Here is a 72,089-nt window from a genome sequence, read left to right on the forward strand (position 1 = left end):
TTCAGAAGCTCAAGACCGAATTGACTACAACACCGGTGTTAGTGTTGCCTTTCGGTTCCGGGATGTATATTGTGTATTGCGATGCTTCATGCATTGGCCCGTGTTGTGTATTAATGTAGGAGAGGCGACTATTGCCTATGCTTCATGTCAGCTAAAGTCCCACGAGAAGAATTACCCCATGCACGATTTGGAGTTGGCCGCGATAGTTCATGCTCTCAAGATCTGGAGGCATTATCTTTATGGGGTGTCCTATGAGGTTTACACCGATCATCGCAGCTTGCAGCATTTGTTCAAGTAGAGGGATCTTAATTTGAGTCAGCGTAAGTGGCTTGAGCTACTAAAGGAATATGATATTACCATCCTTTATCATCCGGGTAAGGCGAATGTGGTTATGGATGCCTTGAGCACAAAGGCTGAGAGTATGGGTAGTTTGGCATTCATTTCAGTAGAGGAGAGGCCACTAGCTTTGGACATTCAGTCCTTGGCTAACAGACTTGTGAGGTTGGATATGTCAGAGCCCAGTCGAGCTCTTGCATGCGTCGTCATGAGCTAATTCAGGAGCGACTTCGCATAGCACAGTCCAGACAGAAGAATTACGCGGATCAGAAGGCTCGTGATTTATCATTTATGGTGGGCGAGAAGGTTCTCTTGAAATTTTACCAATGACGGGAATCATGAGGCTCGGAAAAAGGGTCAAGTTGAGCCCAAGGTTCATAGGTCCATTTGAGGTGTTGAGACGAGTTGGGGAGGTTCTTACGAGCTTGCTTTGCCTCCCAGTCTATCGGGAGTTCATCCGGTTTTCCACGTGTCTATGCTTTGGAAGTATCATGCCGATAGGTCGCATGTGTTAGACTTCAACACGATTCAGATAGATGAGAACCTAGGTTATGAGGAGGAGCCAGTTGCCATTGTTGACAGGCACGTTCGCCAGTTGAGCTCCAACAAGATTTCTGTAGTAAAGGTTCAGTAGAGGGGTCAACCAAATCAAGGAGGCGACTTGGGAGACCGAGGAGGACATGCAGAGTAGATAACCACACCTATTCGGCACTCCAGGTACGATCCTAGACCCGTTCGAGGACGAAATTTTGTTTAAGAGGTGGAGAATGTAACGACCCGACCGGTCATTTGTCTTTATAGATCCCTGTTCCCTAATTAAGACACCCCGTATGTGCTTTTACTATTTTATGACTTGCAGGGATGGTTAATTCAGGTTTGGAAGGGTTCGGGTTCAAATTGGGGCATTTAGTTCCTTAATATTGGCTTAAAATAGTTATTTTTTACTAGAGTCAACATTTTGACTCGAAACCGGGATTTGACGATCCTAATAAGTTCGTATGATGATTTTGGACTTTGGTGTGTGTTCGGATCGAGTTTTGGATGACCCGGAAGCATTTCGACACTTAAATTGAAGTTGGCACATTGAAGGTTTTCAATTTCTTTAAATTTGGTTTGAAGTAGGATTTGGTGTTATCGAGGTACGATTGGGATTTCAAGCCTGGGAATAGTTTTGTAAAGTGATTTATGGCTTGCACGCAAAATTTGGCGTCACTCCGAGTTGATTTGAAAGGAATCGGACGTGCGGAAGTATTTCTAGAAGTTTTTGAGTTTCATAATTCGATTCATGCGTTTTGGCGTCCGATTCATATTTTTAGATGTTATTTTAGTGTTTCGATCGTGCGAGCGAGTCTGTATTATGTTGCCGGATGTGCAAATTGATTGGATGGGGTCCCAAGGGCCCCAAATGCAAAATGGATTGGAATCAGACTCGGAATTGGACTTGGGCGAGCTCGCAGGTCTGAGGAAGATGGTCGCAGATGCGGGCTAGGACAAGGAAGTCTAGGTTTGCAGGAGCGGGCGATTCTCCGCAGGCACAAGTGCGCAGATGCGGATCAGCTACGTAGAAGCGGATGCGCAGGTGTGCGTACTTCTCCGCAGAAATGGTCTTGGCCAAGCTGTGTGAGGACCACACCTGCGATGGATTTTCCCGTAGATGCGGCGTCGCAGGTGCGACCCATGGTCCATTGAAGCGAAAATCGCTGGGGCAGTGAGATTCATTTATTGTCGGGACTTAGGATTTTTGGTTCATTTCTTTCACTTGTTGGACGATTTTAGAGCTCTTTGAAGAGGGATTTTCACCTAGCACTTTGAAATAAGTAATTTCTAAACAATATGAGTTTAATACATGTATTTTGGGTAGGTTCTTAACACATAAATTGAAGATATTATGGGTTTAGTTGAAAGACCTAGGTTTTGATAAAAATGAGATTTAGCCATGAAAATGATTATGAAATTTGGTAGAAATTATATATTTCAGTTTGTGAGGTTATGAGTAACATTTATTTTTTAAAATTTCCAGAATCCGAGCACGTGGGCCCGAGGGGTGAATTTTAAGAATTTTCCAATTTGGGTTAGGTAATTACTGTAATAGCTAAATTATGAACTTGTAAGTGTATATTGGTTAATTTATATAATATTTGGCTAGCATCGGATTGTTCGGCACCAAGTTGAGACTTTGAGCGAATTCGTTGGCTGAAAAGTGAGCTTTGAGACGAAGTAAGTCTCTTGCCTAACCTTGTAAGAGGGAATTTACCCCATAGGTGTTTCAAATTATTATTTGCTCCTAATTGTGGAGGCTACGTACTTACGAGGTGACGAAAGTCCGTGCGTAGCTACTAATTATACTTAAGTTCGGGTAGTTTTAGGACCCCAAATCATGAAATACTTGTATTGTTTGCACTCTACTTGTTAATTTAAGTGCCTAAATTATATTGAAACTTGATAAAGGATTCATAAAGACCAAATTTCACTTACTCTGAGTTTTAGCGGGTTACTTGACCGTTAATAGAAATTGTGCTTCCTTGGGTACTATTCTTGTGATAGCTTTTAAGTTGAAGGTTCATAGAATATTCTCTCTTCTTGGGGAGCGGGCCGAACGCCTCGGCTTCATAGTAGATGCATCTATGGTTCGTGCTTCTCGACCCTCGGCAGTGTACACATTATTCTGCATTGGGTCATACGACCTTGGAATAAATCGTGCGTGAATATGCTTGGAGCCCGATACACTTGATATTATGTTTATGACTTGAGGTTATAATTATTTAATGGCCCGAAATTGTAGGAGTGAGTATGTGTTAGTTGGAGATCTTTAAATTGACTATCAGTTAAAGAATCATTTATTCACTGCGTGCTATTGTGTTATTATTATTATTATTCACATATTCCATGCCTATTTGGAATTTCTATATTTTATTTATTGGCCCATAGTAAGTGTCGATGTCAACCCTCGTCACTACTTCTTCTAGGTTAGACTGGATACTTACTGGGTACATACTGTTTATGTACTCATGCTACACTTCTGCACTATTCGTGCAGGATCTGAGGCAGGTGCATCTAGCAGTCATCCAGGCACGTGATACGCTCAAATTAAACTTTAATTAAATAGTGTAAGGCGATCGGTGTCAAATATAATAACCCAACAAGGTTGGGGTCGAATCCCATTGGGAATAGGCGTGAAAAGGTTACTCGAGTAGTGTGTTACTTGACTTAAGTCGTAATTCTATTTGGTTACTTGTAACAAGAGTATGGTATGATTGTGATTTGAAGAAATAACTAATTGTAATGTTGAGAATGTAATTAATCTGATTAAGGAAACCAAGGTTGTGTCCCCTTTAATGAAATGTAATGCTATCGATGTTAATATGATATATTTCTAATGGAAGGTTCTTTAGATATGCAAATGATTTCTAAATGACTACCCAATATTTTCCAATAGTTGGGTAGTATTTCCTTTTTATGATTTTTCCAAATATAAAAGAGTTGCAACTAATAACAATCAATAGATGCCAAATAAAACTCACTTATTCCTAAGCGATTCTATTAAACAAGGTTTAAAGCCTTGAGTCTTTGATATTTACTTCTTCCAAATTCTAACTCACTTTTTCAAGTAAAGAAAGAATTTAATGGCTCTTGTTAATGTTTGCAACCACCAACAATAAATGAAGCATGAGAAATAAATATATATAAACCAACCATTACATATATATTCAATAACCAACCATTACATATATATTCAATGTTAAACTCCCATTAACATAACACCCATTTAGGGTCCACAACCTTAGTATTTAAAGTTAGCTACACATACTAAAATACGAAAAGATGAGAATATTAAATGCCATAAAGCTTACAAAGTGCAAGATTCTTCACTCAAAAGCTTCCAAAAGAGAGGAATATTAAAGACTTGGAATGTAGCTCAATAAGAAGACAAAATGCCCCCACAAAACCCCAATAAATCTATTTATAGTGGGTCAAAACTTGGGACTAAAATCGGACAAAATTACCCTTCCAGGTCAATTATGCGATTGCATATCTGTCGAATAACAGACATGTGGTCCGCATTCTCTTCATGTCCATCGCATCTTCAAACCCTAGTTTCCAGGCCTTCATCGCATTCAAGTTCTGCGGTCCGCATTGTAGATATGCGATCGCGTTTTTTCATCGCATTTTCCACCATCAGCAGTTTTCACAACGAGTTTGCGGTCCATTATGCGGCCCGCAAACCTGTTATGCGATCGCACACTGGACCGCATTTCTTGCACTGATCTTTGTCCAATAAACTATTGGGGTTTGCGATTCCTTTGAGCATTCTGCGATTCGCATGTTGGATTTGCGATCACATTTCCACATTCGCAATCACATTTTGCTCTTTTCTTGTCCTTTTGTGGCTTTTTGATTTCATTTCCATGCTTTTAGGTCCTTAAACCTCATACAATGCAAAAACACTAAAATTACATAAGTATAAAAGATTATTGCATTTAAAACAAGCTAAAATCTAAGCAATTTGTATTAAATGTGCCGAAATTCTCCGGCACATCAGCACGCACCCTCGTTATCCCGAGGCATAGTGGTGAGCTACTTTCTGAGTCCGTTCTGCAACACCCGCAGTCTCTCTTTTGTATTTACCTTATGTCTATCTTATTTCAGACATTAGCATAGGTATTTTGTATAATCTACTAGTTGCTCATACACTTGTGACACCAGGTCTTGGGAATATGCTAGTAAACACTTCATGGTTTTGGGTATTTATTTCCCATATCTTTCTCTTTCATTGGGGCACGCTTTACTTTACTATAATTTTCCACTTCTCACTTACAAAATAAATAAAAATTAACTACTTTGAAATTATTAAAAAAAATACATGGCTAATTCACCGTTGGCTTGCCTAGCGACGACGTTGGGTGCCATCACGGCCTATAGGGGAAATTAGATCGTGACAGTACCCACGTCAAATACACGTACAATTCTAAAATTATTATATGAGCATAAAACACCGATCCAAGGTCGTGTACCAAGAATGTTGACCATGATCAACTCCAACAACATGAAAACTCTAGAATTGAGATTTTCTTTACCAAAACATATATGCAATCAATACGAATCAGGCACGTAAGTCATAAATCATCAAATGAATCTACACAAGGTCTCAAATCATGAAATGGTGAGCTTGAATTCAAAGTGACTTATCGGATCGTTACAATCATTGTATCTCTCACGGGCCGATCATAACAGAATACAAGTAAGGAAATATCTTGATCAATAAGAATCCTCTTTTCTTTTGCTTTAAATTTTTTTTCCTTATTCATTGTTATTATTATTTCTTGCCATTTATATTTCAGAAAGTGAATCAAATCGATTGCTAGTGCCCTTATAACATTAATTTAATTGATTTAGCCTTTAGTAGGTGTAACACATATAATACTTTAATCTATACTTTATGTGTAATATTAAATGTTGCTCATATTTTACGTAAAAACTAAAACTTCTAATAACATTGCGACTCTTACTTGACGTTTTGAAAAATAAAGTATTGAAAATAAACTGAACCTAAAAAAATCAAAATAATTGGCATAGTTTCAAAAAATTTAATTTGTTATACTAATAGAGAAATAGAAAAATTAATATGATAAATATTTGTGAAAATAGTCGTCGAACCACCATTGACAACCCTAACTACAGCTACGACCGTACCCAAAATCACTTCTCCTCAATTACTATGTCTAATAAAGTTGGCAAGATATTGCTCACGTCATAGTTTGACGAGCGAAAAACACAACACGAAATTAATGCTCGCTAGTCATAGATAGTATAGTTTAATTATCGTCTCTACATGGATTGGATTTAAACAATATTCGAACAATTTTCAGATACTTGCTATCCAGGATGATTAACAATTTGATTAGAATGTTATCAACTATAATTAACTACTAAAAGAAAAGCAAATATCAATTGTATCACGGAGACAAGAACCGAGAAACACATAAATATTAGTGGAAGAAATAAGGGTAATTGACTAGACAGGTGCACGATAATTAACTCGAGATACAATTTTTGAATTAGTTCACTCTATTATAATGTCGGTTCGCAAGAATTCACCAAATAATTAGATACACTTCAGGTTAAGGTTCCTCTTTGGATAAAATATTAATTTCCAATTGAAGCACTATGAACACTTGCTATGAATATAATGATGGTTTTAGTCTAAAGGGTAACTTCTCAAGAATATTTTCCTATTTTCTAGTTTAATCGATAATTCAAGAGGCTCTTTCGATTACCTAGATGAATCACAAATTAAAACTAGAGCATTAGATGTAAAGAAATTCAATATCAAATTCCTCTTTCGATTAAGTAAAATAATGAATAACTTCACAATACAATTTAAAACTCCATCAATTAAGTCAAGCAATTGTCAAGAATCACATCCCTAAGCAAATAATCAATATAGCGTTTCTGTCAAACCCTAAGGGAAAACTACTCCATAACAGTAGGAGAAATCATCACAGATAAAATTAAGTAATAAAACATGAATTCAATCTAAACTCGGGTATTGAGTTGATGGAAAAATGATGAATTCTTTTGCCTTAGAGTCTCCAATGCTTTTCCAATCTTCCGTAGGTCAAAAGTTCACTCAAAATCATGTTTTTGATGTATTTATACCATGTAGAAGCGGGTTAGTGTGGAACTACTCTTTCCAAGACGAAGTGAGAAAATACTCTAACAAAACTCCACAAGCGCAACGTGCCTTGTGGCGCGCCAGTGGGGATATTCAGAGAGCTGATTCTGACAAAGATTCTCCAAATGCACTACCACGCTGCATCCCTGCGGTGCAGTAGTGCAAATTTCTCAAAGTGGATTTTTTTCTCACTTTTTGATAGACTTGATCCTCGACCCTCGAACGCGATTCCCGTTTAATTTCTTTGGACTTTGCTCAGACTTCAAAGCTCCAAATTATTCAATTTAGCTCTAAAATATCTTCTTAACTAGGAATCGTTTCCTGCAAGGTGTAAAACATGTAATAAGTGCAAATCATTACCATTTAAGCTCATACACGAATAAAGTGCAGTAATTAGAGTGCAAAATATGGCTAAAACACGAATTTTTATCCTACCATCAACACCCCACACTTAAATCATTGCTCGTCGTCGAGCAATCAAACTACACTACATATAGATTTAAAGCAGATTAAGCACCATACTGTAACATCATAACCTCAAGACTCAACTCACAAACACCACGTATTTTTCAAAACCTGTTCAGTTACTCTAACACAGAGGCTAGCGGCATTACCTTTCCTTTGCAAATCACGTGTCCTCAAACCAAAGATAGAGAGTAGTTTCACATAACATAAAATTGAAGAACAAATAGGAACTAAAGTTAGAAAGAATTCACTCACTCTCAGAAATAAGATTTATGTGCCATATAAGACGTACAATAGGCTTGCCCATAATGTAATACTTTACTAATTTGAGCTTATTCAGCCAAAGATCAAGTAGGACTTTGTTTGGTTTTAATGTAGGTTGTAGGACAGTTAGGATACATTTGGATACTAGTGACTACAACTCCCTAAGCACTTAAATACGTATACATTAACATGTCAATCCCACACTTATGTTGAACCAAACCCCAAGCTTCATAACATAATAACATCAAGCTCCCAATTTCTTTAAGCACAACAGAATGAGAACTATCACTAGCAAGGAATCAATTTTTCTTTCTTTCTAATACATACACAAACTCTTCTTTGTTTTTCAAAGTTCTATTTTTTTTCCTTCAAGCAATTTCTTTTTTTCCCTTACAATTCCTTACAAGTAGCTCTCAAAAAATTTCAAACAATGCACCTTTCTCTATTTTTCTCAGTTCCACTCAGAACCCAACCACACCTTCACTTAGCTTTTAACAAGCTCATAATAATTTCAAGTGCTCAAGAGAGGTAAAGAGTTCAAACATATAATCAATACAAAAAAAAAGGGGCTAGGCTTGTAGTGTGGTTGCCAAAGAAATAGGAGTACAAACTCAAACTAAGATACACATCAATTGGTGGGGTAAAAGTATATATTTGTATCAACAAAGAAATGCCTCTATCGCTTCCTAGACTGAACAAGACTATTATTTTTCTTTGCAAACACACAGGGCAAGTTCTAGACATCAACTGATATGCACAAAATATCAACAAAAATCTCACACACATTCGCACATAACTCACTTAGAATCGAATCTATCATGACTTTATAGTCAAAGCAGTTAAGCAAAATCGAGATCAAACAAATTAAGGCACTTATACACGAGTCAAGAACTGAGCCTAAGCGTCATACGACGGTACTCACCTCTCTCGAGACACACAAAGTCAAGGAAAATTGCTTCCAACTAGCACAACGACTCAAGATTATTTTTTTCCTACAAAAAGAAAAATCTAATTACATCCGGTTCAAGTAAAACCCTTGAAAAAGAACCGCACCATAAAGAAAACCAAGGGGGAATTATTACACTATCTAACAAAGTAAAACAGAAATAAAAGACATATTTTTTAATTTTCTAATTTTTTTATTTTTTTGTATTTTTCTCGTTCAACTTCAAATCCCTCAAGAAGACAGTCGAGAAAATCCATCGTTGGGAAGAGTCAAAATTAAACAATTACAATTACTAACTATTACATGCTGACTAGAACTAGAGTTAAGATTAATACATACCAAATATTGTCTAATGAAAGCGAAAAATAGATCAAAACAATACCAAGTGGCAAAAGCAAAACAAACAAGTACACACAAATAAGAGCACCCCACGCTTAAGAAATTGCATTGTTCCCAATGCAAATAATATAAATAAGGGTGAAAAAGGTGACTCCCTGAGGCCCTCGGCCTAATCATTATTAGCACCCTTGAAGGTGCGTAAGTACTCCTCATCATCAGAGGTCACATAGTTCACATCCTCGTCAGGTAGTAGCTCCACTCCCTCAGCCAGACCCAACATTACTGTGTGATAGTAGAGAGGGGATGATCTTGATGCAGCTCAGCCAAGTCAACCTCCTTCATATCAGCGCGAAGGTGCATATCAGCGAATATTAGTTGCAGTGTCTCGACACGAACCATCCTCTGGTCCATAGTAGCAGTAGGAGGGTCTATCACAGACACGTAACATCAAAGGCCTTAATAGGTCGTGACATTGGAATTATTCGATCATAGTAAGGCTCCTCCTCCACGTGGTGCGTCCTCAGCAACCGAATGATCATACTCGGGTAGAACAAGTGGCGGGCCCTAAAAGGTCACACTCTAGCCATTTTCTCAAGCATGACCTTCCCGAGGTCGAACTTCATCTAGGTCAGGAAGGCATAAATCAGACAAATCTTCACTCTCGATACATCAGTGTCACTCTGATTTGGTATAATCTTAGCGTTGATCAACCACAGAAGCACCTTGGCTAGACGCTGGAATGTCCCCGTCTTCATATACTTGTGACATTCATTTGTATCCCGCATCCACACAGCTACAAAGTTAGGTCCACACAGCTGGCGTCAGATTTTAGGATAGTCAGGGCAACGAAGAAACCTCTGGAACAACTTGTGAGAGGCTCTACAAATCCCATAACCTATTTTATCACCCGACAGGAAAAGGGAATCACGTTGTCTCACACCTGTACCTAGTACATAGCATCCAAACTAGCCTCGGGCTGCTAGTTGGCATAGAACCCCTTAACTAAGTTCATGTTCACCGCATCACCTGGACGGAACAAACTCTTAAAGCCTAAGGCTCAAATGTTGTTGTAGATCAAAGAATACTTCCGGGGCAACTCCCCTTCATCAATTGCAACCTCGGGATCCAGGTTCACATTAGGGACAAAGGTCCTAAATAAATGTCTATCATGAGTTGGGACAACCCGAATGCCAAACTTGCCCCTAGGGACCACATCTGCATCAGGGTCAATTTTCTCCATCTCCTCCTCCACAGGGGCAGCGGGTTCTGCCAGCCTACCTCCTCTCTTACTACTTGAGGGAACTCTAGAGGATTGACACGCTTACTAGGACAGTGAGACATTGTACCTGCACAAGATGAACACAATTATCAACAACACTAAGAACAAAAAGCAAGGCCAAACGGGATAACCATCTCACACTTATGTCATTGGCATATTCACAGTACAATGGATACCATGGACTCAGACTACCCCATTATGAGCACGTCACAAGTTATCACCAACCCATCCAACCACCTAATTAACATTACAACAACAACCAACGATTACAATACACTATGTTAAAGTACAAAACCAAGAATCTAAACTAGTAACTAAGAAAAGAAAATCAAGAAGTTATAATATTTGACTACAAAAAAAATAAGAAGTTATATTACAAAACTACATAAGTATAAAGCATGAATCGGGCACCATAACTAGAAACTAGTAACACAATAGCATGGGGTAATCAATCGATTAGCACTCGGGGCTAACAATTCACAATATCACAAAATTAGCACATGAACCCCCCCCCCCCCCCCACACACACACACTCATCATCTATCATCACATCATTACAAAGCAAATCTAGCAACAAACTATATATTCTATGTCAGGGGGCATTTTATCAAACACATTGTAGCCACTAAGTTCAACTTATAATTTCAACTCAAAGTGTTCTAGAACCACCACACATATAAACCAATATCACACCCAACAACAATCACAACATCACCAAATCTTAGCAATAGCACAAAGTTCTCCAATTTCAACCAAAAAAGCAACAAATTTTTTGCCATAATATAACTCCCACCAATCTTCATCAAAAATATATTCTAATATCACCATTACATACTACAAACCCTCCAAGAGCATAAGTGTTAACCCCCACCATAATCAAGCATAATTTTTCCCATAATAAGAAAAATTAATAATCTACAAGGAAAAGCTAACTAGGGTTTGAAAAAAAAAAGCAACAACAAAAAAATCAAACGTAACACTACCCAAGTACTACAATGGATACACAAAATAGGATGGATAAGAGAGATAAGAAACTTACCTTGATGCTTGATGAAGATGGTGGGATGTGAGTGGAGAATGATTTGAAGAAGAATGAAGGAATGTGGGGTGCGTCACGACCCATTTTCCATAATAGGTCATGATGGCGCCCGACACCATTTGTCAGGCCAGCCAACGCGGAAGTATAATTAAATTCTCATGTTACCCTTACCCAAAACCATTACAATAGATTTTTCCCCCAATTAAAGTCATGAACCAGTAAAGATCAATAAAATGTAAAGACAGTTATACAACCCAAAATAACGTCTACTACGGTGTGTGCCAGAACCTGGTGTCACAAGCTACGGGCAACTAGTAGAATATACACAAAATGAATAATGCCCTATCCTACTGTTTGAATCAGGATAGACAGAAACAACAACAAAAGATACAAGGAAGACTTCTTTGGCTGCGGATCGGCAAGAAGGGAGTGCAGCTCACCGTAGAAATCCCAGATGCGGTCACTGATATGCACCAGAGTGATGTCCGGATCCACCTGCCTCAAATCCTATACATTTAAGTACAGAAGTGTAGTATGAGTACATAAACAATATGTACCCAGTAAGTATACCGTCTAATCTCGAAGAAGTAGAGACTAGAGGTCGACTCGATACTTACTAAGGTCAATTCATATATATATATATATATATATATATATATATATATATATATATATATATATATATATAAGTATGATGTATTCAAATCATGAAATTTACAAGTATCAACAGTTTATGGAAAGTGGTATAAGTCAAGAACATTACAGCATCAAGTTTATAATTTATCATATGAGATAATGGCAAAATTAAGCATGTAGAGGCCTTTCCACAATTATGCGCACATAATACCGAGGCGACGGCCCGATCCAACAGAAATAAACTGTGCACTTGCCGAGGGTCGACGGCGCGCCTATAGATGCATCTATTCATATCGAGGCGATCGGCCCGATCCACAAATAAGGATGAAATATCAAGTTCACACACATGGCACATAAATGGTCAAGAATACCAAATCCAACTTAATTAACTATACAAGTATGCTCCTATCCCCTTTAAGTCTCTAGTACCCGCTAGGTGTTCATAACAACGATTTAACATAAGAGATATATTTAATAGGCATGTTGTAGGCCCTAAGCTACCCGGACATTTATCATAGTAGTAGCTACGCACGGGCTCTCGTCACCTAACGCGTGCGTAGTCCCCGCATTTAACAACAAACACTCAAACATTAAACCTAAGGGGACAATTCCCTCTTATGAGGTTAGAAAGGAGACTCACCTCGCTTCGAAGTGCACTTCCGATATCAAGAATAGGCCTAAACCCTCAATTCGTAGCCAAACAAGCACCAACTAATTAAAATAAGCAAGAACTAGTCAATAAGAGCTTACAAGGTTAAATTCTAATTGTTTAAGCAATTTCCTAACCATAAATACAAGTTTTTCCTAATTTCCGACCCCGGGCCCACATACCCGGATTCCAATATTTTTCGAAGGAAGTTGTTCTCTATCACCTAAGGATCACAAATATGTGATTTCTAGTTCATTTCATGGTAAATTATAGGATTAAATCTTAGTTTTGACTAAACCCTAGGTCTAACTCTAATCTCTTGATTTTTACCAAATTTTAGTGTTAAATCTACCTAATGTTTATGTATTTGAACTAAAAGTGGGTGGGAATTACTTACCTTGCAATGATATGTGGAAACTCTCTCTTTGAAACCCCCAAAATCGCCCAAGTGTGTAGTGAGAAATGAGAGAAATGAGTTTGGGTTCGTATTAATGAACCCTTATGCCCCCAGTGATTTCCGCTTCTGCGAAAAGAATCCCGCTTCTGCGGAAGTGAGCCGCTTTTGCGAAAAAGGCCAAAGGGGGCCTGGGCCGCTTCTGCGGTCTAAACCTCGCTTCTGCGAGGCTGCTTAAGCGGAAAGGCCACCGCTTCTGCGGTTCTGGGCCTGGGCGAATGGACCGCTTCTGCGGTCAGGGGTCCGCTCCTGCGGTTTCCCCTGGGCCTGGCCCCTTCCGCTTCTGCGATAAACGACCGCTTCTACGGTCTCGCTTCTGCGGTCCAAGAGCCGCAGAAGGGGTTATGACAGAAGCAGCAGATAAGGCTCTTTCCTAAGTTTTCAACTTCACTCGCACCTCGACCATTTGACGCTCGGGGCTCCCGAGCCCCGCCCGAACATACCGACAAGTCTGAAATCACGAGGTGGACCTACTCAAACCCTCAAAACAATGCTAAATCGAGGAATCAACCCCCAAAACCAAATGAATCTATTCATTGAACTTCAAGTTCTTAATTCCCCTTCAACGGGTCAAGACGCCCTTAAACTACTCGGATGGACACCAAATTCTACGGGTAGGTCTTAACTGATATTTCGGACTTGTACCAAGTTTCGGAATCGAAATACGAACCCGATACCTATGAAAATAATGATTTCTTAGTTTATTTAAATCTTTGAAACTTTAACTTAACAATTTCACAAAAAAATTCATTACTCGGGCTAGGGACCTCGGAATTCGATTTCGGGCATATGCCCAGGTCCCATATTTTCCCGCGGACCCTCAGAAATTGCCAAATCATGATTCCGGGTCCGTTTCCCCAAAATATTGACCGAAGTCAAACTTGGCCTTTTTAAAGAAACTTAAAGAAACAACTAGGCTTATTCTTGCTCAAAACTCTTCTAACTTCCGAACCACCCGTCCACGCAAGTCATAAATTAGCTAAAGCAAGTGCGGAAAGTATTATTTAAGGGAACGGGGTTTGGAAATGCAAAACGACCAGTCGGGTCGTTACAGGGTGGGTTAGAGAGAGGAGAATAGAAGAATGGGGGAAAAGAAAGGGAGGAAAAGGGGTTGGGTGTTATTATTATTATTTTTAATATTTTTCCAAAAAATTCAATAACTAGTCGAAAAGATACACTACCGCGTCGGGAGCACGGTGCCCCATGCGATGAGGTTGTGGGGAAGTTCAGAGACTTGTTTTCCTACCAGAGGAGCGTGTTTGTCCTGGTGCAGAACAGAGCGCGGCACCCGACGCGACACGCTAGGTCAATTTTCTCAGAATTTTGCCAATTTTTGCAAATTTGCCCACAGTTTGCTCCCCAACTCCATTTTATACGTATTTTGTGTACAATTCGTACTCATACTTGTCCCAACAAGTATCAAAACTCTTAAACTCTAATAATCCTAATCTACGATCATCTAACTATTCTACAAAAGCAAGAAAAAGGTTAGAAGTAGTTCTGAGTTATAGTCGTCAGCTTGACTCCGTCACTTACGCTATCACTATGCTAGAGGACTGCTTGTAAAATCCTCCAATAATGTACAGTTTCAACCCGTGCCAATTCACTTTAAAGATATTAGTCCCTTCTTCATCTTGGATTTCAATGGTTCCATACGGTGAGACATGTTTCATCACATACGGACCCATCCATCTTGACTTAATTTTTTTGTGAACAAGCTAAGTCTACTATTTTATAGCAAGACTTTGTCCCCTTCATGAAAATCCTTTGGCTTCATCAGAAGATCATCTCACACCTTTGTATTTCCTTAAAAATTTGCGCATTTTCATACTCGTCCAGTGTAAATTCCCCCAACTCATTCATCTGCAATAACTTGTTTTCACCTGCAAGACTAAGATCAAGATTAAGCAACTTAATTGCCCAATAAGCTTTATGTTCTATCTCAACAGGTAGGTGACACGACTTTCTATACACTAGTTTGAAAGGTGAAGTCCCTATGATTGTTTTGAATGCAGTTCTGTACGCCATAGAGCTTCATCCAATTTTACAGACCAATCGTTATGAGAAGCACTAATCGTTTTTTCAAGAACATATTTTAGCTCACAGTTAGCCACTTCAACTTTTCCACTAGTTTGGGCATGGTACGAGGTTCCCGTTTTGTGTGTGACCCAATACTTAAGCAACAATGCAGCAAAATGCTTGTTAATAAAGTGCGACCCATTGTCATTGATAATCACTCGAGGTATCCCAAAGTGGGTAAAAATATTCTTCTGTAAGTACTCACACACCACCCAAGCATCTTTGGTCCTAGTAGGCATTTCTTCGACCCAATTAGAGACGTAGTCAATAGCTACTAAGATATACTTATAAGAATAAGACAATGGGAATGGCCCCATGAAGTAAATGCTCCACACATAAAAAATTTCACATACCAGAATGGAGTTTACCAGCATCTCATCTCTCTTGCTAATGTTACCTTCCCTTTGAACTTTTCACATGCAGCTACATACGCCCGTGCGTATTTATACAAAGTTGCCCAGTAAAAACTGGCTTCCATGACCTTTGTTGTAGTGTGATTTCCACCATATTGTCCTCCTGCTGCTCCATCATGGCAATGAGACAAAATGTTGGTCATCTCTCCTTCAAGTACACATCTTCGAATCACACCATTTTCACATTGTTTAAACAAGATGGGGTCATTTTAAAAATAACTTTTTACCTCACCTTGAAGATTCCTTCTTTGATCGCAAGGGAGGTCGCAAGGTAACCAATCACTAGCCAAAAAGCTGGCTACATCAGCATACCAAGGCGATCTTTCGAAGACCGCAGCATTGGAGAAAATCTGCTCACTAGGGAACTTCTCTTATATCTACTATCTCTACAGGAGGTCTCTCAAGTCGAGATAGATGATCTGCGACTTGATTTTCAGTGCCCGTCCTATCTTTAATTTCTAGGTCAAACTCTTGAAGCAACAACACCCTCCGCATCAGATGTTGCTGGGACCCCTTTTTACTCAGCAAATATTTCAAAGCTGAGTGATCAATGTGTACAATAACCTTACTCCTCACTACATAGGATCTAAACTTATCAAAAGAAAATACCACCACAATGAACTCATTCGCGGTAGTAGCATAATTCACTTGAGCATCATTCAATGTTAGGCTTGCATAGTAAATGGGCCTAAACATCTTATCTTTCGTTTTTCCCGTAACTGCTCCTACTGCTACATCACTAGCATCACACATTATTTCAAATGGCTGGCTCCAATCAGGCGTCACCATAATAGGAGTACTAATAATTTTTTCCTCTATCAATGTGAATTCCCTCAAGCACTCCACAAAGAACACAAACTTAACATCCTTTGCTAGTAATGCAGTCAATGGCTTGGTGATACTGGGGAAGATTTTGATGAACCTTCTATAAAATCCAGTATGCCCCAAGAAACTCCTTACGTTCTTCACAAAAGTCAGTGGAGGAAGTCTAGAAATTACATCAACCTTTGCTCTATCAACTTCAATGCTCCGTGCAGTCACCTTATGGCCCTGAACGATTCCCTCTTTCACCATGAAGTGACACTTCTCTCAGTTAAGAACCAGGTGAGTGGCTTCGCAACATTTAAGCACAAGCTCCAAGTTTCAAGTAGTCATAAAAATCATCACCAAATAGAGTGAAATCATCTGTGAATACCTCTAGGCACTTCCCGTTCAGATCTGAGAAGATTGACATCATGAACCTTTGAAATGTGGTCGGTGCATTACACAACCTAAATGGAATCCTCCTGTAAGCAAAAATACCTGCAGGGAAAGTGAACGTAATCTTCTCAACATCTTCTAGGGTAATTGTTATCTGGTTGTAGCATGAGAACCCATTCAAGAAATAGTAACAAACATGTCCAGCCACTTTCTCGGGCATCTGACCAATAAAGGGGAGCGGGAAGTGTTCTTTTCTTGCTACATCATTTAGCCTCCAGTAGTCAATGCACATTCGCCACCCTTTAACTGTTCTTGTTGGGATCAATTCATTGTCTTCATTTTTCACTATTGTCATGCCCCCTTCTTAGGAACAACTTGCACTGGACTGATCCACTGGCTATCAGAGATGGGGAAAATCACTCTCGCATCTAGCAACTTGATAATCTCTTTGTGTACTACCTCCTCCGGATTTTTTTTCCATCTTGCGTTGGGGTTGCACTATTGGCTTGCTATTTTCTTTCGGCAAAACTTTGTGCATGCAAATGGGTGGACTGATTCCTTGAATATCATCTATGGTCTAGCCAATGGCTTTCTTGTACTTCCTCAGCATCTTTACCAGCTTTTGTTCCTGTGCACCTGTCAAGTAAGCAGAAATAACCACAGAAAAATTGTTAGTCTCAAGAAAAGTATATTTCAAGTGAGTAGGGAGGACTTTCAATTCCACACTAGGCTTAGACGCCTCCTTTTTGAGTTCCTCCTCCTCAACCACTTGATCCTCAATCTCAAGAACTTCAGCCTCTTTCATTATTACAGGATCTTCATCCTCTAATGTGTTAGCCTGAGTAATACACCTCTCTAGCGTATCCCCCACAAGCTATCAAACTTGTATTTTACATCCAATTCCCCAACAACATCAAGTTTAAAACACGAGTAGGCAGATGACATCATTGGGATATTTCATCATTCTCTTCATCTAGAACACCACTTTCAAGTTACCCACTCTGAGTAAGCTGCTTCCCCTTGTAGATATCAAGAATTATTCTACCTGCATATAGAAAAGACCTCCCAAGAATCAAAGGCACCTCCTTATTCACTTACATGTCCACCATAATATAGTCTACATGGAACACAAACTTGTTCACCCTTACTTGAATATCATTGATGATTCCTTCAGGTAAGATGGTGGTCTGGTCAACCAATTGTAAGTACACTGGTATGGATTTAAACACACCGAGATTAACTTCAAGTTTCCTGAACACAAACAAAGGCATTAAATTTATAGAAGCACAAGAGTCACATAGAGCCTTGTCAAATTTCTCACTCCCCAACGAGCATGGTATGGTGAAGCTTCTCGTGTCCCTACACTTTTGAGAAATTTTATTTTGCAATATGACACTGCAGTGGGCATTCATCTTGACCACTGTCCTGCTCTCTAACTTCATATTACTGGATAAGATTTCATTCAAGAACTTAGCATAAGCAGACATGTGAGTGAGAACCACTATGAAGGGAATGTTCACATATAGTTGCTTGAACATCTCCAAGAACCGCCCAAAATACTTGTCTAATTTTTCTCACTTCATCTTTTGAGGGAATGGTAGACCTGGCATGTGTCTAATTTCTTCAATCTCTTTTTAACACCATTACTCTCGCCATTCTGTTCTTCACTCTTTTGCTCCTCCAATGTATCAATCTGCTTGCTCACCACCTCTGGTCTAGTTTTCACAACTGAATCAGCCAATGTTTTGCCACTTCTCAAAGATACAACGTTGATTGTTTCTTTCGGGTTCTTTTTCTGTGTCAGAGGGTACCTCTCAAATAACATGTTGGCAATTTGACACACTTGTCTTTCCATATTTCGAATAGTAGAACTGTGATATTGAACCTCTCTTCAGACTTGTTGATGAAAGTCTTCATGAAATTATTCATACTAGACTGATTTGACTGTTATGGCTGGTATTGCTGGTATTATTGCCTTGGATGGTTCTTAAAACTTGGAGATCCTTGACCCTACGGTCTAGGATTATTTTTCTTCCACGAGTTCAAACTCTCACTAGGTAAACTCCATGGAAAACCTAGATGTCTTTGCCCCATAGCATTGAAGTTATTTCTACCTTGGTAGTTTTCCCTATTATAGTTCCCCATAATATTAACTTCCGCTGCTGAAGCTTGATACTCATGAGTAGGGTGTCCCTTTGTACCTTGGTTAAAGTCAACTTTCTTATCTCCTTGGAAATGGTGTCTAGCTGCACTTGCACTGATGTATTAGATTCCACTTGGTGAACCCCATCTTATTTTCTTCTTTCATTGCTCTTAGCTGGCTATTGATTAGCATCCTTAGATAATTCGTCATGGATAGAGACAATCTCCTCAAGAGTTTTCTTCATTAATGGACCTCCAACTGCGTTACTCAGAGTTCTTTATGAGGAGAGTATCAATCCATCCCAAAAATCTTGAAGTTGCATCAACAATTCGATTTTATTATGCTGGCACCTTTTCAATATCTCCTTAAATCTTTCCCAAGCTTCGAAGACTATTTCAGTGTCCTTCTGGCAAATTGTGGATTTCTATTCTGAATTTCCCTATTTTTACAGATGAGAAGTACTTGTCCAGAAATTTTTTTCGTCATATCTTCCCATGTCCTCGACCCAGTTGGTAGGCTTTGAAACCAGTGCATCACATCATCCTTCAGTGAAAAGGGGAATACCCTTAAGTAGATTGCATCTTTGACACACTGTTGTATTAGAAGGTATTCATGATTTCCTCAAAGTCCATCAAGTAAGTGTTCACATCTTCATGCACATTCCCTCCAAAGATGTAGTTGTTTTGGATGGTTTGAAGCAAGTCTTGCTTCAGCTCAAAACTATTCTCTGCTATGGGTGGAGGTCTGACACTCGGCAGTCCCTGATTGTAGACTGGTCTGGCATAATCACCCAATGATCTGCCTGCTCTAGAACCCACATTATTGGATGCATCTTCCGCAAGAGGCCGGTTCAGGTTGAATCTCCATTCTCCGTCCCAATTAACAATTTCGTCATCTCCTAGAGCTACTTCTTGTCGTTGGGCTACTTCCCTTGCAGCCAAATCGACTCTATCATCACCATTTTTTGCCATGTGTTCTTGGGTCAAAGATTACCCCAAGAAATTTTCAGTGATTCCTCTTTCTTTTCTCAGTTGTCCTAGGTATTTCTCCAACTCCGCTTCGTAAGGTATCACTTCCTTTGAAGAAGATCGAGTTAGACACCAGAGAAGTTAAACTTGTTGCTTGCACACAAGTGAGAAAACGTGAATACAAGAAAATAAAATTGGTTCCTGAATTAGCACCAAAAATTATTTTAAACACTATTGATTTTTAATCCCCGACAACAGCGCCAACATTTGATGAGCACAAAACACAACATGAAATTAATGCTCACTAGTCAAAGATAGTATAGTTTAATTATCGTCTTCATAGGGATTGGATTTAAAAGATGTTAGAATAATTTTCAGTTACTTGCTATCCAGGATGATTAACACTTTGATTGGATTATTATCAACTACAATTAACTACTAAAAGTAAAGCAAATATCAATTGATCACAAGGACAAGAACTGAGCAACACAGAAATATCAGTGGGGAAATAAGGGTAATTGACTAGACAAGTGCACGACGATTAACTCGGGATCCAATGCTTGAATTAGTTCACTCTATAATACTGCTGATTCTCACGAATTCACCAGAAAATTAGATTACACTTGAAGTTAATGTTCTTCTTTCGATTAAACTTTAATTCCCAATTGAAACACTATGAACACTTACTATGAATATAATAATGATTTTAGTCCAAAGGGTAACTCTTCACGAATATTTCCTTCTTTTTTTAGTTTAATTAATAATTCAAGAAGCTCTTCGGTTACCTAGATGAATCACGAATTTAAACTAGAGCATGAGATGTATAGAAATTCAATATCAAACTCCTCCTTCGATTAAGTAAAATAATGAATAACTTCATAATACAATTCAAACATCACATCAATTAAGTCAAGCAATTGCCAAGAATCGAATCTCTAATCAAATCATCAATACACCATATCTGTCAAATACATTTATATATTAAAATTATATAATTACATTGAATACGGTTAAATACATAAAAATACATTGAACACATGAAGTATAGCAGGTCATCTATAGTGCAAAACATATGAATACATACTGCAGATACACTTGAATACATACATACATATATATATATATATATACACACACACACACATACACATTCACGTAATACATATGAATATATATCTGAATACTTAAATAATATTAATTAGAAAAACATATGAATACATTCACGTAATATAGCGAGACATGGAATACAGCAAGATACATTGAAATACAATGAAAAAAAAGATAGTGAATACAATAAAATACATGGACTACAAAGAGATACATTGAAATACAATGAAAAAATAGGTAACAGACTCTTCAAGTTCCTTAGCCCCAAACTCCATCCCCAATCCACCGATATCCAGGTCGCCGCCACCGATAAAAGCAGGGGAGGAAAAAACCGGGGAAAAAGAGAAGAAAGAAGAAAGAGAAAGGAGGAGAGAGAATAATAATACATAGCATATTTAATGGCTTAAAGGTAGGAAGTGACCATAAATAGATTTTGCTATAAAAATTAAAAGGTAGCTATAGGAGATAATTTTTAAAAGAGTATTTATTTATAGTAAATAAGGTATGAACCTTTGCTATATGAGGTAAAATTTCCTTAAATTAAATAAAAGGGTAAAGTATGGTAGCCCAATAAATGAGTCCATTACTTAGATGGTCACTCAACTATCTGAAATTATCTGCCAATGTCATCTTTGTTTCGTTTGTAACAACAAAGTCACTTAACTATGTCAATAGTACTTAGAAGGTCAGTCAACTAGTTTTTTCAAATTTTTGATCACCAAAAACCTATTTTACACTCTAATTATCAACTTTTATCTTCTTTTATTTTTTTAGCTTTTTAATATAATAATTTTTTCTCTTTTTAATTTATGTTATGGACTTACCTTAGAATAAATAAATTTTATTTATAAGTTAAAAAAAATTAAAATAGTGTTTAAGCATATATATGTATGGAATAATAAAATATTTGAGCATAGTAGAAAGTTAATTAGAACTATTAGTTGGTAATAATAATTTTGAAATTAACAGAGAATAAATTATTTACACAATTGAGAATGAAAGAAAATAGAAGTTTTAAATATATATTCCATGCACGTACTATAGAAAATAACTATTAAAAACAAAGGTATTTTTGTAATTGTAGACAATAAATTGTGTCGGGAAAATAAAATCAAGACCGAAAAATATTGCAACAATCGTAGTATTTTATTTCAAACAATATGAGTGTACAATCTCTATGAATCTTCTGATTCTTCATTCCAACGGTAAATAAATGAGTCTTCGAGCTTAATCTTGAATTTTATTTTACTTTAATCCAAGTGCTTGAGGTCTGATCTTGATCTTGACGTATTTTTAATCCAAGGGCTTGCAGCTTGTTCTTGAATCTTTCTCTTGATCTTTTAATCCTTAAAACACTTGAATGCTTGTAGCTTTTAGAGAAATCTGCAACGTTTGATCCACGAGCTCTCTCTTGCTTCTTGTTATAACTTCTGGTGTGTTTTCTGGGTTATGAAGACCCCTATTTATAATTGTGGGAGGGAAGAGTTATGATAAGAACAAACTCTTTCCGACCAATCAAATTCAAGTGTGACAAGGCAGCATTTGATTGGCCAGAACATATCACTTGTACATGTGGCGCGGTTTCATTGGCCTTTTAATGTGACTTGGCATGCCTTGTCATTTTGACACGTGGCATGATCCTATTGTCTCTTTCGTTTGACTTGGCATGCCACGTCATTTGACACGTGGTACCAAAATTGGCCTCTTGGAAAATGACATTTTGGGCTTAATAAATGGGCTAGCCCAATGAATTTACACTTATTTATTTAATCCATACGTATTGGACTTATATAATTAATCCAATTATATTAGCCCGTAATATTTATTTCGACCAATATATCTTGAATTTATAATAAAATCCAAATTATTTTATGGATTTAATTTTAATAAAATTTATATGCCTACAGTAATATACATTACATATTCTTTAATATTATGCTCAATTATATTATTATTTCAACACTATATATTCTAGAAAAATATTTTTTTATTTTTTATTTTTAAATAAAATATTTTTGTTCTATAGGTAAGTCCACAATGTTGATTAAAAAGAGAAACAATCATAATATTAAAAAAGAAAAAAAAAAAGATAAAAGTTGATAATTTAGAGGGTAAAATAGGTATTTGGTGATCAAAGGTTTGATAAATCTAGTTGAGTGGCCTTCTGAGCACTATATGCAAAACGAAAGAAAGAAAGACTTTGGTAGATAATTTCGGAAAGTTGAGTAACCATCTGAGTAATTGACTCCCCAATAAATTAGCCACCTGTAACTTTCACCTTATTGGTGGGGTTCATTCCCCTCCTCTACGTATAATAATTTTTCGGGTGATAAAGTACAGCACGAAAAACATAAAAAGCTTATTGGTATTACAAAGCGTACTATATCACTCAACCTAGGCATGTTTCGTCAAATTTTAGTTTATCAATTTGGGTAATAACTAAGACCATGTTTCACCTCTGGCAATTAAATATAACTGTTTTGCCTGGCAGCTGTTCATATAGGCGCAAATACCACCAAATCCTCATAATTCTAAATATAATTAAACCTAAAATTTCCCTATACAACATTAGACATCAAGTCCTATAAAACGTTCTCAAAGGCAACGAAACAAGTATACCGGCCGCATAAAATACTTGTAGTCAATTATGCATAGATGAAGAAAAGGAATGGATTAATCTAGCTATGCTACATTTAAATTGTTAAATCATTGAGGTTTTCATGGTGCAATCTAGCACATCAATATGGTAAGATATTACAAAACTGCAGGGTGGTAGTAATTCTCCTGGACTCAATGCTCTACTCGTCCTGGCGTTGGTCTGTTGACTAGTTTTATTTCTGTATGAAGCTAGAACTTAAAAATATTTTTGCAAACCTTTGTTACTACTCGACAGGTCAAAGAAACTCTTGTATTAGCCCTGTAAATGACAGTTTCATCACTATCCAGTGCTTTCACCGAACGTGATAAGTGCTGAACCACTCCATCATTTTCAGCATTTGTTATATTCACAGCCTGGAAAAAAGGAGCACAATTATACAAAGACATCAGGTACTCATTTCAACTGATACTGAGGATAACCCCACTACACACTCAGCAATGCTAGTCATCTGACCTCGTTACATCGCTGCATCTCAGAATCTTTTATACCATGCAAGTAGTCTGGAAAACAAGAAACAACACCAATACTAAGTAACAAATATGTGCAACTATTTTAGACATCTTTACAAATGCCCATAGAGCTTTTGATAAACAGAGGTGAATCACGGATTTTCGATAAGCGTGTTGGGGATTTTGAAAAAGCACCGGTCGGGCCCCTCTCTCTCTCTTTGATAACAGTGGTGTCCGGGCCAACTTGCGCACACCTCAACTAATTCCATAGGATACCTGCCACCTCCCGCCAGCAACAAGTAACTCTATCCACTAAGGCTCGGACATATGGGAAGAAATCACCTAGTGTTTTTTTTGCCTCTGTTGGGATTTGAACAAACCTCATGGTTCTCATCCACTTCATTGACCACACCCTTGGGTGCAATCGAGCTTCTCTTTGTTTTGATGAAAGCCTCAACGCTCGCGTTCTACGAGGAACTTTTTTGACTATTTGCCATCATCAAAGCCAGAAGCAAAGGGCGAAACCTCCAGGACTAGTAAATAAAGGGATCAAGGGCTCTTTACTAATATAATATCATGTGACACTTCCTTGAAGAAAGTTGTACTCACGTCAGCTGTCTAGTAGATAAAAAAGTTAAGGCTAGTGACATCAGCTATTGGCCTTTGTGAATAAAGTGTAGGGGCTTATTGACAAGTCTGGTGCAATTGGACAACTAGCATTGGAGGAGGGGGGGGGGGGGGTAGGGGGGTGGAGGTGCGGCTGTGAGGGAACCTTTTAGGTCACTAGCAATAGAAGTTAAAACTTCAAGTTGGCACATCTTCAAAGTACTCTGAGAGTAGTTATCAAAACCTCAGCAGTATGTTGAACGGTAACCTGAGTGGTTCTGTCGAAACTACACCAAATAGAAAGTTTTACCTGAGTACACCGAGTCTTTGAATATCAACAAACTGCGAGGCATCAATACGATAGAAAATGGATGGCAATTATCGAGCTGTTCACCAGAATTCATCACAGCAGCCTCCGGATCAGAAATTTTTGCATCAACACCATTTCCATGTGTACCAACACAGCTTCTCAAATTAGGATGTGGAGTGAAATCCATAACTACAGGAGATCCAAGAGAAAGAATTGCCACTACAGGATAATAAGCTGGTCCATCTTGATGCGGCTGCAGTACAGGTGCTCTTGTCAGCAAACTAATTTAATGTTAAGCAAAGCCAAGAAAATTAATCCTGATTCACTACTATAGCTAATATCCTGTTTTATTAGCATGAGCCTATGACTTAAATTATCCACAATTTTACAGGAGCTAGCAGTTGCAATACGGACCTCCTAACCAGAACTAACATGATAAGCACATTGACTTTATATAAAGACAGACAGCTTCATGTCAAAATGTTCAAAACTTTGTAAGGAAGTAGGTGTTACAAAACAAAAGAGAATATGGGAACATATATTTGAGATGAAAATGGAAATGGGGAAAAAGGAGGAAGAAAAAGAAGAATAAGCAGCAAATGAAATGAGTAAAGCAGCTTACACGAGTTCAGAACAAACCATTATTCCTTGGTTAGGAAGGTATTCATTGATAAGCACATGATTAATTGATGAAGGAAATAACTCTGATTTCTCATTTATTCTCTCTGTAATTCTAGTTAACCAAGGAGGCACTGCAAACAAGAAAAGAAAAGCGATATAATAAGTTTTGACTAATACGTTATACATAATATCTGGCTCAAAAAATATATAGATACATATGATATAGATATATAACTAACTACTACATTGGTGCAGTACGAGAAAGATACGTTCAAATTTTCAAATAGGAACAGTTTAAATATAACTCGTCAGATTCCAGAATATAAATATCTCAACAATAACAGCAACTCTTTATCAAGATAGTTTGGGATGGAAATGGGCAAATATGAGCTATTGAACTAATTTTTGCATGATTCAAGTTCCTTTTTTTTCCTTTTTGATAAATAAAGTCTTTTATTTAAATGGTTCCAAGATGGTAAAAAAGCAAGTACAAAGCAAATCAGCAATACTGCCACCACTCACACTACATGTTCCCCCCCCCCCCCCCCCCCCAAAAAAGATACAAAAAGTCCAACTATTGATCCATCCTATCTAAAGTGCTGCTATTATACCAATAATGTAAGTTCTTGATACATTTGTTTTTGACTCTATCAATCTGCAGCCTCTTCCCCTCAAAGCATGCCTTGTTTCTTTCCAGCCAAACAGTCCATAACATACAGTTGGGAATGGTCCTCCATATCTGCTTCAAATTTCTTCTAATTCTCTGAGATTGCCGAATTTCCATGAGGCTACTGATCTTCTGCGGTATAACAAATGATTATTCCCATGATGTTGAGGAAAAGTTCCCAGCATTGTCTTGAAAACTTGCAACATAGAAAAAGATGTTCCACTGTTTCCTGCTCCATATTACAGAGATAGCACCAGATGCATATGGGAAAACCTCTCCTTTGCAAATTACTCTGAGTTAAACAAGTCTCTCTGGCTGCTACCCATCCAAAACAAGCTGCTTTCATAGATGCCTTGGTTTTCCAAATCATTTTCCATGGCCAATTGGGAACCTCCAGGCTATTCTGTTGTAATAGCATTTTGTAGCAATTGTTTACTGAGAATAGTTTGTCCCTGCTATTAACCCAAATTAAATTGTCTGCTTTGTCCACTTCAATTTAGCATGTGTTCAGATTTTGAAGCATTTGCCAGAAACTATCCAATTCCCAGTCATTCAGGTTCCTTCTAAATGTAATATGCCAGCCTGAATCTGGACTAAAATCAGTAATATCCCTCTTTATTCACAGCACAGCTAAAGAGATCTGGAAATCTATTTTTGAAACTTCATCTCCATACCAAATCCAGCCAGAGTTTGATTCTAGCACCATTACCAACCTCTAACCTAGTATACTGTAAGAATTCATCCCACCCTTCAATTATTTTCTTCCAGATTGCTCCACATGATTTTAGCTGTGGGATGTTGTCTCCATCCCTCTTTTTTGCCACAGATAGCATCTAACAGTTTTTGCCAAACTTCCTAACTTCCCCTACTATATCTCCACAGCCACTTGAAAAGCAAGGTTTATTCTGTAGTTTTAGATTTCTCACTCCCAAATCTCCTGCTTTCTTATCTCCAGTAACCACTTGCCACTTGACCAGGTGTTTTCCTTTTGTTTCCATTCCCATCCCATAAGAACTGTCTTCCAATGGAGTCCAATTTCTTTTCTAATGGAGTCCAATTACCATTTTTAATTCTTCAAGCGTGTGTCTGTGGGTATTTTCTTGTGGAGGCAGGGGCGTGCTTCATTCTAAACCAAGCAGCACTCGATTAATATAGAAATTCCATTATTTTCTAAAATTATTCATTCAAAGATTATAACGTCCACAAGGTCAGTGCATGACTAGGATGAATTCCATCTTTAACATTAAATCCATTAACGAAAGCTTTCTTGTTTGAGAACATTGTACCAGAAGCTAGAACATACATGCCTTGTATGAGTAGTCAGTATCAAATATGTGTGATACCGGATCTTTAGAGCCAAGTTCACGATTCGGGAAGGCTAAAGTAGGTATCTGTAGCACAAAAACTCGGGTTCATTTTCAGCCACTTTTTCAGCAGCTTTACTAGCCAAATCTTGTTGGCGAAAATTTTTCCAACAATAAATCGACAACCAAACTTTTTCGGCAACTCATCGACATATTTTTCCGGTAATCACCCAATGACTGAATGACACTATCAAGAAAAATCATTTACTTTTTAAACTTCAAACAAGTAGACTCTCTCCACAATGAGTTTATGGAGAATGTTAGAATGTTAGTATCAGAATGTTTTAAGTTGAGTTCTTAAGTTTGTCATTTTCCTAATCGGAAAAATATTATATGTGAATTGGGTTTAACACATAAAAACAGGTGTTTCTCATCAAATTATCAAGGACATCAAACTATATCACTTCTTCTCTTACTTCCCCATGATCCTGATAAAGAGATCACCAATAAATAAAGCCCTCCAATGTCAATGAAAGATTGATTAGAGAGAGAAATCATTTACAGAACAGTTATGGTGTATGCTTTGTAGAAATATACCCTATATCAATTCTTTGTACAAGTACAACTAAAGCCAAAATGCTTAACCATTAAAACCTTATTGGCTGAAAAACAAGCTATGAATTATGCTTTCCTAGTGTGTTGCATGTACCTTGTGGAGGAAAGAAATATTAGATGCTTTAAGGGTTTGAATAAGCATATTCCCAAACTAAAGTTTCAATGCCTTAGACAACTATCTTGTTGCATAGAATATTGTGCCAATAGGGTTGAGAACCTTGTATGGTTCATCGGTTTAGTTAGAATGTAATTGGGTTCTCTCTCCTCACATTTCTTGATACTTGATGCTTTTTGCCAATCCTGGTGTATCCAGATGCAACTCCTTGGTGCCCATCTAAGAAAGTATCTTTTTACCAATTAAGATAAAAAAGAACTAGTTGACTGAGTATTGGATCACAAAAGACTCATCAGGTAGTGCAAATAGAGTCTTCTCATTCCTCTTATGAAAGAACAATGCAGAGACAAATGAAAATGGGTCCGACCACTCTACATAAACAAAAAATGCACCAATTCCAACTTATGGACTTGTAAGGAAAATGTGGTGCTCCATCAACTACGATTCACATGGGAAACAGAGGGGAAGGATGAGAGAGTTGGGAAAGAGAGGAGGACAAGGAATGCTGTTCATGGAAATTAGATGATCTGATTAAATAGTAGGGACGGAAGACCTGAACAAAAGGGTCATATCAAAGTATAGGTGTCTAACGGGCCGGGTCAGCCCGTTTCCGGACCGGCCCGGACCGGTACAAGGGGGCCGGGTGGGGCTGGGTTATAGGGGTAGGGGGTTGGTCCGTTCTATGGGTGTCTAACGGGTGGGCCCAGTGTTAAAAAAAGCGGGCGCTTCCTCGTTTTAAGCGAGATGCGAAGCGGAGCGGGAGGGGTGTCGCTACCAGTGTTAAAAGCGGCTCAGGTATGCATAAGCGACCGCTTCTCTCTAAAAAGCGAAAAGCGGTGAAGCGCCCATAAGCGATCAAAGCGGACGATTTTTCAATTAAAAGACCCAAATCGCTGTTTCTGTTTTAGCACTTCTTCGATTTCTTTAGCAGCAAACTAGGGTTCTTCAAACCAGCGATTTCTTCCTCACTTCAACCAGCGATTTGTTCAAGCAAACTAGGGTTCTTCTTCAAGACTTCAACAGTACAACAGCAACTTAGTTTCAACAGGTATGTTTTCCAAATTTATTTTCATTCTTCTTCTTTTTCTTTTTCTTTCTAAACGTTCAAAAAGCGCCGAGATGCTGGCAAATTTTTTTCAGAAAAATTCTGCCCAGTTTCTGCCAGAGTTTCTGACCAATTGTTTATTTTAATTTTTTTTTAAATTCCGCTTCACTTAAAAAAAGTGGGCGCTTCGCTTCTCGCTTTTCGTGAAATGGGGGTTGTCGCTTTTCCTCGCTTCACGCTATTTTTAACACTGGGTGGGCCGGGTAGGGAAATTTAGTAACCGTACGGGTTATGGTCCGGGCCGGTTATGGGTTGGGGCATACCGGGTTCAGGTTCATCCGGGTAAAAATTGAACCGTAAGGGTTACGGGTACAAGGGGCCGGGCCGGGTTAGTGTTATTTTTAATTTTTTGTATAACTATTGTAAGTTATATTAATATAAAAAAGATGGGAAAAAATTGCAGTTATAAATTGCAAGTGCTACATTTATTGCAAAATTCAAACTTACAAATTGAAAGGTGTTTACATTTAACAACAAGCAAATTAACCAAAAAAGAGTAAATTCAAACTTTCAAAGGTTTTGCGTTACCTTAGTAAGTTCGTCATAATCAATATGAACTGAGTGGCCTTCCTTTGGAGGATGGGTTACCATGCGTTAATATATCTCCAAGTTCCTCGTCTTCTGGGCTATCAACATCTCACGTCCTTGATTTCTTCGTTCCGATCTAATCCAATCTCTGAAACATACTAAAAAACTTCCAAAACATTGCTTCCCAATGAGTGACGGGTGTCTCCAAGTTATTGTCTTGCTTGGCTAAATGCACTCTCTGATGCAACAGTTGAAATTGGCACATTCAGCACGTCCCGAGCCATAGCGGAAAGAGCAGGAAATTGCTTTCCATTCTCATGCCACCATCCCAACGGTGAAAATTCCTTTGTGCGAGGCTCTTTTTGCTTCTGCAAGTAGAATTGAAGTTCATCAATGTTCCTGCTACTAGTTTGAGTGTTAGAAAATGTAGAAAAAATATTAAAACTATCAAGGCCTTCTTCATCATCCACAGTAGTAGAAGTGGTACGTTGCATAGTGGGATTAACATTGCCTACATTAAGAGCAGCATTATCAATTATATTTGCATAATAATTATATAATTGTTGTAAAGAATCATTTAGCTTGTTCATAGAAACATATATATCTGGGGTTCCAGTTGGTCCAATCTCCATATAAGTATATAAAGCATTCATTAATTGGTGACAATCAGACATCTTAATAGAAGGATTTAAAACAACACCAATTGAGTAAATCAGAGGAATTGGAAAGAAATATTTTTTGAATTTTGCTTGCATTTTTTCAACAACATCCATATATCTTTCTTTCTTCTTAAATTCAAAGAGTAGAAAAGAAATTTCAGCTATATGTACTAAAGCCATAGTAACAGTAGGGTAATATGCTCCAGAAAACTCAACAGTAGCTGTATAAAATTTAACAACATCACTAATGACCTCCCAAGTAGTAGTTGTTAACATACGGTTTGGATCAGTACAATGCGCATTAGCAACTTCAGTTATTGGGAACCTATATTTGTAGCAACATTTTAAAAATATATATGTATAATTTCATCTAGTAACAATTTCGTCTGGCATGAATCTGGGTTTAAGGTTATACTGGATACACTTATTCTTAAATTCCTCTATTCTAGATTGTTTATTATTTCCTTGAATAACACCAACTGCTCTTCTAACATGAGTAATTTCAGTTGAAAATAAATCAAGGTCACTTTTAACAATTAAATTATAAACATGACATGCACACCTAACATGAAAAATTTCATCAAGTGGTGGTTGCAAATGCAGTTTTAATATTGAAATTGCGGCATTATTGTTAGAAGCATTATCAAAAGACATACACAATACTTTTTGCTTGAGATTATAAAATTCAACAACTTCACAAATAGTAGTACTCAGAAACGCAGCAGTATGACTTTGATCTTCATCATATTTAAAAGCTATAATACGTTTTTGCATACAATAATTATCATCTATCCAATGACATGTAATTGTCAAATAATCATTTCCATTAACAGCATGGCCAATATCAGAAGTTAGAGAAACTCTACAAGGAAGGTGGCTAAACAAATAACGTATGTATGTTTGATTTGTCCATGAAGTCTAAAGATATCAGATCTACAAGTACTTCTACGGATACCTTTAAATAAAGGATTGTAAATCATTTGAATATACATAATAAGATATGATGAAGAAGCAAAAGAAAAAGGTAGACAACCCAAAGCAATCATTTTTGCTAACTCTTCACGATCCTTCATTTTATCATATTTCGTAAGACCTCCAGTAGTAGGGTTTCGAGTTGCTTGATTTCCATCTCCATCAGAGCCCCATTCTATAGGATGCTCAATTCTCATATGTCTACTAAGTGTCCCAGCCCCCCCTAATCGTCCTCTAATCTTATGTTTAAAAGTATCATTACAAAGTTTGCATCTAACTCTATCACTATTTGCTATGTCTTCAAAAAAATTCCAAACCTTACTTCTTTTTCTCCGATTACTAGTCGGGGCCACAGGTGGTCTACTACTAGCACCACGACCACCACCCCTGCTACCAGCTCCAACACTACTAGGTGTAAGTTGTATCTCGTCTTCCATTTCTAATCTTCTATACCGAAATCTTCCTGGAATTGTTCATAATTTATATTATTATCAGGTAATGTTTCAGGAATATTTGTAAAGGTATTTCAATTACTACCAGATGCTGAAGTACTACCTATTTTTTTATTTCCCCGATTAGTAACCTTATTACAAACTCTTTTTGCAGCATTCAACATATTGTAAAAATTTAACTACTAGCAACAATTAAATATGCAAATAAAATAGTAAATAAGAGAAAGAGTTGGAGGGAGTGCACCGAATTCGGCAATAAATTGAGCACTTGATGATTTCGCAACTCCAATGTTACCACGAAGAAACGTCAATTGTTCCAATTTTGAAGTTCCATTGTTCAAACTTCAAATAATAAATACTACGATAAATTAAATTCCAAAAAAAAGAAGAGCCAAATAGTTGATTGCACTTTAGGTGAAGATTGAAGAATGAGAGAATATGAGAATTGAGATTGAGAATTAAGAGACGAGTGAAGAAATGAAGAAGGGGGGGGGGGGGGGGNTATGAGAATTGAGATTGAGAGGTATTTATAGTTTTTCAAAGGGGGGTTAATTTTAAAAAGAAAAAACCAAAAATGGGCTAAATATGAAATTCAGCCGTTGGGCAACGGCCATAATGAGAAATGGACCGTTGCCAACGGTCGGATGTTAGGCCCACGCGTAAAAAAAAAAAAATAGTTACCGTTGTACCGGTCTGGGCCGGTTAACCGAATGAACAGTGATTTGCGTTGACCGGGTTTGACTGGTCCAGTTAACCGGTTGTCAAAATGTGAATGGACCAAACCCCTACCCCATTAACCCAGCCCCACCCGGCCCCCTTGTAGCGGTCCAGGCCGGTTCCGGTTTCAACCGGTCTGGGCTGGTCCGGAAACGGGCTGACCCGGCCCGTTAGACACCTATAGTCCGTTCACATTTTGACATCCGGTTAACCGGACCGGTCAAACCCAGTCAACGCAAATCACTGTTCATCCGGTTAACCGGCTCGGACCGGACCGGCCCAGACCGGTATAACGGTAACTAATTTTTTTTGTTTTTTACGCATGGGCCTAACATCTGATCGTTGGCAACGGTCCATTTCTCATTATGGCCGTTGTCCAACAGCTAAATTTCATATTTAGCCCATTTTTGGGTTTTTTTTTTTTAAATTAACCCCCCTTTGAAAAACTATAAATACACCCCCCTCTTCTTCATTTCTTCACTCATCTCTCAATTCTCAATCTCAATTCTCATATTCTCTCATTCTTCAATATTCACTTAAAGTGCAATCAACTATTTGGCTCTTCTTTTTTTTGGAATTTAATTTATCGTAGTATTTATTATTTGATGTTTGAACAATTGAACTTCAAAATTGGAACAATTGACGTTTCTTCGTAGTAACATTGGAGTTGCGAAATCATCAAGTGCTCAATTTATTGCCGAATTCGGTGCATTCCCTCCAACTCTTTCTCTTATTTACTATTTTATTTGCATATTTAATTGTTGCTAGTAGTTAAATTTTTACAATATGTTGAATGCTGCAAAAAGAGTTTGTAATAAGGTTACTAATCGGGGAAATAAAAAAAGCAGTAGTACTTCAGCATCTGGTAGTAATTGAAATACCTCTACAAATATTCCTGAAACATTACCTGATAATAATATAGTCAGTCGCATTCCTGAAAGAATATTATATGTTCGGGTTCATTGATATAATTATGAACAATTCCAGGAAGATTTCGGTATAGAAGATAATGAATTAAAAATGGAAGATGAGATACCACTTACACCTAGTAGTGTTGGAGCTGGTAGCAGGGGTGGTGTCGTGGTGCTAGTAGTAGACCACCTGTGGCCCCGACTAGTAATCGGAGAAAAAGAAGTAAGGTTTGGAAATTTTTTAAAGACATAGCGAATAGTGATAGAGTTAGATGCAAACTTTGTAATGATACTTTTAAACATAAGACTAGAGGACAATTAAGGGGGTCTGGGACACTTAGTAGACATATGAGAATTGAGCATCCTATAGAATGGGGCTCTGATGGAGATGGAAATCAAGCAACTCGAAACCCTACTACTGGAGGTCTTATGAAATATGATAAAATGAAGGATCGTGAAGAGTTAGCAAAAATGATTGCTTTGGGTTGTCTACCTTTTTCTTTTGCTTTTTCATAATATCTTATTATGTATATTCAAAGGATTTTCAATCCTTTACTTAAAGGTATCCCTAGAAGTACTTGTAGATCTGATATCTTTAGACTTCATGGATAATATCAAACATACATACGTTATTTGTTTAGCCACCTTCCTAGTAAAGTTTCTCTAACTTCTGATATTGGCCATGCTGTTAATGGAAATGATTATTTGACAATCACATGTCATTGGATAGATGATAATTATTATATGCAAAAACGTATTATCGCTTTTAAATATGATGAAGATCAAAGTCATACTGCTGCGTTTATAAGTACTACTATTTGTGAAGTTGTTGAATTTTATAATCTCAAGCAAAAAATATTGTGTATGTCTTTTGATAATGCTTCTAACAATAATGCCGCAATTTCAATATTAAAACTGCATTTGCAACCACCACTTGATGAAATTTTTCATGTTAGGTGTGCATGTCATGTTTATAATTTAATTGTTAAAAGTGGCCTTGATTTATTTTCAACTGAGATTACTTATGTTAGAAGAGCAGTTGGTGTTATTCAAGGAAATAATAAACAATCTAGAATAAAGAAATTTAAGAATAAGTGTATCCAGTATAACCTTAAACCCAGATTCATGCCAGACGAAATTGTTACCAGATGGAATTATACATATATATTTTTAAAATGTTGCTACAAATATAGATTCCCAATAACTGAAGTTGCTAATGCGCATTGTACTGATCCAAACCGTATGTTAACAACTATTACTTGGGAGGTCATTAATGATGTTGTTAAATTTTTACATAAATTTTATACAGCTACTGTTGAGTTTTCTGGAGCATATTACCCTACTGTTACTATGGCTTTAGTACATATAGCTGAAATTTCTTTTCTACTCTTTGAATTTAAGAAGAAAGAAAGATATATGGATGTTGTTGAAAAAATGCAAGCAAAATTCAAAAAATATTTCTTTCCAATTCCTCCGATTTACTTAATTGGTGCTGTTTTAAATCCTTCTATTAAGATGCCTGATTGTCACCAATTAATGAATGCTTTATGTACTTATATGGAGATTGGACCAACTGAAACCCCACATATATATGTCTCTATGAACAAGCTAAATGATTCTTTACAACAATTATATAATTATTATGTAAATATAATTGATAATGTTGCTCTTAATGTAGGCAATGTTAATCCCACTATGCAATGTACCACTTCTACTACTGTGGATGATGAAGAAGGCCTTGATAGTTTTAATATTTTTTCTACATTTTCTAACACTCAAACCAGTAGCAGGAACATTGATGAACTTCAATTCTACTTGCAGAAGCAAAAAGAGCCTCGCACAAAGGAATTTTCACCGTTGGGATGGTGGCATGAGAATGGAAAGCAATTTCCTGTTCTTTCCGCTATGGCTCGGGACGTGCTGAATGTGCCAATTTCAACTGTTGCATCAGAGAGTGCATTTAGCCAAGCAAGACAACAACTTGGAGACACCCGTCACTCATTGGGAAGCAATGCTTTGGAAGTTTTAGTATGTTTCAGAGATTGGATTAGATCGGAACGAAGAAATCAAGGACATGAAGATGTTGATAGCCCAGAAGACGAGGAACTTGGAGATATATTAACACATGGTAACCCATCAGAATTTAACACTCCAGAAGAAGGCCACTCAGTTCATATTAGATTATGACAAACTTACTAAGGCAATGTCAAAACCTTTGAAAGTTTGAATTTACTCTCTTTTGGTTAATTTACTTGTTGTTAAATGTAAACCTTTCAATTTGTAAGTTTGAATTTTGCAATAAATGTGCACTTGCAATTTATAAGTGCAATTTTTTCCCATCTTCATTGTATACTTTATATTTTTACTTTATATTAATATAACTTACAATAGTTTTACAAAATACAAAAAAAAAATTCAAAAATAACACTAACCCAGCCCGGCCCGGCCCCTTGTACCCGTAACCCTTACGGTTCAATTTTTACCCGGATGAACCCGAACCCGTTAAACCCGATATGCCCCAACCCGTAACCGGCCCGGACCATAACCCGTACGGTTACTAAATTTCCCTACCCAGCCCGGCCCGGCCCGGCCCACCCGTTAGACACCCATATATCAAAGTCCAAACTGGGTACAGGGAGTGCAGAATAGGGTAGGTATATCTTCAGACCAAAAATAAAAATAATTCTAGAGTCAATTACTTGAAGCGTGTCAAGAAGGAAGTGGACAAAAATGAAATGATATCGGCTAGGGCAGAGTAGGAGGGGTGTTGATATAATAAGAGATGAGGAAGTTGGAAATTCTGGCTGTAAAGAGAGGAATTTTTCTATTGCTATGGTGTTTTAAAGTGAAGGGATTAGTATGGCCTTGGATTTTATAGGGGTTCTTGCAGTAGGAGATGGGTCAAAAATAGAATTCTGGGATGAATTCTTTGAGTTTATTTTTAACGTAAGCTTCCTTGGGTGATAAGGGGACTACAAATAATACAGATTTCTGAAGGAAAGAGTGTGATGTCAGATGTGACACCTATTCTAGAGAAATACAGAATTCTCTGAGTTTAAAACTTTCAGTAACTGGTCTATGTTCACTTGGGAGGTGCTAAATCCACATATTTTAAGGCGGATGAACTAAAATCTGTATTAGACTCAACACATTTTTCATTTTACAGACTACGAGGAATTTCTTAGATGCTATTCAAGGTTCACTACCCAGACCACCGTCGATTCATATGCCTATACTTTTGGATTGTAGTTAAAGGAGAAGACCTACGACACAATTCAAACTTCAAAGTTGAAAAAAAGTGACACATATGCGGATAACCGCTAAAAAATTATAGTGCAATAATAGAAGAATATCTTGTCAAAGGCACTCCCTATACTTCCATTGCAAAAACATTAAAAACCCTTTAAAATGATCTCAGAACATGGAATATGGATGTGTTAGGAGGGAGGAGATCAAATTGAAAGAAATGGATGAGATTGAAGAATTAGAGACGAATGACCAAAAGGGATCTAACCAACAGAGAAAAAAGAGGAAAGAAGAAGTGAAGAAGAACTAATGACCCACAACTATTGCTCAAGAATGCAATCTGAGACAAAAATGTAGAGTATTATGGTTAAAAGAAAGCCTTACAACACAGAGTTGCTACTCAATTAATTGGATGTAAACTTTGTAAACACAATGGAGGTCGTAGGGAGAGCATTTGAGGAGAAGGAGGAGGTTAGGAGCCAATTAAGGACTTCTACACACAACAATATAGAAACCTAGGCGGGAAAGAGTAGCTATTAGCAATAACGGAAGGGAGATGATGAACTAGTTAGAGATGGAGTTCTCGCAGAAATAAATCTAGGAGGCAATCCAAATCTGTTGGGGAAAAGCTTTCAATCCCCGTGGTTTATGCACAGCATCCTACCAGCATTGTTGGAAAATGGTCAAAGATAATATCATGATGGTAGATCATGCTTTTCATATCACTGGAAATTTGAAAGGAACCTTAACTTACCTGTATGGGGCTTCTAGCATTAAGGATGTTAGATCTATTAGTTAAAAACATACTCCATCCCAATTTATGTCATGGTATTTGACTGAGCGGGGAGATTAAGAAAAAGGAAGACTTTTGAACTTTGTGGTCTAAAATAAATCATAGATATTTGTGTGACTACAAATCATCTTATTAAGGGATAAAATGGGCCTTTTAAAGTTAAATCATTACTAAATATAGAAAAATGTCATTCTTTTTGGGACTAACTAAAAAGGAAAGAGTGTCATCAATCGTACAAATTGGTATGGAGGGAGTATAAAAAATTATTGCAAAGGTACTTTTGTTAATCTTGAGAAGGTACTAGATGTTACATTCTTGGCCTCCCAAATCCACTCTTGGAAGGAAAACAAAACAATGAATGCATCATTCGATACAGATGAGTCAGTGGACTCTAGAATTAAAGGTTGTGTTTCAATGCTACCGTAAAACTTGATCTAGAAAAGCATATAATCATGTTAATAGGGAGTTTATGATCTTGTAATTGAAAACAAGATGAGATTCAGAGGGAGATGGAGAAAGTGAATTATGCATTGAATGTCCTGAAGCAAAGCGTGTACTGTTAATAGAAGGAACTCCAACAGGCCTCTTTTAAATTTTCTATAGGCCTATGACAAGAGGATCCACTCTTAGCTTACATTGTGCATCCTTGTAGTTGTAGTATAAGCACTTCGCTAGATGATGAACAAAGCTATGGCAGAAGGAAACTTAAGGAGACTCTCAAGCAAAAGGAAGGTAAGACAACGTGCACATATCCAATCTAATGTTTGTTGATCACACATTAATGTTTTGTAATGCGAAGGTGGCTCAATTACAGCATTTGAAGCACATTTTTCTAGGGTATCAGGCTTGCCTGAAGATCAATCTGAGAAATGTGAGACCATCCTGCAGAAGAGGTGGAGAATATTGAGAAACTTGCACAGGTTTTCAATTGCAAAGTTGAATCACTTCGAACAACCTACCTTGGTCTACGGTCTCTGTCTGGAAGCTACTATAAGGACTGTGCACTTTGGTATTCAGTGATTAAGAAAGTTACAAAATTATAGGATGGAAGCATAACTACTTATACAAATATGCAAAGGAGATTGATAAAAAGTACTACATCTAGCCTATTACATGTCTCTCATGCACATATCTGCTCAATACCAGAAAAATTGAAAAACTAGAAGAAATTTCTTGTCGGATACAAATGACCTAATAAACTGGAAGGTTGCTAGGTTTGATCCTAAATGCATCAGCTCTAGATCTAAACAATATATAAGAAACCTATTGTTCAATCCAAGATCAGACTTCAAAACGGTACGCCCAGATCCCTCTCTGGAGCGCAATGCTCTCTTTGCTCTATCTACTTCTCACACTACTGTTTGTCATCTTCCCTCTTACAATCCGAATCTATCCTCTCGAATTTAGTGCTCTCTTTGGTCAAGCCTTTAGAAATTTCAGTTCTCAAGGTTTATTTTTTTATACTTATTGAGATCACAACAGGTCAACTTTTTGTAGGATATAAAATGTACAGAAGTGTCATATTGTATCCTGTGCGCTATAAATCTCTAAATTTTGGAGTTCGATGGTGGCCTTAATGCTTCATATATTATGAAATGATAAGCCTACTGAAAGAATATACTCCAATTATTTGCAAGTCATTTTGAAAATTAACTAAACATTTATTGGAGAATCTACGGCTTCAGAATTGTTTAAAGAATTACAGTAAATGGAAGTTAATGGAAGTGGTTAGCAGTTTGCATAATTTCCTAAGTGAATACTTAGTTCTTTAACAGTTGTTTGATAAGCCGGAAACTGCTAACACAAAATTTGAAGTCAAAAACATACTTTCACACACTGCATTAATAGAGAGACAAAGGAAAAAGGTTAAATGAGTACATACAGTCTTGAGCTATAAGGCCTTTTTCATGCACAACTCCTCCTGCCATACAAATGATTAAATTTATTAAGGCAAAATGTGTATAAATTCATAAGGAAATGAAAAGAGATAATTGCACTTTTGGCCCTCCAGTTAGTAGTAAATTCTGATTTTGGTCCTTTTAATATTTCGCTAAGCACAATAAACCTTCAATATACTAAATCGTGATTTTTTGGTCCCTTTATACAGGAAATAGACTATTTCTAGAACTATATTATCCTCAAATATGGAGTAACAATACAAATTTAACTTAACAAATCAATAATTAGCGCTTAATAGTTCATTAATTCACAACCAGAGGCATTAAAAGTGCACATATCAATTAATCGAATGTTAAATGCGCTTAAGCAGAAATCAAAAGGACCAAAAAAGAACTTGTCGATATTTGAGGGACTAAAAGCACAAATTTCCCAAATGAATAATAACCCCCACGAACATTAAAACGCAGCATACCCCAATTCTGCAATCTCCTGTTCTTCAAAGATTTCCATCTAGAAATTGGCGCACCGTATATCTAGAGAAACACACACAAAAGAAACAAAGTCTTGTAAATAATGGAAGAAAAGTAGATACACAGTATTTCAAGAATAAATAGAACTGAAGAAACTGAAAAAGGCAAAAGGATGGATTAAGTAATTAATGAAGATGGGAATTTTACATTATTCAAGAGCTGGTCGTGTTCAGAATCAGTAATGAAATCTGGAATGTAGAATACAGTGGGTACAGACCCAACTGTGAAGTCGTTCATTTTTCTGCTATGGCAAGGACCAACTTGAATTCAGTCAAAGTATCCCCAGTACCCCTAGTCCGATCAATGAACCACTTATATTGAACAAAAATGTAAAATTAAACAAGAAAATTTATGACGTGTGAATAGTTTTTTGTTACGAGAAGGAAAAGTGCCAAAAATATCCTTAAACTATTAAAAATAGCTCAAAATTTTCTCTTAATGTTATCTTTAAGCTTAAAAATACCCTTCTCTTAACGGAAAGATTGATATGGCATTGATGAGCATTTTAATTGAACATGTTGCATTTATTTAGTGGTCCACACGTATTTTTCTAGCCCAACCCAAAAAATCCGACCCATCCATTTTAATAACCCGATTCTTTTTAAGATAACTAAAACCACATCGTGATATATTTCTCTCCCCCACAATGAGATTTAACAATAATCTTATTTTCTCTTGCAAGAAACCAGTTGACAATTTTTCTCTAGAATGTATAATATTTTTTCCTCTAATGTGAAGTTATAACAGCTCGTGTAATAAGAAACATAAGCAGTTCTTTACATTCTTCGTTTGTAGTAATCCATGAAATTTTTCACATGCACATTAGAAAAATCATTTCTTGGCCGTAAGAACGAGCAGATGAACTTGACGGTCATCTTGTTTTCGCCCACTAGCATAAGCAACAGCTTCGGCATCCCGACCCAGTATCTTTTGTTTCAAATAGGGTTCTTATTTTCCTCTTCGGTCTTTCTTCCGTGATCTTTCATCAACATAATAGAACCAACCATACATTAAACACCATTTAACCAACATAACAACAGTCATAATTAAGCAACGCGAATATTAGAACTAAAAAAGAAAATAAAAATAATTGAAATAAAAAAATTATCTTATATCAGAGAACTAAAATAATTGGTCGAAGATATCGGAAGAATTGAAATGTACAAAAACTTAACACCGAAAGCATGTGGAATATTAAGGAAGGAAGAAGAGGAGGAAAGAACACTATTTGGAACAAAAGAGAAAGAAAATTGTCACGACCCAAAATCCATTAAGGGTAGTGATGACGCTGGACACCACTGTCAGGCAAGCCAACACCATATAACTAGTAAACTCTCGTTTTAATATTTTCAAAATTATTTCTTCTAAACATTAAACAATGAATAATAAACTTCACTGAACAAATAATGATGTCTTTACAAAATTTATTTACTGAATAATCCCGAAATCATTCCAGAACCCGGTGTCACAAGTGCATGAGCAATTTCTAGGAAATAATGTAATACAATAACCGTCCGGAATACAAATTGGACAGTAGAAAAAATACAATACAATACTCTAAAGGAGACTCTGCTGGTTGTGGGTCGTCTCGAGAAGTGCAGCTCACTTAAACCTCCGTATCAACAGGCCGCTGCGCCCAACTACGCCACTAGACATACATGTGCATGTGCAACAAAAATATACAGCAAGTGTGGTATGAGTACAAAAACAACGTGTACTCAGTAAGTATCCCGTCTAATCTCGAAGAAGTATGACGAGAGGTCGACTTTGACACATACTAATGGTCCAATAATATCATTACAGTAAAGAAGTGAATAAGTATGAAACAGGTAAAATATATATATGAAATAAACATGTATAAAACACATGGTACCATCCCCTTCTTCGTAATTTTACTCAAGTTTTTAGCTAGCAAGTTCCCTCCGTAACCGGATCACATGTGTACAATTATAGTGGTTTCCGTCAAGGAAGTTATCAGGATTCAAATCAGGGAAGATCCCTCAGATACACTGGCTTCTCGCCATGTGTTACGCACGATTCCAAGGAAGTTATCAGGATTCAAATCAGGAAAGATCCCTCAGATACACTGGCTTCTCGCGAATCATACGTGCAACGCAGTCAAATATAAATTTAAGGAATTTCCTCGCTCGCTAATCATAACTGCGACGCGGTTGAATATAGATTTAACATTTAAAAACATGTTTCTTTCTTGATTCCTTTTCAAATAAGGGAAATTCAACTTGTATCTTTTAAGGAAATTACCCCGCTCGCGAAACATACATGCGACGCGGTTACACATAGACATCTTAAGTTATTATAAGATTCCCTCAATTCTTTTCGAAAATACTCAGCTTAATGGAGACACTTAAATTTTTAAATTCCTCATTTAAAATACCTTTCAACACAATTATTACGCAACTTCAATCCTATTTCTTCTCAAGGCAAACAATAACATCAATCAACAATAGTATCAACAAGGCATGATGTAGCCTAGGACTACCCGGACATAGGCATAATAATAGCTACGCATGGACTCTCGTCACCTCGTGCGTACGTAGCCCCCACAATTAGAAGCACATATTTAATTATTTCACCTATGGGGATAATTCCCTCTTACAAGGTTAGAAAGGAGACTCACCTTGCTCCGAAGTTCCATAACCGGCTTTCCAAGCCCTTCCGACGACTCAAAGTGATGCACCGCGCTCCAAAACTAGCCAAAAATGGGAAAACCAATGAAATTACACCCTAATACTTATAACAATTCAATTCATATAAATTCCCAACTCCGCTTGAAAAGTTAACAAAATCGCCCTCAGGCCCACGTGCCCGGATTCCGAAATTTTTCGAAGATAATGTTTACCCATAACCTTACGAACTCAAATATATAATTTACACTCAATTTCATGTCCAAAATCGTGGTCAAAATCCAAGAATACAAATTTATAGGTTTTCCTCAAAATCCCAAATTATTTCCATGTTCAAATCCAAATACAATCATGTATAACTCAAAACTAGTATAAACCACTTACCTCATGCTTGGTGGTGAAAATGGCACCTCAAAGTTGCTCCAAAATTGGCTCCCATGGAAGAAATGGAGTGAAAATGAGCCAAACCCCGATTTTAAAGAACCTCACTACCTCCAGCCTTTTCGTACCTGCGGTCACTTGATCGCTTCTGCGGTTCCGCAGGTGCGACCCCACTACTGCTCCTGCGGTTTCTCACCATGCTGCCCCCTTTCTGCTTTTGCGCTTCCCCTATCGCAGGTGCGTTCCCGCTTCTGTGGCTATATGACCGCATCTGCGGTCTCTGCACTTCCAGCCCAAAACTGCATCTACGTCCCTCATGGCCTCTTCTGCGGCTCCGCACCTGCGGCCCAAACCTCGCAGGTGCGGTTACACCAGAAGGCAGCTGCTTCACTTCTTCAAATTCCAAAATTGATATGTTAACCATCCGGAATCCACCTGAAGCCCCCGGGACCCAGTCCAATCACACCAACCAGTCCCATAACATAATGCGGACCTGCTCGAGGCCTCAAATCACATCAAACAAAGCTAAAATCACAAATCACACTCCATTTCAAACTTGATGAACTTTAGAACTTCGAACTTCTTCATTCGATGCCGAAACCTATCAAATCACCTCCGATTGACCTCAAATTTTGCACACAAGTTATATTCGACATAACAGACCTACTCTAATATTCAGAAACCGACCTTGATGTCAAAAAGTCCACCTCCGGTCAAACTTTTCAAAAAACCTTCAAATTCCTAACTTTAGCCAAATGACTCCAAAATGACCTACGGACCTCCGAATCCACTTCCGATCGCGCTCCCAATACCAGAATCACCATATGGAGTTATTCCCAGACTTGAAATCTCAAACAGACATCGATAACACTAAAATGCATTTCAACCCAAACTTAGAAATTCTCCAAAATGCCAACTTTCACATTGGGCGCCGAAACGCTCTTGGGTCATCCAAAAGTCGATCCGGCATACGCCCAAGTCCAAAATTATCATACGAACCTGCTGGAACCTTCAAATCCTGATTCCGAGGTCGTTTACTTAAAAATCCAATCTTAGTCAATTCTTCTAACTTAAAGCTTTCGAAATGAGAATTTTCTTTCCAAATCAACTCCGAACTTCTCGGATATCAATTCCGACCATGCGTACAAGTCATAATACCTGAAGTAAAGCTGCTCCTGGCCTCAAATCGTTGAACGACGTGCCAAAGCTCAAAATGACCCGTCGGGTAATTTTGGGTTATTTTAAAAGGATTGGATTATTAGATGGGTCAGATCTTTTGGGCTGGGTTAGAAAAATCCATGTGGACCACTAAATAAATGCCACATGTTCAATTAATATGACCAACAATGCTTTGTCATCTTTCTGTTAAGAGAGGGGTATTTATAAGCCTAAAAATAACATTAAGGACAAATTTGGACTAATAGATGGAAGGAGGGCATCTTTGAAACATTTCTAATACGTTAAGGGCATTTTTGGCCTTTTTCTGGTTTTTTGTTTAGGGTTCGTGGAGATGATTTTGTTACATTGGGATTGTATAATGCATAGAAAATTAGAAATACAGTGAATAATGATATGAGAAAATAAATATAGGGGATTGTTATTGTTTGACCAAACATATAATTTTGGCTCAAATAATTAAATTTATATAAACAAAGGTTATTTCTAGTTAAGAATAATATCCTTAGATCTTAATATCAAAAACAGCAATTGATAAACGTTTATGCGGATAGCAGTCACACTATGTGATAAATGCTTTGAAAAAATCAAGAACGGTGGTATAACATAAAATGTTCAATGAATGATACTAAATAGCATTTTAGTAGATAAGAAGTATGATTCACTCAATAAATGGTGGAATAAATGAACCTTCCACCTGATAATGATTGAGTGACAAATCCTCGAATAATCAAGGACTTCTTGAATTTGATGATAAAAGGTAGATGAGAATCTTAGTGAAAAATATATCTTTGTATTGAGTGAAGACCGAATCTTTGTCAAAGTATTTTTCTTACAAATGAATCTCCCGTGTCCCTCTATTCTGTCTCTTTTTTCTATTTATATGGGATATCTTCCCAAGAAATCCTAATAGTACAAATATAAGGAATATTCGCTAGAATATCCACTAGAATATTCTCTTCTGGATCTTATCTTGAAAACTAGCCATTACAGCTCTATCGCTGGTACTCGACCTCGACTTTGATCCTTGTTGGTTCCTTGACTGCGACTCTCCTCGACTCCTCGACCACAGGCTGGTACGGCTTCTCGGACCATCTTAAACGATGGCTTGAGGATCCTTCTCATAATGTTATCTCGGCATGAATGTTCTAAAGGCGTATTTTAACCAATACAGTTAGTCCCTTCGCTTATTGAGGCCGGTCTCAGGCGGCCTTGGTGAGCAGATTATATTCATTACGGTCGAAATGATTGGGCGAGCTACGTGCGTCGTGATGATAGTGGCGAACTAGCGACGTGGCCTTTCGTGAACCACGAATTTTGAACGCTTCGTTACACGGTCGGTTTGTTGGGGTGGTGTTGTTCATGACTCAGGATGAAGTCACGATGTCATACGTTATCATCACGCGTATTCTCGATGCGTTGCTTCGTTTTACATATTATTCCTGATTGGACCTGCCGCTTTGGTTTTGGTGCCATGTAATGATGAGTGATTTTTCGATTTTGATGCCTGAATCTTTATAAATAAGGATATGAGGGTATAACTCGAAACTTTTCATAGTTCTTGTATCCAAACCCTATATCTTCTCCCTTTTCTCCTATTGTTGTGCATTTTTCCTCTATTCCAGCGATTCTCGTTTTTTTCAATCCTCCATTGTTTGGCTTTCTCTTCTGTAGAAATATGTCTAACGTACCTTCTAAATCTAGCGAGGGAAGTGATGCGGTCCCTCTATCAATTGTGTTTCCCCCTCATGCAGAGAATGTTTCTGATGCCGTCGAGGATGGGAGTTTCCCAATGGTGGAAAAGATAGTTCCTCGCAATCCCGACATAAGATCTTATTTCTCCAAGTTGCTTTATGTCGAAATCGGAAACTTCAAATCCGCAATGACCGAAGCTTATTTGGCAGAGCTCAAAGTTAAGTTCGGCCTTTCCGACCATGTCGAATTGCTCCTAGCCGAAGGGAATATAGTGCAGGTCCACCGTCCTGGGTACTGTACCTTCTACACCTACCCCTTTCAAGTCGGCTACACCCTTCCTCTCCTTTTTATGGTGGAGGATTTTTGCCGGTATTACGGTGTTTGCCCGGGTCAGCTCGCGCCGTACATTTACAAGATCATAAGGATGCTCACTAAATTTGCAGAGCTGGCAGGGGTCGAACTCACACTTCGGCATCTAATCCACCTGTTCACCCCTAGCTTTTATAGGGGGATGATGTTGAACCTTCGCCACCGAGGAGGCAAATGCTTGGTGGTAAAGACGGACGATAAATCTAGCTGCCAGTTTTGGTTCAATTTTTTCTTCATTAGAACCGAGGACGTGGTAGCCAGCATTGACGGCTTCCCCAAGGCTTGGAACCGTAACCGTAAGTATCTATTTTTCTTGTATGCAGGTATCTAACTTTTGTTTTCTTTGTCACGGGTTTTGACGTCTCGTCTTTTTCTCATGTAGCTAAGACCTCGCCTCCTCCTTCTATCGAGGACATATCCGGCTGGGTTGGTCGATTCCTGCCTCACATCGCCGGGATCCATGAATGGTCCGACTTTTTGAAGAATTTTGGGCCTTATCCCCCTTCGGCTGGTGAGTCATCTCTGTCACCGATGTCTTAGTTATTTTCGTCTTTTGGGTTACCCTTGTTGATTTTCCCTTATCTTTTGGTCTACCTTTAGCTTCGAGGAAGTCAAAAGCCCTTGTGCCCGCTTTTCAAAAGAGGAAAAACGCTAAGCCTTCGGCTTCCTCACCCTCTTCGACTACGATCACCTCTGTTCGCACCCTGATCCCTTCCTCGCCCGCAACTGCCTCTACTCGTGTCCCCATTCCTCCTGCTGCTGCGTCTGGTCCTGTTCTGCCCTCAACCATGGGAACCTTGCCTCCTCTTTATACCGTCTTATAGATGAAAACAACGAGCTTGCACCTGGTGAGGAAGACTCGATGCCTCGCAAGAGGAGGTCCATAGATGTTGGTGATGTGGTGGCCGGGGCTGTTGATTTAATAGAGGGGGGGAGACTTTTTGCTATGCGAGACGGCGACCATTATCATCGGAGATGACGTCGAGCCGGTATTTGATATTCTGAGGTTAACAGAGGCCGATGCGGGTATGTCTCTTCCTTCTGTGATGACGGAGGCAGAAGGTTAGCCATTGAAGTCCTCGATATTTCGCGACAAGAGGGGTCGTCGACTTCACAGCTAGCTGATGATACTTCTTTGCCGGCTGATGAGAGAGACAAAGGCGTCGCTGAGGAAGGCTATGAGATGGGTTCGGACGTCGATGCGGGCGACCTGAAGATGATGGAGGAAGGGTTTACCCAACTCGAGCTAAGGTTGGAGGGGTCTACGAGGACCATTGCGATTCTTATGGATCGTGATTTGTTAAAGAATACGGAGGACGTGGTCCCCGCCCTTGGCCCCTTTTGTTTCGAGATAGAGGGTAAGACCCTTAAAGAGTTGAGTGATGCTACTCTTTCGAGGAGTATTGTTGGTCTTGCCCTTAGAGTGAGTTTTCAGTGTTTTGTTCTTTTCTGTCTTAGTTTTTGTTTCTGACTCATCTCTTTTCTTTTTCTGGTCCGCAGACTGTGATTTTGAGATCGAGAACACCCCAAGGGAGGAGAGGTGTAGGGAAATTTTTGTGAGACTGAAAAACAAGTAATTTGAGAACCGACGTAAGTACCGGGAATTTGGTCGGCGATTTGAGGAGGGTGGCGATATGCAGGCCATCAGAAATGAGTTGAAGGAGAAAGATGATGAGCTGGTGAAGTCCATTGAGAAATGATGCATCCTCGAAGGGAAGTTGAGGAGTAAAGAAGAGGAGCTTGAGGTCAGCAAGGGCGTGAAGGCCCAATGTAGTGACCTTCAAGAAAAAGTGCTTGAACTGCATAGTCAATTGGAGGAATGCTGGTTTCAGCTGGAGGGCCTTAATGGTGAAGTTGCTGAAAAGAAGAGCAAGCTTGAGAAGGCGGAGTCTTTTCGCTTGGACGCTTAGAGAAAATTGGGGATGTTGGAGCTAGCGAATAGCACTTGTCAGGACAAGCGGGAGAACGACCAGTCCGTGGCGAAAGCTAAGGAGGACCGACTAGAGGGGAGGGTCGGAGAGGTGGATAAAGATAACGCCCTCCTTCATGGTCGGGTGGTCGCATTGGAAGATGAGAACGCTCGGTTGCTTGCACAACTCTCTTCTTCTCATACTTTGGAAATTCCCAACGCTCCTCAAGCATTGTATAAGGAATGGATTCACGCCGAAGCTCAATTGGATGTATATCAAGATTTGCATAAGGCAGGATCCGTTTTTTAGGTCGCCCTCGAGGATGTTCGTGTTAAATCCCATGAAGCTCAAGTCACTTGCGGGTATGATCCCGCTACTTCGGAGGGCGATGAGGGGGATAATGAAGGCGCAGATCATCTTGAAGAGGATGCTTGGTACGATACCACTTATCCGGAGGGCGTGGACGACGTAAGTGAGGGTGACAAAGGTGGTGAGGGCATCGATGGCCAAGGCGGTGAAGGCGAGAAGGTCATGATGGTGGTGACCAGTAAGTTTTCTTCTTCTATTTTTTGTTAACTTTTGTGCATTTTTGGCGGCATCTTCACGAGCCTTTGTAAAAAATGATTTAAGTATGAAATTCCAAATTTGTTTTTTTGCATCTGCTTTTTTTCCTGTGGTTTGTTTTCTGTACTTGTATGTTTTTTGCTTCTGTTGCTTGGCTACCTTGGCTCTTTCTTTGTGCGTTTAAACATGGCCGGGGTCATGATCTTTCATTAAATTACGACCGAGGGTGGATAGGTGTTTGTTCGAGTGAGGTCGAATCATAACCCTTTGTTTAAATTGCGGTTGAGGGCCTATATATGCTAGTTCGAACTAGGTCGAATATAGCCTGAATTTAGTTATAGGCGAGGGCTGGTGGGTGTTGTTTTGGACAAGGTCGAACATGTTTTGAGTTTAATTATGGCTGAGGGCCAGTAGGTGTTAGTTCGAACGAGGTCGAACGTAATGTGAATTTAATTATGGCCGAGGGCCAGAAGGTGTTAGCTCGAACAAGGTCGAACGTAACCTGAATTTAATTATGGCTGAGGGCCAGTAGGTGTTAGTTCGAACAAGGTCGAACGTAATCTGAATTTGATTACGGATGAGGGACAGTAGGTGTTAGTTCGAACAAGGTCAAACGTAATCTAAATTTGATTACGGTCGAGGGCCAGTAGGTGTTAGTTCGAACAAGGTCGAACGTAACCTGAATTTGATTACGGTCGAGGGCTAATGGGTGTTAGTTCGAACAAGGTCAAAAATAACCTAAACTTAAGAAAGATGTGCTGATAAGTGTAAAGTTTATTGTGTTGACATTGTTGCTTTGGTCACATACTTGGAGAAATTTATAGATTTTTCGAGTGTTGGTTGACGTTCTAGTCCCAGTCTATCTAGTCCCTTCATTGGTTGACCTGCAGAGTAATTGAGAGGTCGAGCAATGAATTAGTAATCACGGCCCTGCCTTCGCGTACTTTGACTTAAAGTTTTCCCTTCGTCGCCTCAATAAAAACCTCATTGAGAAAACCCAGCTAGGAGAAAACTCAAGTGAGGGAAAAAAGAGTACGACTTGAGGGACGCTTTATCTCTTAAAAGTTGAAGTGTTTGAGGTGGCTAATATTCCAGTTGTTTGGTAGTAGCTTTCCTTCCATTGTTTATAGTTTTTTTGCTGTGATTTTGTACGGACCGTCCCAATTTGTTCCTAGCTTGCCTTCCCTGGGGTCTTTGCTCGCTTGTGTTTTAGCTTTCAGTACATAGTCCTCGACTTTGAGCAATCTGACCTTTGTTTTCTTGTTATAATAGCATTATGCTTGTTATTTTTGGGCGATTATTTTTATATAGGCCATATCTCTTCGTTTGTCGACTTCGTCGAGTTCCTGCCTTCTACTCTTGTTGTTGCTTGCGCCGCTCTCATGGGAGTACCTTAGGCTGGGTTCTCCGATCTCGACTAGTGTTACTGCCTCGGTCCCATAGACCAAAGAGTAGGCGTCTCTCCTGTGCTCGTCTTCGGAGCTGTTCGGTAAGCCCACAACACTTTTGGTAGTATTTTCGGCCACAGTCCCTTAGCGTCTTCAAGATTTTTCTTCATGATGTTTAGTATCGACTTGTTGGAGGACTCTACTTGCCCGTTGCCTACGGGGTGGTACGGGGTCGAGAGTATCCTTTTAAAATACAACTTCTCAAAGAACTCGACGGTTTTCTTTCCCGTGGACTAGGGTCTGTTGTCACAGATGATATCTTTGGGAAGGCCGAACTGGCATAGGATATTTCTCCATATAAAGGTGATTACTTCCTATTCCCGTATATGAGCGAATGCTCCTACTTCCATCCATTTAGAGAAATATTCAGTTAAAACCAAAAGGAATCGTACGTTAACTCTCCCTGCCGGGAGGGGGCCCACGATGTCCATTCCCTATTTGATAAATGTCCCAGGTGAAGTGACCCAGTGTAGGTGTTAGCCAACTTGGTGAATCATAGGGGCGTACTTTTGGCATTGCTCTCATCTCTTCACGAAGTCTGCAGCCTTCCTTTTTCATGGTAGGCCAATAATATCCCGCCCGTATGACGCATCTGACCAGTGCCCGATTTCCGGAGTGAGACCCGCAATAGCTTTCATGGACTTCTTCAAGGACACGTTGACTTTGGTTTGGGCCCAGGCGCTTTGCAATGGGCCACCGTAAGTTCTCTTATACAGGTTATTGTAGAGGACTGTATCTAGTCGCTTGCGTTCTCAGTTTCTTGGCCTTTTTTTATCGTCTGGAAGTGTGTTGTCCTGCAAGTATGTGATAATACGATTTCACTAGTCCCAAGTTAAATTTATGGTTCTTACCTTGACTTGGTCTAGCGATGAGTTGAGGAGGTAGACCACATTTTTGTCTCCGGTTGTGATGCTTTTGGTGGCTGCAGCTAGCTTAGCGAGGCCATCTGCTTCGGTGTTCTGTGCTTGTGGGATTTGGTCAAGCTGGCATTCGTCGAACTCGGGCAGCAGCTTGCAGATTTCGGTCTGGTATTTTGCAATCTTTGCTCTTTGATTTAGAAAGTCCCTGTGACCTGGTTGACTATGAGCTGGGAATCACAACGTAGTTTTAATCGTTTTGCCCCATTCTTGAGCGCTACTCTCAAACCTGCAATTACGTCCTCATACTCGGCCTCGTTATTAGTCATATCCAGGCACCTTATGGACTGGCAAATTACTTCGCCTGTTGGGACTTCAATTACGAGTCCTAGTCCGGATCCCGATGTATTGGATGCACCATCGGTGTATAGGACCTAGAGGTCTTGTGTTTGGGCGGAAGTTTGGACGACTTCCCTTTCGACTTCGGGCATTATTTTTGCACTGAAGTCGGTGAGGAAGTCAGTGATCACTAGTAATTTTATCGCCGTTCGCGACTGGTACGTGATATCGTGCTCACTTAGCTTGATGGCCCATTTGGCTAGCCTTCCCGATAGCTCGGTTTATGTAAAATGCTTCTTAGGGGGAAAGTTGTGATGACCGAGATGGGGTGACATTGGAAATATGGTCTAAGCTTTCGTGAAGCTACAACTAAGGCCAAGGCCAGTTTCTCGAGGTGTAGGTACCTCGTCTCGGCATCGACTAGTGTTTTGCTAATGTAATAGATGAGAGATTGCGTACCTTTGTTTTCTCAAATCAGGACTACGCTTACAGCTACCTCATATACAGCTAGGTAAACGAGGAAGCGCTCCCCGGGCTCTAGTTTTGAAAGTAATGGTGGCGACGACATGTATGCCTTTAGTTCCTTCAGAGCCTGGACACACTCAGAAGTCCATTGGAGGCCGTTATCCTCTTAAGTACGCCAAAAAATTTGTGGCACCTATCTGACGACCGCGAGATGAACCTTGATAGGGCGACAACGCGGCCAGTCAACCTTTGGACCTATTTTTTGGTGGTCAAGAGTTCTGGTATTCCCTCGATGGATTTGATTTGGTCAAGATTGACCTTGATCCCTCGCTGTGATACCAGGAAACCTAGAAACTTTCCTGAAGCTACGCCGACGCACACTTCTCCGGGTTCAATTTCATTCCGTATCGTCTAAGTATGTCGAAAGTTTCTTTCAGATGGTCGATGCGATCTTCTTTCCTTTTGTACTTAACCAGCATGTCGTCTATATATACTCCTATCATTTTACTAAACTGGTCCTTGAACATCCTTATCACCAACCTTTGATAAGTTGCCCCCGCGTTCTTTAGTCCAAAAGGCATGACCCTGTAACAATACATTCCTTGATGGATGATAGATGTGGTCTTTTCCTGATCCTCTTCTTCCATGAGGATTTGATTATAACCTGAGTAAGCGCCTAAGAAATTTAGTAGCTAATGCTCGTCCGTTGCATCGATGAGTTGGTCAATATGAGGTAACGGGAACGAATCCTTGTGGCATGCTTTGTTCAAATTTCTGAAATCCATGCACATCCGCCATTTCCCATTCTTCTTTTTTAGCATGACCACGTTACCCACTTGGGATACTTCGACTCCTTGATAGAGTCATTTTCTAACAGTTTTCCACCTCTTCGCGTACTGCATCATTAATGGTGGAGTTGAACGTATGCCTGGCCTATCTCATTGGGGGGTGGAACGGGTCGACGTTCAGTTTGTGCGTGGCGATTTCCTTTGAAATATCTGGCATATCTGCATGGCTGAAAGCAAACAAATCTGCATTAGCTATTAATAATTGATAGAATTTACCTAGTTCTCGAAGTTTGCAACCGATATAAGCCTTCTTGATGTGGTCGTTGAGGTCCAATTGGACGGGGTCGAGGTCTTCTGTGGTCGATCCAGCAGCTTCGACCATATCGGGGTCTTTGATGCCGTCCCCGATATTGTCATGTTCTGACCATGACCTTGCTGATTGCTATGCTTCTTTTTCTTTGTCCCTCTTTTGCCGGGTGGCCGTGCTGTCTAAAGCGATGCGGTAGTATTCCCGGGATATGCGTTGTTCCCCTCGTATACTAAATATTTTCCCATGGAGTTGGGAATTTGATGACTTGATATAAGCTGGAGGGGACGACTTTCATGGGGTGTATCCATGGTCATCCCGCTATAGCGTTGTACGCGGTGTCTTGGTCCATGATGTGGAATGTGATTTCCAGAGTTACGCCACCGGCCAGAACGGGGAGTGTAATTTCCCCAGATGTTCGCTCAACTACATTGTTAAAACCAGTTAGCGTGATGCAACGCGACACTATCTTATCTTCGAGATTCATTTGGGTAAATACGCGAGGATGAATAATGCATGCGCCGCTCCCGTCATCTACCATAATGCGTCTAACATCGGTATCTAAAATTCTTAAAGTAATAACGAGGGCATAATTATGAGGAAAAGTCAAACCGTCGGCATCTGACTTGTTGAAGGTGATAATCTCTTCGAGTTCGTCGTATCGTTCGCGGGTGATTGACCGCTTGATCTTGTGGGTGGTGGTTAATTTCACGCTGTTGATGGAGGCATCGTCGCCACCGCTAATGATCATGTGGATGGTACGAGCTGGTGAGGGCGGCTTTGGCGGTCCTTAGTGTTTGCGTCCTCTAGCGAAATGGGTTTGTCGCTTAGCTAGTTAACCCATTTTGTATATAACAAAATCAGTCTACGTTTTTGCTTCTTACCCAGTTAGCCCATTTTGTATATAACTTGAATTTCTTCTTTCATTCCTTAACCCAACATTAAAGACCTACTTCTAATGTTCTTTTTTTTCTTTCTTTTTCTCCTTCATACAAAAAATAAACTTTAATGTGTAGTTCATCAATTGTTGACTCTATATAATTACACTAGTATTGTAACCTTAATTACCCAATTATTTCATAAGTAAAAAAAATGATACAGAAGAATATGGGTATGCCATTAATGTAATAACACTAGACACTACCATATTTATATATTATGGCCATTTTTACACTTATCTTTTCAATCAAAGCGCGAAAAGTTGTAATGATTGTTGCTACCCAATTTTTCCCTAAGTTTTACACCCAAAATATTTCCAGAATAGCATATGTACATATATAAGCACACCCAAGAGTTTCGGTACTTTTCCAAATTTTTAATGATTTTTAAACCAATTTATTGCCTATTTTAATACAACAAAATCCAGTATTCATTTCCAAAATTATCATTTTTTTGGTGAATAACTTATTTCATTCTCATATTTACACCAAAATATAATTAAGGTGATTTTTGGCACATTTTTTACGAATTTATTTGGTATTTTTAAAGCTAAATTGCTTATAATTGCAATCATAGCCTATTTTACGATTAATAGTATTTTATAATTGTAAAATTAGTTCCAGTATTTTTCAATTAATATTTATGAATTATTAAGGGGTTCATTGCTTTTGATCTTATCCCAGAGTAATTTTCACTATTTTTATAAAATCAAACAAAGAAAAATTGGCTATTTAAATACTAGCCCCATCGATTTCAATTTTAGCCTCAAATTAGGTCCAATCTCAGCGACCCTATTCCAATATTCGTCCCTTCCTTTTTTAATCCACACGACTACCCTAATTCCCTCATTTCTCCTAACCCGCCGCCCTCGAATCCCCTCTCATCTCTGATTCTCTCTAAGACCTAAACCTAACCCTAGACGCCTCCCTCCGGTTACCACCTAAAATCGCCTGAATCCATGGCTTCCAAAGCCATTGAAGGCCTGTACCTGCCTCCAATGGCTCCTGCATACCTGTCGATTGAAGAATCAAGGCCATACCTCGAGGGTCTTCACTCAGATCTTCACCTATTCGAAGATCCCGGCCATCTCCGGCTTTGCTCCGGTGGCTCTTGGTCTTTTGAGCCTGATTGTGATATTCTCTGGCTTAGATCGTGACTTTTCCAGGCTTTCTAGCTTCTAGGGTTCTTCTGAAACCCTAACCTTTCGAGGTTCTCCTGATTCCTCTAGATCTGTTCTAGATCTATGTTTATTTTAAGGTTTTCAAACGATTTCTCAAAGTTTCTTTCAAAAAGTTTGTTTTCAAACCTTTCATCTTCTCCGACTTAGGGTTTCTCTGATTTTACATGCTCTACTGTGATTCTTATGTGTTTTCTTCTGCTGTGTTTTCTTCTACCTTGCTCTTATGACTTCCCCTACTGTATTTTACACGATTTTTCTTTTATTATGTTTTCATGAAGTTTTCTGGGAAATACATGTTTAAGGTCTCAGTCCCTTTGAGTTTTCTGAACTTATTTCGTTAGTATTCTTTTGCCTGACTTGCTTGTTTTCGTCTCTAGACTTGATTAATGGTAAAATCCCTAGAATTTGGGGGTTTCATTCGAGTTTGAGGCCACTTGTTACGTGCTTTGTGTGCTTCTCATCTCTAAACTTGCTTGGTTTCAAAACCCTAATCTCTTAGTTCCTGAAGTTGTTTCATCTTTGTTTCAACTTTGTTTCTCGATGTGGTTCTGACTTTTTGCTAAAATCTATAAGACCCTGTTTACTTGACTCTTTAGCATGCTTCTGATTAGCCTATACGACTATCATGTTTCGCTAGCATTATTGTTTCTCTTTGTCATGATTTAACCTCACACGCCCGATGTTGTGCATTCTTTATATACACTGGTTGTCCCTCTAGAATTTTGGGACTGATTTCAGACTTCCTTGTGTAAGCATGATTGATTCTTTCCTTGTTTTATTTGAAAACTCTCTTTAACCTTTCGATTCCCTTATTTCTGACTTGGTTCATTAGTGATTTTGAATCCCTAATTCCCTGATTTACTATGTACTAATTGATTTACTTTGTTTTTGCCTTATTTACTTAACCGTGTGTTTCGAATTCTCTTTCCTTAATTAAAACCCCTATGTATTTACCCTTTATTTGTATGCTACGCACAATATGTTTACTTGATCTCCTTCCTTAAATAATTTCTGCCCTTTACCGTTCAAATTTGAACTCCTCAATCAAAGGATTTTCTGCTACTGATTGATTCTAATTGATACATGATTATTTTCTTACCTTTGTTCCCTGCCTGATTTCAAACTATAAATACCTGCTCCTTTCTTAACACACACACACGACCAACACTCGAGTCTTTTTTCTGAACTCAGACTCACACTCATAAGTATATTGTTGCTATTTGTATTGTGGCCTGTTACAAGATTTTTGCTCTCTTTGCTTTCTGAAACTGGTATGTCCAAGTTTTAATTCTAGCATTAACTCCAATGTGTTTACTTACCAGTTCTTATGTCCATGTTCACTTTAATGTCTGAAGTATTTAATCTTTGTGTTATGTGTTCTGCCCATTTCTTATAATGAATCCCATTCCTATATCCCCTTATGTGTTTTGAGCTATGGTTCAAAAACATGGCAATATAACTGAAGTTATTGTCCATGGATATGAACTGGACCCTTTGGGTCCTAAGCTCTTTCAATTTCCCATCCCCATTCCCTTATTATGTGTGTTGAGTTAAAGCTTTGGCCTGACAATATTCTAATTACTGCCCAGGCCATGGCTTGACCTTCAATAGGTCCTTACTCTCCAATGTTTGGCCAACAGGTTTGGTCAGGGGTGTGCCAGCCTACCTCATGGTTAGGTATGACCACCAGCCTGCCTTGGCACTCCCTAACCCTCTACTGCACTTGCACTCATTCTTAGAATTTAAGTTCTGCCCCTCTCTTATGAGCCTTGATTTGGGACCCCTGAGCTCCCTCTGAACTTGGACACCTGAGGGTTGGCTCTTCCACACTGCACTATTACTCATTCTGATTAATATATTGGGTGTAAGCACTGCCTGGGGTTCCTGAAACTCCTTGGATCTCTGAAAAACCCTAGATAAGAGAAGGCCTTGGAAATCTGGATCTCGGAAGTGGCTCAATCTCATATTATTAGACACTAAGTTTGAATTAGGCTGCTCGGATGTAGCTGATAGCTTCTGATGTACTTTTAATTTCAGTCTTGTTCTAATGGTCTGTAATGATTTGTATAAACTCATGGGGATTCAATAAAGAAAAGGGGGAGTGGGTTTATTTTTATGCACTAAGGGTAGAAAATATGCCTATAGGGATTTATTTCTGATTTGTGCAACTTCACACGTAGAAAACATGTCTATAGGATTTAACATTTGATTTCTGCAACTAAGCATATAGACATCCTGCCTATAGGGTTTGCTTCTGAATTTCTACACTTTTATATATAGACATCATGTTCACAAGTTTATGCATTTGCATATAGAAATCATGCCTATAAGATTTCTGCACTTTCATATATAGAAATCATGCTCATAGGAATTCTGCACTGTCATATGTAGAAACCATGCCTATAAGAATTCGATATATCATATAGATATCCTGCTCATAAGAATTCTGCATGAAGAGACCATGTCTTTAAGATTCTGCATTTTCGCATCTATCATTAGGCAAACAGTTATAGGTCAAATAATAATCAATTGTATCCTAGATATCATGCTCGTAGGATTTCTGCACTCTTGCTAACGTCTGTAAAAGGTGCCTAAAATCAGTAAACGGCTAGAAAGCATGCCTATAGGAAATACCGATTCTGAACTGTCACGCTCGTTTAAGCAATATCAACTGCAAAACCTGTATTATTCTGTTAAAACTGGCAACCTTTTCTGTAATTAGTTTACCTCTTTCCCGAAACCAGTAGATACCATGCCTATAGGTCTGTTTAACACATAGACAAAAGGTTTAACTAATCAACTGGATCAGTCTTCGACAACTGCATTCGAGTAAGCCTAATGTAGACTTCCTGTCCAAAAATATGTGTTGAACCAGTCCGCTTATTGCTTTAATTTAATTTAAGACTAAACCAGTACGTGCAAGACATGCTAAACTCTATGGCTTTATCTGATTTTAGGAGGCTTATGTGAGCCCTACTTGCTTATTTGCTTTCCTCTTTACTTGCATTATGTGTTTTGATTGACGCCTTAGTATTTTGTCCGTTGAAAACTCTCCAAAAGGCCCCAAACCCCTCTCCCATTAGGACTAGTTAGTCCAAATACCTCCGGGACTGATAGGATTGGGACGGGTACTAGCATGCAATAAGTAACGAGACATTCCGCGCTTTAATACCTTAATGGGGTGGGAAGGGTAGATATGGATATGATGACCACGCGATAACACCACGTGTATAAACGGTTACCGGGTGTTGTGTGGGGTGATCCATATTATTTATAAACATAGGACCCCTCTCCCTTTATCTGTTTATTTTTATTTCGAAAACTACTTTCTTCTCAAATTTCAGCCTCTTTAACTTCGTTAAATTCAAATTATTTGCAACTATTATATGAAAACCCCCTCGTATTTGTAATTCTAGCTTGATTACTTGTTGTTTGCACTTAAAGTCACAATTGTAACTTGGCCGGGAACCACACTAGTGGATCTTGAGGGGTGCCTAACACCTTCCTCTCGGGATAATTTCTAGCCCTTACCCGAACTCTGGTTCTTCATCTCAAATTCTTTCTTAAAGTGTCCTAATGCACTATAATCATTAGGTGGTGACTCTTCAATTCCAAAACCCAATTCCCAAACGGGAATAGAGTTGTCTTTTCCAAAAAAATGTCGTAAACCGGATTTCTTGGGAAAAAAGGGGCGTCGACAATGATCCAACCAGTCGTTTTGAGCCTTAGCTTTCATTCAGTATTTTAAGAATTTGAGTAGCTTCATATGATGTATTATAACTTGCGTGTATGATCGATTTTATTTTTCGAGTGGTTCGGGATTGATACTCTCGATTTGGAAGCTTTAATTTGGAAAAGTTGGCCAAGTTTTGACTTTTGGGTAAAAGGACTCGGAATCGGGTTTTAATAATTCCGATAGGTTCATATAATGATTTTTGACTAGTGTATATGTTTGGATTTGGTTTTGAAAGTTTCTAGGATGATTTGGCTCTTTTTGTCGAAAGTTGGCAATTTGAAGAACTTAATAGTTCATAAGTTTGAGCAATAGTTGACTTTGATGTTATTTGACTCCAATTGGTGTTTCGAGACTTTAGAAAGGTCTATATAGTTTAATAAACTTGTATGCAAAGTTTGAAGGTAATCCGAAATGTGTATGTGTAATTCGAACACTCTTTTGAAGGAATGAAGATTTAACAACTTAAGAGAAATTCTGTTCAGTTTGAGCCTCAATTCTTTGTTGTGATGTTCTCGTGGGTGTTTTGAGGCTTTGGATAAGTTTGTATAATGTATTTGTACTTGTTGGTATGATTTGAGTGTGTTTTGGATCATTGGTTGAGAGACTAGTTAAGCTAACGATTTGGAGTTTGACCATGGTCAATATTGGATCAAGATGACCTCTTTTCGCTACTTTGAGTGTGCGAACAAGTTCGTAACGTGTTTTATGATTGAAATACACATATGGTTTGTGTTCGGGAGGTTCCAAATGTGGTTTTGGATGCTAAAATAAAGATGTTTTTTTATTGCTGATTTTTCTAGTGTAAATAATTACGAAAATACCAGTTATGTCCCTGAAATTTTTAAACTTACTTTAAAACTTCAAAACATTATATCTCCCTCAATTTAAGGCCAAATTGGGTGATTCAAAAGGTTATCTTTAGTGTAATCTTGCAAGGATCATGTTGGACATATAAAATGTGAGTTTCGAGATCATCTAGCAACTTATTCGGGCTGGGACATCTGCTGCATTTTTTTACTTATTTCAGATTTGGTTACTTTTTCTCACAAAATATTTGGAGCTCGGAAGGAGGCAATTTTTGAGGGAGATTGTTGGGTCTAAATGCACACGCAAGTATACGCGGTCGACAAGTAATAAAGTGATAAGAAAGTATCATTCCCATGAGAATTTACGATCCGCTACTACCTAAACTAAACTAGTTACGAGTTAATTTGTTCAAGAGGTCTTGAGGAAGATGATTGTGGTTTTTACTAACTAAATTACTACGAAATTAATAAGCAAATAAGAGAACAAGAACGCAAGTAGAGCAAATAAACACGTAGGAGTGAATTCAATTTGATGGGAATATTTCGAGGTTATGGGATTAGTGTCTCTCCTATTGCGTTTATTCGGTTGATTCAACTGCTTAATCTATCTAATTTGTTGGTTAATATGGTTTACTATGCTCGCGAAGATCTTTCGATGCTTCGCTTGCCTATTCAAGTCAACCTAATACTGTATGTCTTAAGAATTAGAATTACCAAGAATGCATTATTTCCTGCAAAAATAACCAAGTAAGGCCACTAGAATTGTCTATCCTAATCGCGAATCTATTCTCCGATGCCTGGATTCAAAAACTTACTCTACTCAATCTTATATACAACCTGTAGTTTCCACTTTCGAGTTCAACTATAAATTCGTAGATAATATTCTATTATTAGCTACAGAATAGAATAATTAAGTGCAATATTGGATAAACAAATTAATATGACAATTCAAGCAAAATAATCAACCGTCAAACAACAATAGTCAAGTACAACCCATAACCCTAGAATAATGAAGTTCTTAGCCACTCATGTTCATGAAAATATTAGCCACTCATGTTCATGACAATAATCAAACTATTATTTTTAAACATAAAAGCTATGAATACTAGATGAAAGATGGAAGAATCGATGAATTTCGTGCTCAGATTATGTTTTTATGCCTTTGCCGCCTCCAAAATTGACCAACCCCCAAATAATCACGTTTAGGAGTATATATAAGTTAGGGTCGGGGTCCAAAATCAAGTATAAAATGTTTATGCATGGACTGGGAAAGGATCAGGCCTCAAATCTTGCGAGGCCTGGTCTGTAGCTAATAAGTAGGATTTTAACGTATTTTATGCCCCTACTTGCCTATGCTTTGAGTATAATTTGATACGAAATAATCCCAAAATGCTCACAGGTTGTGCTTGATTGCAGGTTTGAGCGACAAAGTGACTGAAATATCAAAGATCGGTTCAAAACGGAGTGAAACCTGCTCAAGTATCAAAGGCCAAGTAAAGTGATGGAAAAAAAAGAGCCTAGTGCGGACCGCACAAAAGTGCACGCGGCCGCACTAGGAGATTCAGAGAAGTGCATATTCAGGGCTCTCACAACGCGGCCGCGGTTGGATTTATGTGTCCCGCGTTCAGCTCACGCGGCCGCGCCACTTTTTCATGCGGCCCGCGTGAAGAGATTCAGAGAGATGCCAGTTGGGACCAGAGCAAGCTACGCGACCGCGGTCACACTTACGCGGTCCGCGCCAGAGCTCTTGCTGCCGCGCTACACTTTCATGCGGTCCGCGTTCCTCAACTTCAGAGAGTTAAATTTCAAGAGTTCAAGAGCTAACGCGGCCGCGCTACCTTTCTGCGCGGCCCGCGCTGACCCCGCAGGGGTATTTTTGTCCAGTTTTTCCAGCCACTATAAATAGATCCTTTTCCCATTTTTAGGTTAAGTTTTGTTTTTCTGAAGCTGCTGAGCTCGTGAGAACACTGGGTTTAGCCATTTTTGACATTTCTGACCTTCAATATTGTATTTCTTCCTTAGTAATCAATTAATATGTTTGCTTCTTCATCTATTTATTTAATTTTTGCATCTAGCATGAGTAGCTAAACTCACTAGCTAGGGTTGTGGCTCAACCCTAGTGTGGGTAATTGATGGGTGTTGCCATCTAAGGATAGATTGATATTGGGTGTTTGCTATTTGGGTTAATTTTAGGTTTTAATTAAGGATTGGTGGTTGCAAACACTGATTCTAGCTTGGTGGGTTTAACTCTTCTTGAGAAAGAGAGTCTATGACCCCAAAATTGACCCAACAAGGAATTGGGATGGACCCATGAGAAATGGTAGTCCCAATTAACGGGTTAAACCTCGAGAGAGTAATTACCCTACTTGAACCCTAGTTGCTTGGTCTAATTGGCCTACCCAATTGGTCTCGAGAGAGTCAATTGGGCAAAATCACTCTCTCTACCGAGAGGTGTGAGAGTGGGTACAATTAAGCAACGGTTATAGCATAAGCCCCAAATATGTCAATTTACCCTTAGTAGCATCTACCCGTTAGTTAGCCACCTAGGCAATGCCACGACCCTAGTGCCTTTCTCTATATTAATTACAACTTAGCAATATCTCCGTAGCATAATTTAGCTTCAAACATTAGTCTTATAATAGTAGATATAAAAATCAAAACCAAAGATGTTAGAAGTGACATTAGAAGCACAACTGCAATTCTAGACTAAACAGACAATACAACTCCATTACTAGCTCCCTGTGGAAATTCGATCCCGAACCACTATTCGGGTAAAAGCTGTTGCAACCCGCTCTTCCTACCTTAGTGTAGTGTTGAGTCGGCATCGATCAACTTTTTGGCGCCGTTGCCGGGGAGCTTACGGTGTTGACTATCTGTTTAGCTCGTTCTGTGTTTTGCTTCTCTTTCCTTCTTGTTTACTAATTTTGTTTGTGTCGATCATTCAGGTACTATGGCTCTTAATGCAAATGACCCTCTTGGCAACGTGAATGCGGGGGAGGAGGTAGATGATCTTGAGCCCGAAGAGGTTCAACCTCTCAAGTTCCACGTAGAGGCCGTCAGGCCAACGCAAATGACAACAATCCTATTCTAGACCCTCCTCCGCCACCGCCAAGAGCAGTCCCAAGAGTTCTACCAAATCAAGGGTACGCGAGTGCCATTGTTCCTCCCCGAATCTGGGCGGGGAACTCTCAAATCACAAATGTCATGTTGACCTTGCTCGAGCAAAGAGGGTATTTTACGGGCGCCTCTGATCAAAATGTATACAAGCACTTGAAGGGGTTCGTAGATACATGCTGGGGCAGCAAACAAACAAACGTTTCAGAGGATGCGTTGCAATTGAGGCTTTTCCCGTTTTCTCTTCGGGGTAAAGCGTTGGACTGGTTAGAAAGGCTTCCAAATCATTCTATTCACACATGGGATGAATTGACGGACGAATTTATTGCCAAGTTCTTTTCTCCAAGTCATATGGCGGCTCTTCGGGATGAAATTCTAGCTTTCAAACAAATGCCAACGGAACCTTTGCACGAAATTTGGGAAAGATATAGAACAATGGTGAAGGAGTGCCCTAATAACGACATGACCGAGGCGATGATACAACAAACCTTTTATCGGGGCATCAACACCACGAACCAGTGCATTGTGAACCAATTGGTCGGAGGGAACTTTATGAATTCTTACCAAGAGGCATGTGATGTACTTGATGAAATGGCCGACACGTCTTCAGCATGGCAAAGCCGAGCGAATGTGCCCTAAGGTGACCCCACGGTCATCCATTTGCACAAGGAGTTGAACGATCATGGCCAAGCTATTGCTGAACTTACAATAACTATGAATCAATTGGCGAAGGCGCAATTGCAACAAGTGCAAAACCCGAGCCAAGTCAATGCAATGGAGAGTGTCTCTACGTTGAAAAGGAGGCAAGGAGGGCAACAACAACCTCAAGGTAATGGTGAGCAATTTGACAACAACAATGATGGTGGTGGTTATTCGAATGAGTGCTATGATGATCAAAGTGAGGAATGCCAATATGTCAATAACTGCCAAGGAAATAGAGGAAATCAAGGGAATCAACAATGGCGTCCCCAAAGCAATTGGGGCAATCAACAAGGAGGCGGTAATTGGAATAACAATAACCAACAACAAGGTGGTAACAATTAGAACAACAACAATCAGAACAACGATTGGGGTAATCAAGGTAACAATCAAGGCAATTAGAACGGGAACAACAATAATTGGAGCAACAACAATAACAATCAAGGAGGGTGGAATAATGGTGGTAGGGGGAAAGGCTTTCAAAGCCCCCCCCCCCCCCCCCCCCCATGTTCCAACAACCAAACAATCCACCCTTCTTTCAATCTCAAGGGTCTAGTTCTTCCGGAAGTGATATGGGACGGATAGAAATGATGTTAGAGCAGATGATGAAAAAGAACCAAGGCTCGGATGCACAATTGGCTTCACACAACACATCTATCTGGAACCTAAAAGTGCAAATAGGGCAAATTTCTCAAGCGTTGAATACCCGACCTAAGGGAGCACTACGAAGTGATACGGTAGTGAACCCAAAGGGAGGTAATAATCATGTGATGGCAGTCAGAACGAGAAGCGGAAGAGGCGGTGATGTGCAAGCCTCAAATGAAAATCGAGTGGTGAATGATGATGTTGAGCTCCAAGAAGATGTGGATCCTTTGATTGTTGAAGATGTGGTTGAGACAAATGTGAATAAGGAAGTGAGAATAGATATTGATGAGGCCGAGGTGGAAACTCAAGAGGCCGTGAAGCCGTCTAGGGAGCATTAATTGATATTCCGGAGCCGATGGTGCCAAAAGCCAAGGCACCCTTGCCTAGACCACCTCCACCTTATCCTCAGCGGTTAGCAAAGCAAAAGAATGACAATCAGTTCAAGAAATTCATAGACATGATGAAAAGCCTTACAATCAACGTGCCTTTGGTGGAGGCACTTGAACAAATGCCGGGCTATGCAAAGTTCATGAAGGATTTGGTCACAAAGAAGCGTTCCATGGATTGTGAAACAATAAAGATGACGCACCAAGTTAGTGCGATAGTGCATTCTATGGCCCCAAAACTTGAAGACCCAGGAGCTTTTACTATTCCTTGCACTATCGGGAGTGCGGAGTTTGCTAAGGCCCTTTGTGACTTGGGGGCCAGCATTAATTTGATGCCGTATTCAGTCTTCAAGTCTTTGGGAATTGGGAAACCTAGGCCAACCTCGATGAGACTTCAAATGGCGGACCGGTCGATGAAGCGGCCTTTGGGTATAATTGACGACGTTCTTGTCCGGGTGGACAAATTCATATTGCCGGCCGACTTTGTCATATTGGATTGTGAAGTGGATTTTGAAGTGCCGATTATTCTTGGGAGACCTTTCCTAGCTACGGGGAAGGCTTTGGTTGATGTTGAAGCAGGTGAATTGACATTCCGAGTGGGAGATGAGAAGGTGGTATTTCATGTTTGCAAATCAATGAGGCAACCCAATAGCACGGAAGTGTGTTCACTTGTGGACATTGTCACATCTGTGATAGTGGATGGCACAAGTTCCATGATGAATGTTGAAGATCCTCTTGAGTCCGTACTTCTCGGCATGGATGTAAAAGATGATGCTAGCAGAGTGGAGTGTGTAAATGCATTGCATGGTATGGGTTCATATTCATATGAGCCTAGGAAGTTATCTTTGGATCTTGAAAACCGCAAAACACCACCAACTAAGCCATCCATTGAGGAGCCGCCGGTGTTGGAGTTGAAGCCACTTCCTCCACACCTCAGGTATGAATTTTTGGGCTCTAATTCAACTCTTCCACTTATTCTTTCTTCTTGCCTTACTAACTTTCAGGTGGAGGCCACTTTGGAGGTGCTTCAAAGGCGAAAAAGGGCAATAGGATGGACTCTGGCGGACATTGGGGGAATAAGCCCCGCATTTTGCATGCATAAGATCATCTTGGAGGAGGATGCAAGGCCGTCCCTTGAACATCAAAGAAGACTCAATGAGGCGATGCAAGAAGTGGTAAAGAAAGAGGTTATCAAGTGGCTTGACGCCGATGTGGTTTATCCAATCTCTGACAGTTCGTGGACTTCTCCGGTCCAATATGTGCCAAAGAAAGGAGGGATGACGGTGGTGCCCAATGACAATAATGAGCTTATTCCCACTCGAACCAATACCGGGTGGAGAGTTTGCATGGACTACCGGAAACTCAACAAGGTGACCCACAAGGATCATTTTCCCTTGCCATTCCTCGACCAAATGCTCGATCATCTCGCGGGGAGAGCATTCTATTGTTTCTTGGATGGATACTCGGGCTACAATCAAATTTTAATTGCCCTGGAGGACCAAGAGAAGACTACTTTTACATGCCCCTATGGAACATTTGCTTTCTCCCGGATGCCATTCGGATTGTGCAATGCTCCGACGACCTTCCAACGTTGCATGATGGCTATTTTCACCGATATGGCGGAGGACATATTGGAGGTCTTTATGGACGACTTTAGTGTGGTTGGTGACTCTTTTGATGCATGCTTGGTGAATTTGGATAAAGTCTTGGCTCGTTGTGAAGAACTAACCTCGTTCTCAATTGGGAAAAATGTCATTTTATGGTTGAAGAAGGTATAGTGTTAGGCCACAAGATTTCAAAACATGGGATTGAGGTTGATAAGGCGAAAATTGAGGTGATTTCGAGGCTCCCTCCCCCTACTTCTGTCAAAGGGGTGAGGAGTTTTCTTGGCATGCCGGGTTCTACCGGCGGTTTATCAAAGACTTCTCGAAGGTTGTGAATCCATTGTGCAAGCTACTAGAGAAAGATGCCAAGTTTGTTTTTGAGGAAAAGTGTATGGAGGCCTTTGAATTCTTAAAATGCAAGTTGACCACTACCCCTATCATAATTGCACCTAATTGGAGTTTGCCCTTTGAACTAATGTGTGATGCTAGTGATGCTGTAGTGGGGGCGGTGTTGGGTCAACGGGTTAACAAAATGTTCCATCCCGTGTATTATGCAAGTAAGACTATGAATGAAGCTCAACGGAATTACACGGTGACAGAGAAGGAGTTATTGGCCATTGTATTTGCCATGGAGAAATTTCGGCCCTATCTTATGGGGGCCAAGGTGATTGTGCACACGGACCATGCCGCCCTTAGATATTTAATGACCAAAAAAGATTCCAAAGCAAGATTGATGAGGTGGTTGTTACTCCTTCAAGAATTTGACTTAGAAATAGTGGACCGGAAGGGAAGCGAGAACCAAGTAGTGGACCATTTGTCCCGGTTAGAGGAAGAAGGGAGGCCATGTTACGGTCTTGAGATAAATGATGCATTCCCCGGCGAGCAACTTCTTGCTGTGTCAACGTGTGACTTGCCATGGTTCGCGGACATCGCCAACTTCATTATGACCGGAATTGTCCCGTGTGAGCTCTCTTCCAACCAAAAGAAGAAACTCAAACGGGATAGTTTGGGTTTTTATTGGGATGATCCATTCTTGTTCAAAATTTGCACGGATGGTGTAATTAGAAGATGTGTCCCGGAAGGTGAACAATTGAGCATATTGGAGGCTTGTCACTCTTCCCCTTATGGTGGCCATCATGGAGGGGTGAGGACGGCTTCAAAGATCTTGAGTTGCGGTTTCTATTGGCCAACGTTGTTTAAAGATGCTAGTGATTTGGTGAAGAGATGTGATGCATGCCAAAGGGCCGGCAAAATCTCAAAAAGGGATGAGATGCCTCTCAATACGATTCTCGAGGTGGATATTTTTTATGTTTGGGGAATTGATTTCATGGGTCCGTTCGTGAGCTCTTGTGGGAACACTTATATTCTCGTGGCGGTGGACTATGTCTCAAAGTGGGTGGAAGCCGTGGCGTTACCCAACAATGAAGCCCGAAGTGTTGTAGCATTCTTGAAAAAGAGTATCTTCACAAGGTTTGGTACCCCTCGTGCTATCATTAGTGATGGGGGGTCTCACTTTTGCAACAAGGCTTTTGATTCATTGCTTGCTAAGTATGGAGTAAATCACAAAGTGACCACCCCTATCATCCTCAAGCCAGTGGTCAAGTGGAAGTGTCCAACCGAGAAATAAAGAGTATCTTGTCCAAGACGGTAAATGCTAATAGGACCGATTGGTCGAAGAAATTGGATGATGCTCTTTGGGCCTATCGGACGGCTTACAAGACCCCAATCGGTATGTCTCCGTATGGGTTGGTGTTTGGTAAAGCTTGCCATCTTCCGGTGGAATTGGAGCACAAGGCTATGTAGGCATTGAGAAAGTTGAACTTGGAATGGGATGTTGCGGCAAATCTCCGGGTTGAGCAACTAAATGAGCTTGATGAGTTTAGATTTCATGCCCGGTATCTCTAATACATATAAACTATATATATGGCACTATATATATCTCTAATACATATATATATATATATATATATATATATATATATTATAGATATAGTATATATAATATATATAAGCTATAGATTCTGACCGTTGGCCCTTTTTAAAAAAAAAATTTTAAAAAAATAGCCGTTGGGCCCGTTTGGACCGGTTGAACCGGCCCAGGCCCGCCTGCCGGTCCCGGGCTAAACGGTCCCGGGCTCGCGGGCTTTTTGGTAAGGACCGGCCCACTGTGGGCTTTTGCACCACTAGAGATCGGGCCCGTTTGAACCGGCCCATTTGGCCTGTTTGGCTCGCGGTCCCGGGCCGGTCCCGGACTGGGCCCGGACCACAATGCAGCCTTACATAAGAAAACGGCGCATCCAAAAAAAAAAAAAAAGAAAAGGATTTCGATGGTGACTTCTTCTTTCAGGAACAAGAGTTAGCAACAGATCTTCTCATTTTAAAAGAAGAAGCTAATTCCACAACACCACCTAATTTCCTAACCTAGCAACGACAGCCTCACATAAAAATTCCTAAAGTTTCTGCCACCACCCTCTCATTCTCTCAACCCCTTTTTGTTCACAAGTAGAGCCATCAAAATGGGCTTAGCCTATGAGGCCAGCCCAATCCAGCCCACTACTAGGATAGGGTTGGGCTAAGATATTTTAAGCCCATTTCACAACTGAGGCTAAGAAGCCCGACCCAAGTTAGCCCGCGGCCCTTGAGGCTTGACTGAGGCTGGGCCGAGGCTGGCCCACGGGCCAATAATTTATTTAATTCAAATCTTAAATTAAGAAAAAGGAAGTAAAGATTTAGAATGGGCTAAAGACTTAAGTCTTGCACCCTAATCATAAACTTTTTTTCCTCAATAGTCAACATACTAACGCAACTCTCTGCCTCCCTCCCCTTAATCCTCAATTTTTTATCGCTACATCTCTCTTGATTTTCGGCATCGACGACTTACTACAAGGTAGTTAGTTTTTTTTTTTCTTGAGTTTACTAATCTTTCTATCTTACATATAAATAAGTTTAATATTTGGACTATTCAATCCATTATGTACATGACTAATGATCTGTTTGCTTTATATTTTATTCCCATGCATACGTATTTCTCCATTTTACTTTGGGTTTATGTCTATTTTGTATGCATCTGTATATGTACATGGATCTTATTTAGGCTTTTGTTATTGTTTATTTACTATATTTTGACGGCTTTAGATGTATGTGTTGATTTGTGTTAAGTCAATTAATTTATCATTTGAAAATAAAATTATCTTATAAAAAAGACTAAAAATAAAGGGCTGGCCCATCCTAGCCCGCGGCCCTCTTAGGGCTGGGCTGGGCTGGCCATTTTAAGGCCCTTTTACATGAAGGGCCAGCCCGTCCTAGCCCATCAACTTTCATGGCCCGGGAGGGCTGGGCTGGACCGGGCTGGACCGGCCCGTTTTGACAGGTCTATTCACAAGAAATCAGTCACAACACACACACACACAAATACACAAAAGAGAAAGGGACAAAAAAACAAAAAAAGGAAAAGAGAAAAAGTAGTAGCATACAGTTGAGAGGAAACGAGGCAAATGAGGGAAAGATAGAACAGAATGGCGAGTAACGGACACAGAGTCCGAAAAATGAGGCAAAAACAGTGTCATGTTCAAATATTTTTGATTTTCATTTCAAATTTCAGTTTCTGCTTCTGATTTTCGATTTGGAATCTGATGGAGTTTGATTGAGGTCCTTTTGGTTTCGAGCTTTTCTGTACCGATTCGAATTCCCGCCCGCGGTCCGTCATTTTACGCTTAAAAGTTGTCAAACTATCAAGTTCAAACTCAATTTTGAAGGTCGGCTTTTTCTAATTTTCACTTTGTTACAGTATTTTTGTTTAACCAAAAAATAGGTTTTTAGTCAAAGCTAGAAATTAGAAGAATCGGGTTACTGATAATCGAAAAAGTAAATAAAGAAAGAGATTTTAGAATAGCCAAGTATGAAAGCTGGTAAATCAAAGTATATTCCAATAGTCACTTTTTTCTACAATTGTTTGTTTCTTTCCTTTTTATAGCTCTTTTGAGATACGAGCCTCACCTTTGTCATAATAATGCTATTATGGGCAATTAATGACTTTAAATGTTACGTTATGCAATCATATACATTAAATACATATTTTCTAACGTTTCCAATAATTAATACTCATTAAATGCTGTATCTGGGCTCCTTTTTGCTGTCATATTCATTACTTTGATTCTTCACTATCTTTGAGTTTTAAATGCCTTAAATAGGTACGAGCGTTGAATTACATGTATGACTGCTCGCACCCCCTCCATTTAATTTACTCGTACCTGTTGTTGCTCGTTTCTGTTAACCAACCTTATTTCTTTGACTGTTTGACCAGTCTATATGTCATGACACGTCACCATATACATAAATATAATTTTTCCCAATACAGATAGTCCCCCCGCTTTCAATTTATTCATCAGTTTGAATATTTGAGAAGTGGAATTCATTAAGGGAGAATTTTTGTCACCATTAATGCTCTGACAGAGTTTGACGCTTCACTTATTACTTTCATTTAATGCGCTGGACACGTGTCATCCTCTTATTGGTCATACGATTGTGCAGCACTTTTTTAGGCTTTCTTTTCGGCTTCCCTGTCCACGAAGTGTCAGTTATCATTATTATGGACTTCCCATCACTATACTCTTTCCTTCTGACGGTCATTCACTAGTATAAATATAACTTCCATCTTTGTCTTTTACCATTTAAAGCGTATTGAACGCTTTAATTTTTCAAAACTTTTATTCACCTCTTCTTCACTTCAATCTCCTTTGTCATGGCTTCTCCGAACCCTAACCCTAGAAGAACTCCTATTTTAGACAGCTTTCCCAATACTCCCGTTAGGCACAGAAGAGGTGGTGGCGGTATACTCCGTAGTTTAGGATCTGTTCGTGGTGGTAGTTCACTCACACCTTCTTCTAGTTCTGGAGGTTCCCATTCTCAAAGGTTTTCTTCCAGAAACAAAGAATCCTCTGAACCCTTGCGCGAACCTTTAGTGGAAGAAGTAGTTCCAACGGACTTATCTTTTTACCATGATAGGGAATCTCTCAGAACTCAAGTTGCCTCTTTAAATCGAGTTGATACTTATCCTTCTCAAATTACTGACCCTTTAATCCCCATAGTTCGTAGAGATTGTCATTGGAGTGATGATTTCCCTATCATCATTCCTAATCCAAATCAGAGAATTACCTCCTACATTACTGGATTTTCTTTTGTTTATACGTATCCCTTTACTTTAGGGTTTAAACCAGCCATTGATCCAGTTATTCTGGATTTTTGTCGCTTTTTTAATGTTAGCTTGGGTCAAATTGGCCCAATCGTTTGGAGGGCTGTCGCTTGCTTAAGGCACCTCACTAACTTGGCGGATGCCGAATTTACTTTTCCCCACCTAATTCATCTCTATTCCCCTAGGCTTTTTCGCAACGGTGTTTTTACCCTAGCAGCCAGGAGCAAGAGGGTTTTAGTGAGCCCCGAGGACGATAAAGACCGTGGTTGGTATGCCCGGTTCGTTGCTGCCCCCACTGCTGGTTTAGTGGGTGAAAATAACGTTCCCTTCCCCGAGAAGTGGAACTTTGCACGTAAGTGTTAAATCTTCCTCGTGCCTTTCCCCTTCAGGTTTTATCACCTTTTCTAATGTCGCTTCTTTTTCCTTTCTCAGCAACCATGGGTGTAGTGAAACTGTGCCCAACTTCCATGGTTGGGTAGGAAAATTGCTGAAGGCCGCTCCAATGGAGGGTAGGTCGTGGAAAAACCTTTCCAGCCGTTATGGTTGGAAAGTAAAAACTCATGGTAAGGGTTTCTATTTTACCTTGTCTGTATCTAAATATCTTCTTTGTTCTAACTTTTATCCTTCTTTTTATTAGGATTTGCTATTCGTGGGGTCACCGCAGAGTCAATCATAGCTGCTCGTGACTCTTTGAGTA

The 72,089-nt window shown here is 39.1% G+C and overlaps 1 protein-coding gene across 2 annotated transcripts; it reads right to left on the minus strand.

Annotated features, from left to right (window-relative positions):
* Positions 1–23,642: 23,642 nt before the first annotated feature.
* LOC109237513 (alpha-ketoglutarate-dependent dioxygenase alkB homolog 6) lies at positions 23,643–40,602 on the minus strand. Of its 2 annotated transcripts, XM_019403826.1 has the most exons (7): positions 40,296–40,602; positions 40,091–40,151; positions 39,602–39,640; positions 25,654–25,766; positions 25,015–25,267; positions 24,103–24,149; positions 23,643–24,002 (listed from the first exon to the last, which is right to left on the minus strand). In XM_019403826.1, the coding sequence occupies exons 1-7, from the start codon at positions 40,383–40,385 to the stop codon at positions 23,838–23,840; spliced, it is 768 nt and encodes a 255-aa protein (XP_019259371.1). In that variant the 5' UTR covers positions 40,386–40,602; the 3' UTR covers positions 23,643–23,837. The 2 variants fall into 2 exon arrangements, with proteins under 2 accessions (XP_019259371.1, XP_019259372.1); XM_019403827.1 differs by lacking the exons at positions 39,602–39,640; positions 40,091–40,151; positions 40,296–40,602 and adding an exon at positions 29,970–30,090.
* Between the last annotated feature and the right edge of the window lie 31,487 nt (positions 40,603–72,089).

This window comes from Nicotiana attenuata, unplaced genomic scaffold (genome assembly GCF_001879085.1).
Source record: "Nicotiana attenuata strain UT unplaced genomic scaffold, NIATTr2, whole genome shotgun sequence".
Classification (NCBI taxonomy): domain Eukaryota; kingdom Viridiplantae; phylum Streptophyta; class Magnoliopsida; order Solanales; family Solanaceae; genus Nicotiana; species Nicotiana attenuata.

What these genes read in the sequence shown, in the direction of transcription:
- LOC109237513 (XM_019403826.1), bottom strand. Translation starts at nt 40,385, where the DNA reads ATGAACGACTTCACAGTTGGGTCTGTACCCACTGTATTCTACATTCCA. An exon ending in CAGGAGATTGCAGAATTGGG is followed by an intron (nt 39,641 to 40,090) that starts GTATGCTGCGTT and finishes TTTGTATGGCAG; the next exon opens with GAGGAGTTGTGCATGAAAAA. An exon ending in AGATGCAGCGATGTAACGAG is followed by an intron (nt 24,003 to 24,102) that starts GTCAGATGACTA and finishes CCTTTTTTCCAG; the next exon opens with GCTGTGAATATAACAAATGC.